Here is a 72,089-nt window from a genome sequence, read left to right as displayed (position 1 = left end):
GCTCTTCATGGTGACAGTCTTAAGATCACCTTGAGTTTTCTTCCATGTTTTGGTTATTTTTCTGAATGTCCACAGAGGACACTTAATATCCATTGAGACAGGATCAGGAATGAGCAGAGGTAGGGCATACTGACACTGTGACAACTTTGTGATCATGTTCTGCTTAAGGAAGCTGTCTGAGCAGTGAAATACTGCCATTTGTACATCCATTGGGTGCACATGAGCTTGTTTTGATTGATGGAAATCTTCACTGTTGGACCAAAAAGCATCATCGTCATCTGTATCAATACTGTCAGACTCTGGAAGAACCTCTAGATGGCTCACCTCAGAGCTTTCTTGTCTTACAGGAATATATCTGGCTCTGTGATCTAACATCATTAGCCTTTGAAGAAACACTTGGGCTAAATCTTTCTCAGAAGTTTCATTGCTCTGTTTCACAGATGGACCTATTTTAAGAACGTCTGCTGGTGACATCTTTTGTTGATAGCTGTCCTGAAGGTGAAGTATGTCAAACAGTATCTCAGTTTCTTCTGGAAGTAGTTCTTTGCTTTGTTCTTCAGTAAGAATCCCTGACTGCTGTAAATGTTGCTGTAAAATGCTGTAAAATGCTGTAAAAAATAGTAATTTAGTGTTTAGGACAAGAGGAATTATATGGTTTCCCACTGTTTCCTGTGAAATATATAAACGTCCTTGTTTCCACTTAGATACGTTTCACAGGTACCTGTAGAAGATCATCAGAATATATAGGTTATGTAAATTTTCAAACTATAAGTAAATGTGTGGGCACAGTTACTTAGGTAAAGGTTTTAAATTATTTTGACTTTTTTGAACATCCTCACATTGCAGAACTACAGTGGAGATGTTGGCCTTGTCTGTTTCCACCTCCAGACCCATAGCTTTGGATGATGTGACACTGCTCCCAGTTTCTACATTTTCTAAAATGTGTTGGGTGAATGTTTATGACTGCAACACTATTTACAATAACTTTGACATCAGACTATTTTGTTGTTTATTGTAGCCGTGGTGTAATGATCCGATCCTGCTGCATTTGTGTGTGTGTGACTGAGAGGCCATTCAAAGTGGCTAATTGCAGTACTTTTGTTTTTTCTTAAATGAGGTATTTTGTGGTTTAGTTTGAAGATTTTTTTTTTCAAGTCTGTCTTGACTTCATAAAGTTTACAGGAACTTATTTATGTGTATATGTAAAAGCCCCCATAAGGGGAAGAATTAGTAATTAACACATGGACATCTCCATAAGGTGAGGAAGTGGTGTTGCTCATTACATAGCATCCTCCCTCTTGGTGCCCCTTGGTTACTGTTTTAATTTCCACATTTTTTAAGTTAAGCACATAAAATCTTACAAACCAAACCAAAAATGAACAATTGCGTTTAAAATGTGACCTGATCAGGTAACTCTTTGTCCCAAGTTTTAAAGAGAGATGTTATTTCTGTAATTTGTATGTTCTATACATGAGTGTTTTGTACTTTTTTTGTTATATCTTTAACACGGTGTAGGGTCTAGTGTCCTTTTTTGTACCGCAGACAAGAAAGATGGTCAGGGAGACGCCAGGATTGCACCTTGGCCTCCTGTGTTCATGGGGTGGCTGCTATGCTAGATGACCCATGTAAAGCGCCCACAACAGCATTCAGCAACAACAAAAGCAGTTATTTTCCTCATCTTTCATTTGGTGCTTTTGATCCTGAAGCAATCTTTCTGTGACAGTTTAATAACTGTGTTGATCTGGTCTATTGCCTCCACTATCATTGAAAACTCTGGTAGAAACAGTTGTTAAACCTGCCAAGGGGAGGCCTATGGGTAAGGCTCCTCTTGATAATGTGATTAATTTATTTATTTATTTACTTTGAATCATGGAATCTATGTAATCTTGCTGGACCTGACCGGAGGGGACAGAAAAAGATGGAAAACAGCAAAAAAGAGCAAAAGGGAAAGAAGAAAGGAGACAAAAAGATCACAGACAGAAGGAAAACGACCCTTCAATCCACACCATCACCAGACAACAAACTGTTACACCTGTACATGAACACACCAGAAAATTTCCTACAACTTTTACAAAAGCAGAAACACACACACAGAAACAAACAAACAAAAAAAAAAAAAAAAAAAAAAAAAACAGGGCTGCCAGTCATTAAGAGTTTTTAAATAATAAATGTGTTGAGAAATTAAATCTGTCACTATTTTGCAGATTGCCTGATAATGCCTCCTTGACAATAAACCAATAAAACAACAGAATGGCCATTCACTTGACAACCAACAAACCAACCAACCATTTGTCATTGACCATCTCTCAACACGTGACCTATTTCCTATGCTCTGATTGGGTCAAGATACTTCCTATTGTTAAATGCACGAATAAGTTTGTCAACCGCCAATAGAGAAGAAGAAGAAGAAGAAGAAGAAGTAGAAGAAGACGATAAAGATGATGAAGAAGACGAAGAAGCGCAAATGGAACCGGATGTGTTGCATTGAGCCGAGAGAGACAAACAAAGTCAAGGTGAGTTTACGGTTTAATGTCTACAGTATATTTATTATTAAAAAACATACTTGGTAACTTAAAGTGCATTCCATTTGAACAGGGAGGTGGGAATTTCCCACTTTGCTAGAAACGTCACCCACTCAGGGTAACGTATTTCCTGGAAGCTGCAGTGAGTGAGCTATTGCTCTTTTGTATTTTGGGTTGTCCGTGGGTTATGGTTAGTGTCTATACTGGATTTCTGTTTTATGTATATAAATGATCTTAGTGTAGTTACCGGGTTAAGACAGGAGTGAAGCTCATTCATAAACTCATTGGGCTAGTTGAGTTATAGCTGCGAGGCTACGTAGCTAGTGTAAGTTGGTTTGTATTTTTTTTCCCCGCATCGTCATAAATATATATACACATAGATCTCCCCTCTGACGCTGCAGTCCATTGGAACAATGAGTCGAAGTAGCCGCCATCTTGGACCGGGGTAAGCCACGTCTACTTACTGCATTAGTCAACAGAGGCAGTCTATCAACGACATTTATAGCCAGGCATATCTTGGGCCATGAAACAAGCACTGGTCTGCCCTTTTGAGTAGGTCTAATGCATCAGAAATATATATTTCTAATTCCTGAAGAACCTATTCCAATTAGATAAACACCAACAAAGGAAGGGCATCCTTGCATTCAAACACCCCCAAAAAGTAAATAAAATCTAATGCTGATCATGCTACTCTTGCAGAGTGCACCATACTCCTAAGCTGGACCATAGAGGCCAAGCGTCCTGTACCCTGCACCAGGGAAGGATTTCATTGACTGACCTGCACCAGAGAAAGACTGTTTCCTCTGAGCCACATCAGTTGATAAGAAGACCACAAACCCGTCTTCATACATGTGAGTATTTTATTTTATTCATAGGCTGTGCTCTGCTTTGGACTTAACACATTTTATGAGACCTGTTGTTTATTTACTTATCGACAAACATTTTTCTTCCTAGCACTCCTGCAAAATATTCTCACAAACCAAGAGATGATGATGGACTAGATGAAAATAATTTTTTTAACAGTCCAAGGCTTGAAATCTGTAGCTGAAGAAGAGATAGGTGTTGAACCAAATCTGCTGCCATTAGCTGATCGCCAGTCTGTTGAAAACCTGGAGGAGCGGCTCAGAAATAGTCCTGACCTCAAAAACCATGTGGTAAGAATGTCATGTCAAACTATCCTTGTGAACTGGAAAACCAAAAATAATTTGTGTATTCACCCTCAAGTCTCCCATTGGCAAAGCAAATTTGTTTGGCACAACACAGCAGCCAGACTATCATTCTGCTGCTATAACAGTTTGACGGCACCATAGGCACACTATTATCAAAGTAGTTGAAACCATAGGAAGACTGACTTCACTCTGCATCCTCATCATTTATTTTACTTTATAAATTATTACTGTTGTGCTTTCATTGCATAAATCATGCTGCTCGGACTATCAGACCAGTTCAGATTTGCTGCTGATAATTTCAAACAAGAGTTTTGCTGAAGGCGCTCGCGGTGGATAAATTATTTATGAATGGACAACTGTATCGTGACCTGGACATCACTCCGTGGCTCTACTGATGTGTTGGTATGTACTTTAATCTTCTCATATTCTTACTAAATCATGTCAATGCATAAAATTGTCATCAAAGATAATTTCATTAACAGTAAATTTACTGCCCGTCTCCACAACATCGCTCTCAACAGGGTATGTTTTTTTTCCTTTGGCACTGTCGATCTTTTCCTTTTTCACTCTTCTTCTCTCTGAGTCTTTCACGGTAAACGGTAACCCCACCTGTCATTATAATAATGCCACTCATGGTGCATGCACATGCTTGTACATGATGCCCAGCCTGCTGGTACACAAACACACATGCGCAATGTATGAGGGAACAGCGCAAACACACATTCAGCCATTTAGTACACAGATCCAGATCGCAAACTCAGCCGGCAGATACACATGTACACGGAGAGGCAGTGGAACACGCAAGCAGGCTTCAATAATATGCATGTAGCTGTAGTTATTTGTCAGATGTTGGACACTTTGAGGTTTGTCACTTGGAATGTGTGCGGAAATGGTACAGGGGAGAAGAGGTTAAATATTTTCAATTGGCTAAAAGAAATAAAAGCAGACATTGTCCTCCTTCAAGAGACCCATTTATCAAACTCAATAATAAATCTCTCAATAGCCCAGTTTCCACATCTGTATTCAGCTTGTTATAATTCTAGGCAAAAAGGAGTAGCAACTCTTATTATTAGAAGGTTAAATTTTTACATTGAGAATACAATCACAGATCCAGAAGCAGACTCATAATAGTTGCAATATCATTTCAAAATGTTGGTATGTATTGCAAATATATATGGTCCAAATGTTGATGATCCCTCCTTTTTTCAATCTGTTTTCACCTCACTCTGTGGTCACTCAGATAATATATTAATTGTGGGGGGTGATTTTAATATTATACTGGCCCAGCATAGTACCACAGGAAGTCATTGAGTCTGGAAATCCTCAGAAACTGTTAAACAGTACATGAAGGATTTTGGCCTTTGTGATGCTTGTGCTCTCATCATCCCACACTAAGAGAAAACACCTTCTGCTCTTCAGTTCACCAATCCTATTATAGATTAGATTATTACTTTACTAGCAGCATGTCAGAAATCAAAATCCATCCCATTTCCATCAGTGATCATGCACCAGTATCATTCACTCTGAGAAATCAGCACAATAAACCAGCAACTAAAAGCTGGAGATTTGATACATCATTACTTAAAGATCCTGAGTTTATCAGCTACTTTAATATGCTATAATATAATATAATAATAATTGCTATAAGGAAAGCTAAACTTGAACAAAGATCCCAAAAGAAATATCAGCACGACCCAGACAAGATAAATGTCACTTTTACAGAATTCTATATTCTATTTTATAACTATATATAAATCACAATTAAACACACCCGATATAAATATTGACCAAATTATTAGTAACATCAATCTTCCAAAATTAAAACATAAAAATAAAATGGCCTTGGAATTATCTCTTTCAGTCGGTGAACTCCATGAAGCTCCCCGGCATATGCCCAACAATAAAGCTCCAGGTCCAGATGGTTACCCAGCAGAATTCTACAAAAAATTCTGGACAACGCTGGCGCCCACTTTCTACAATATGATATTAGAAATAAAGGAAAAACAAAAAATACCTCCAAATATGAACCTAGCTATTATTACTCTACTATTAAAACCAGGAAAAGACCCAACACTTCCACTGTCCAATTTCATTAATAAACAGCAAAGCTCTGGCCAGAAGGATATAAAAAATGAACCCTCAAAAAATACATCGTGGCCAAAGAGGATTCATTAAAGGTAGACATTCTTCTATAACATGCACAGATTAATCAACATAATAGATTACTTCACCCTACATAATCTGGAATCTAGAGACATTTCCTTAGACGCAGAAAAAGCATTTGACTGAGTAAACAGGAAACTTTTATTTGCAACATTAAACAAAGTTGGGTTTGGGCCATATTTCATAGGCTGGATAAAAATATTACATAAAAACCCAAATGCATGTGTGAAGGCCAGTAATCAAACTTCTTCAAGCTTCTGTTTACAGAGAAGCACCAGGCATGGCTGCCTATTTCTCCCTCACTTCTTGCTATTTTTGTTAAACCCCTAGCTGCTGCCATAAGAGAAAATAAAGAGATTAAAGGAATCTATGCCAATGATAGAGGTGGATTGAACCTACCAAACTTTAATCAGTTTTTCTTAGCTAACAGGCTGCAATGGGGTACTTAGGGGTATAGGGTTATTTTTCTATCTTTAATCAAGAGCATAATTGTTTGCTTTGAGAGCAAGATTTCTAGTTTTCACACTCAAATATCATCTTGCTCACTCTCAAAACTCTGCTCACTCTCAGAAAGTCCCCTTTTGCTTTCAAATATATTGTTCTTCCTTTCAAAACTCTGCGCTCAAACTTGGTCTCTTTCCGTGCTCTCTCAAAACTTCTGCTCTTGGATATTTTTCCTCTCTCTTGGGTTGCTGAAAGAGCTGCCTGTCAAAATTCCTCCAGCCAATAGAATACGAGATAATTCGAGACAATAGTCCTCACCTTCTTCAGGGTGCGCGTGTTTGACTTGACAACATTTCACACAATGGCTCCAAACTAGTTAACAGTTTTTTTTTTTTGCTTATTATAATCATTTTATGCTTTTCCATATTACTTTTTAAAGTAGACTCTTATTTGTCAGTAAAATTATAACTCATTGGGCCTCTGGTAGATCTATGTGATTGGCTACTGCTTCAACTAAGATGACTTCATGAAAGCACATAAATACAATGTTTGGCAATGGTGGCCTGCAGGCTGGCAATAATATCTAGCCCATCAGATTACATTGATTAAATAAAATAAATAAATAAATAAATAAATGAAAAAGTTAACTTACCTGCACTCCAATCCTGGATTAGTTGATCTTACTAGAAAGTTTCATGGAAACCCGTTGCCTTAAACCATTCTAGTTTTTACAAATGCTGAAACATGTCAAGTTGCATCAACATGGGCAACCATTAGAATTTACTTAAACCCATTAGTTCACTTAGCTAAATTTCTTTAAAGCCTTTAGTAGGTTTGAACTAAATCTCTTATATTAGATTTACACATATTGTTTAGTTCTTGCATTGACCTTTGACACACATCTCATAATAAATTGTAGATGCATACTTGTGTCAACTTCAGGTCCAGAACTGCACTCAGCAGTACTGAGAAGATAGCAATGGGTTGCTTCAGCATTTATCACTTATCTTTCTCCATTACACAATGTACAGATTCACACATTGGTGGTGCCTTTCTTTTCCTGTACTGCCCTTGTCATTCATGGTACCAACTTGAGAGGGTAGAACTTTATAACATTGTCTAATTGTTAACATAACACAGGAATTAAAGCACATAACTCAAATTTATAGCACAGCAATAAAAAAAGGTTAAATTTCAGCTAAATCTGCATCTTCCATGAGCCTTTGCAGTCCAGATATGTTGAGTTTTGAAAGTAGCCCAGCTCCCTCTGACAGAAACGTAACATGTTGCGTGTTCTTGGCTAACCATTGTTATTGTTACACTGCACAATGTAGAAAACTATTAGAAACAACTTATTTGTTTTATTAATGAGACACTGTTTATATAAAACATAAAATAATAATTAGTCACTGCTAAAAAGTTTGTTTAAACAAAATCTGTGTTAAAAGTGTGGAGGCATTGTGTCAAGTAAAACAAGCGCACCCTGAAGAAGGCGAGGACTGTTGTCTGGAATTGTGCCCTGGTTCCTGGGGTGTGCGGCTGGAACATCGGGGTGTGTGCTAGCCCGATGGGCTAGCCGGGTGGTTGTCTGGGAGGGCCTGGTTCTCCCAGGGATGGTGCAGACCATCCAGGCAGCTCAGGCTGCCCTGGATGGCCGGTCCCTGGCGGTGCCAGTGGCTGCCAATCTTGGCCCACTGGGGCCTGTGCCCCAAGACCGTGGGGCGCTCTGGCTGGGGCTCTCCTTTGCCACCTCCTTTGGGTGGGGCTGCTGCTGAGGGCGCGGGTCTCTGGGCTGCCCTGGTCTGCCTCTAGCTTACACAGAGGCATGGTCGCATTTGCACAATCTAACTCACCACTCCTCACTCATTATTCCTCATACTCTGCATGCTAACACAGTCACTGAATTGTCCAGTAAGTGTGTGAAGTTCTCTCTTACTTTGCTATGCCCTGTGTATCTGTCTTCTGTCTAGTGAAATCTTAAGTTGGGTAATTTAATTGTGAATCAGCATTACTCGGAGGCCTTTTCAGTGTTAAATTCGATTCCACTGTTTTACTCATACATCTCTCTTTTTTTTAACTCTGTCCTCATGTGTAAATCTCCACAATAGTCGAGTTCTCTATACAGGGTGGGGATTTCGACAAGCTGCATTCCTTCGTGTATATTTTTAAATTTTGTACCTGTTTTGTATTGCAAATAAATGTCACATTTATGTCCAAGATGTTACAGACATTGAAATAAATAATGAGAATAATGTATTATAAATGTGTTATAAAATAAATATTACTAATATAATAAAAATAATTTCTATTATTACATGTTTAAACTAAAGCTGTAATTAATCAAATTAATTTACATTGTTAATATTCATATATATATATTGTCATTCATATTTTAGTAGCATAAATATAGATTTAAAATTAATACATTAATACTTTGTATATTCATTGCACTTATCTGCTGTTCTTAATATGAAAGTGCAAGATTAAGGCTCTGCTTTAGAATCTTTGGCTATAATTATTCATTATCATTATTCATGTGTATTGTTATGTATGCATTGTTATAGCTACATCTCTAGCATTTAAAACAAACCAAACCCCCAAAAAAGCACAATAATATTGAGCAAATTATGGTTATTTATAAAGTGCATGCGCCATTAAAACAATGTTATGAGTGAGCAAGCTGACTGAGGCAAGATGGCCACCAGTGCGAATGTTCAATCCCATTGATGTCTTTCCTGCTGTGGAATATGATCTGGACACAGCGGTGGACGTCTTCAGAGCTGGGGATTACAGGACATGGACTGTGAGACCCAGGCTTCCAGGGTTTCCTCATCAGCCTCCACTTCTCTGCCTGCCATTGGAGCGTTGCTCCAAGCGCAGGCTCCACCTACAACCAGAAAACATGGCGGGAAGATTTTTCTCTGAACATACTGGCCACCATGATCCGATCTTACTGCATTTCCTGGATGTCAGAGCTTACCAGTCTGAACTAGGGAAGCTGAGGGCGCCTGTGTCTACTTACAGCCCGATCACCACGGTGGAAGGCTTTTTGGAACGGGATTTTCCACCCATTCCACTGTTAGAGGCCAGCCTATCTTCTGTCTTTGGCGTTAAAACCGCATGGCACATTGGACGACGGCCCTGCCCTCACTCTGCCAAGGACCAACACACTGTTCATCTCTTCTTCTATCAAGCCTCAGCAGAAGCAAATAACATCACGCTGCTAGTTTACAGCATCACCAAGATGGCATAGGAGCCCAATCTCCTTCCCTACTGGGCTGAAGATGTCGCCATGCAGCCAGTGCCATCCTGAACATTTGTGCAACAGATGATGCACAGGAACATCTGGCTGCCCCTGTCACCTTATGTCCCGGCAGAAGTAAAGAAGGAGCTCATGGAGGGTCCCATCAGTTCAGACGGACTGTTCAGACCTCATTTCCAGTCCCTCTTCAATCATATGCAGAAAACATCCGAGGAAGTGTAAAAGGTTTGGGAGACACGTGGTATGTCCTCTCCCTGATCCACACCCCAGTTGACCTTCCAGACAGTGGCAGGACCACTTCGACCATAGGCAGAAGCAGAGGTGGGTGGGATGAGACCCATTCTCGATCCATCACTGTTCAACAAATCGATCACCATGAGATCTGTTCACGATTGTTGATGATCAGACAGGTGTTGGGATGCATTTACAGGGGCAATGGCAATGGGCGCGTTGCCCACCTTCTCCTCCCGCTCAGCAGTCCCAGCCGCAGCAGTTCCCAGGAACCGACAGCTCAACAATGACATTTTGGGGGGATTGTTTGTGATGTTGGGGATGTTCCATGTCTGTTAATAAAACACAGACTTCTTCTCCTTGAGAGCCACATTCTTGACAACCAATCGGCTGTCAGGTCAGTCGACTCTGCCGTAACTGTTTCACATCAATTCACGACAATGGCTGAATCGGTGACCACTAACTTGTCAGTTAGCAGACACCATTATCTCACCTGCAAACAGAAACGGATCCCCTCTGTGACACACAGCGTTGTCCCTGTTATACGCACCGGTGGCTCTGGGTCATTATAACTGCAAGAATGCCGCTGGTAATGTGTCAGCAGGACTGGGTCCTAACTCTACGAGCTGTGTCTCATCTCCTCATATTTCTGTGAGCATGAGTTCAGACGCTAGGTTTCATCAGTTTCACGTGCTGCTTCCTAAATGGCCTCGAATCTCAGCTGAGGGTCTGGAGCAAGGTTTTAATAGTTTTGGATTTTTTTTTATTAGTTTTAGTTTTTAATTCGTTTTGACTTTATGTTTTCAAATTCAGTTAGTTTTTATTTGTTATTAGATAAATTAGATTGTTATTAGATTTTATTAATTTTAAAATACTTAGTTTTAGTTTAGTTTTTAATAGTTTTAGTGTTAGTTTTAGTTTTTTGTTTGTCTTTTCTAAATTAGGGTATTTGTCAGGTGCAAAATTCAAAATAATTAGAATAAGCTCTGTATAATAAAAACTCAACAAGACACAATTGTTATAAACTGTGTCAGGAGGAAATATGAACAGCCATTGACAAATTAAACATAACTGCCCAGAAGATTGCAGCCTTAAGTAAAACAAATGTGTGCAATGCTGCTTCTGAGATAGTGTGCTAGGTAAAAGTCAACATAACCAACATACATCCATTTAAGAGACAATTCACAGTCCTTGGCAGCCAGGAGTCTAAAGGAGCTCAGTCTGACTAATCTTGAACCTGAAAAGCCCAACAAACTCTAGACCAGGGGTTTAATTTATTCAGATGAAACAACTCATAATTAATTATATAAACAACTGTACTAGAGTTGCAGCAGCTTTAGTACAAATCACTGCAGCTGATTATCAGTACAGAACCTCACATGTTATACTGTACGGAAGTGTGGAGCTGTCACCCAAATAAAAAAAAAAATCCGACCATATCACGTTTATTGTAAAAACATAAAATGTATCACGTTATAACGTGAAACGTATCACATTATAACGTGATAAGTTTATTGTAAAAACGTGAAATAAAAATGTGAAATGTATCACGTTAAAACGTGATAAGTTTATTATAAGAACATAGCCTGTACTGTATGCAGATGTTGTTATGACCTATACTGGAGCAAAATAAATTTTATGGAAAATATGCTCATCAAGCAGAAACATTTCAGTTAAGAGGCTGGTGCAGACCTGGTTTACTATTGTACACAAGACCGTTATAAGCAACACGGTGTGTCACCTGCCTGCACGCAGTGAGACGGTGCGTGCATGTGTCTGAGTGGCAATAGAGTGTGTGCGCTGCTTTTAGTTAATAACATGTTGTCTCCTGACAATAAAAATAAAAATTATAAAGGCTATATGCACCGCTGGGACTGGGAGAAATAAATTGCCGACACAAAGACGTGGTCCTGTCTACTTAAAGGGTGCAACGTCAACAAGTGTCCTCCAAGCTTCATCAAATCTCTCAAATGAAGTAAAACTTAATCCCATGTAGTAAATTAGGAATTTCTCTGGAAATAATTAACCGGGTCTGCACCATCCTCTTAACGACCCATTATTATAACTAGGATAGGATAGGATTATAACTTGATACGTTTCACGTTTTTACAATAAAGTATCATGTTATAACGTAACCAGGAGAAACTCCTCCATGCATTCATCTCCAGTAGACTGGATTACTGTACTGGTCTTTAACAGGACTTCTTAAAAGAGCATTAAACATCTGCAGCTCATCCAAAACGCTGCTGCTGGAGTTTTAACCAGGACTATGAGATCTGAACACATCACACCAGTTTTTAAATCTTTTTACGGGTTTCCAGTTTATACTAGTTTCCAGTCAGTCACAGAATAGATTTTAAAACCTTCTGATTGTTTACATCTCAGAATGGTTTGGGCCCATAATCCATATGTGATATGTTCAGAGCATATAAACCTAGCAGAGCTCTGAGATCCAAAGACTCTGGTCAACTAGTCCAGACCAGAGTCCAGACTAAACATGGAGAAGCAGCATTTAGCTGTTATGCTGCAAACAAGTGGAACAAACTGCCAGTGGAGATTAAACTTTGACCGTAGACATTTTTAAATACAGGTTAAAAACATTTAGTTTTTTATGTCTATACATAAATTCTGCACAGTAACTTTTTAAATAATCTTGCTTTTAATTCTTTTACTGTAATTTATGATTTTATTGTGATTTTTGCTATGTGTTGCTGCCCTCTACTGTTTTTAATATCTGTAATGCTTTTGTTTTATGTAAAGCACTTTGAATTGTCATGTACATGAAATGTGCTGTATATATAAACTGCCTTGCCTTCTATGCTAAGCGTACATAACCTGCTGTCTAACATCGTAAACAAAAACAAATCTAAACCTCTCAAATTCAGCTTTTGAAGATTTTGTGTGTGACTCTGTGTGTGTAGGCGTGTGTCTGTGTGTGTGTGTGTGTGTGTGTGTGTGCGTGTGTTTGCAATTATGTGTGTGTAACTGACTGTGTGTCTGTGACTCACGTTCCCTCCCCATGCTGCTCGGCCTAGCTTCTCTTTCCGGGGAGGGGGTGCAGAAAGGCTAACTGGTCCAGGTACTCCTGGTTAGCCTTCTTGTGCAGCTTTTCAAATGGACTTTCAGATTTGTGGTTTTCCTTCCACATAATGCATCACCTGCTTCTTCTACAAGGTATTTTTATCATTGGCATAGTCATAATGAAAAAAGTCCCAAATAGGACTCTGTCGCTTTCTCCTAACTTTCACTGTAGCATCACGCTAGCCGGCGCGGGCGGACACGCTGTTGACATATGACATAATGGACTTTCAGGTGTGTATGAAGCAGACACCTGGCGTAAATCCGACAGAGCAAAATAAATAGATTTCATATTTCATATCAACCCCGAGGGCTTATGTATGAAATAAATTTACAAAAACAAAAACGAAGGACATTTTTGCTTTCATTTTAGTTCGTTTTAGTTAGTTTTGTAAACACACAATACAGTTTCAGTTAGTTTTTGTTTTTTAAAAACTCTCATTTTTATTTTTATTTCAATTAACGAGAATGGTTTTTTTATTCTAGTTTTCGTTTTTTGATTAACTATAATAACCTTGGTCTGGAGCGTCCTGCATCGGCTCCCTGCGAGTCAGTGGACGAAGCGCTCTCTGAAGACTAATAATCAGCCCTTTCGGGCCGAGCCCCCCATGGGTTGCCCCGGAGCTCACCCTGGTTCCAGTGACGGCGGTAGAGGCTCTGCCCCAGCTCGTCTCCATGACGATGACAGCTCAAATAACACAAGCACGTCTGCTTTCAGAGCGTTACTCAGAATGGCGCCGCTTACGTTCCCTGGACAAATGGATGGATAGACTGAGCCACATGGAGTACACACTGCAGTTTGGGTTGACCCCCCTACAGTTCAGCAGAATTCTGGAAACAGTACTGTCATCCCATGACCAGAGTGTTACTCTCCAGATAGAGCTGCAGAAACTTCCGATGAAGAATGTGATCTCCAGAGTATCTTGAGGAGAGGAAAATCTGGGCTTTTATTTCTATTAATCCTGGTTCCCAAGAAGGTGGGTGGCATAAGACCCATCCTCGATCTATCACTATTCAACAAATTGATTACCATGAGATTGGTTCACCTCCATCGACATGAGAGACACATATTTTCACGTCCCGATTATCCAAAAACACAGAAAATTCCTACATTTCTCTTTTCAAGAGACCCAGTACCAATATAACCGTCTGCCTTTCAGTTTCTCTCTCACCCCACACACATTTTTCAAGTGCGTGGAGATGACGCTGCAGCTTTTACCTTCTGCAGGGATGAAAGTTATTTTTTCTACTGACCTGATCCAGGAACTAAGCAGCGGTGCAGACATGTAAACTGGTGATGCATCTGTTGAGCCTGGGTTTCTCCATAAACTGAAAGAAGAGGTCCCCCCTCCCATCACCGATCATGATCTATCTGGGAGTGGAATTAAGCTCGGTCACCATGAGAGCATGACTGTCTCAGTAGAGAACCTCTCAGCTGACCGCTCTGCTCCACCGCGTCACTCCTCACAGAATGGTAACAGCCTTGTCAGTCATGTGGTTGCTAGGCACGATGTCAGCAGGTCACGTGGTTGTACCCCTTGGGCTGTTACACATCAGATGTATACGGATTTTTTTTTTTCATCCTCACATCAATCCCGTTTATCAGAGGAGGCACATTATAGTGGTTCCTCCTTCTGTGGCAGACTGTATATAAAAGATGGACAGAGCCTCCATGACGTCACCGGTAGGTTTCTGAAGAACTGAATTGAAACTCATTGGACAGTTCCCACCGTCGCCATCTTGGCAGCGTCATGCGTGTCTTGATTCCAGGAAAATCCAAAAATTGGCAAAGAGGTGAAGCTGAGAGGGGGATTGTGAAGGTGGGGGTGGATGATTGACACCCATCAAACTCCAAGCTGCCTGTAGCTAAGAGCTAACCGAGCTAACCCTGAATATAATGGTAGCAACCAGCTATTAGAGGTTGGTGGGCTAAAGCTAAGGCATGCTGTTAGCCGGCTAAAAACTGCGGTTGTGCTGCACTCACCCTTCTTGCCGCAGATATTGGATACATGTCAATCAAAAGGACAAGCCCCTAATTATGCTGAATTTCAAGATTAAATAACATCCAAACGGATGAGTTCACCCCCTCACAGTTGTCATGAAGGTAAACTTGACCTATTAATCCTAAAATGTTTTTTGCACCAGGATTTAAATATGTTTTTTTCATGCTGTGAAGTTAGTCTGGTTAACATGGTAGTCTGTAGGGATTGACTCTGTTTTGAAGCCAGCCCCTAGCAGATGAGGGGTGAACTGCATCTTTTTGCACTTCTGCATAGGCTTCACATGTTACCGGCAAAGGTTGCCGCTTGGTGACAGCCAACCTGCCCACTGGTGAGACCCTCATGTTTTATCTGAGTGGGTGGCTCTGAGCAGAGCAACATTTCGGTGTTCACAGATGCGTCTCTCTTGGGCATGAAGGCACTGGTTGGAGGGAGGGCAACACCCTTTCCAGGTTCTGACTGACCACAAGAACCTGGCCTATCTCTATGAGGCCCATTGCCTAAACCCTCAATAGACCAGGTGGGCTCTCTTTTTCACACAATTTAACTTCTCCATTCAGTATCTTCCAGGCTCCAAGAACAGTCGTGTGAATGCCCTGTCCAGGGTGCACGAATCTTCTGAGACCTCTGATGAACCTGAAACCATTCTGCCAGCGCATGTAGTTGTAGGAGCCATCCAATGGACTCTGGATGAATGAATACAAGAGGCCCTGATTGATCATCCGTCACCTCCAGAAACTTCCCCAAACCGTACTTTCGTTCCTGTCGACTTCAGCCTACCTCTAATAGACACCATCCACTCAGTCCCAGGCACAAGACATTCAGGTTACAAGGCAATGATAACTCTATTGCGGTCTCACTATTGGTGGCCAGGAATGTCAGCCAAAGTTCACCGATACATAGCTGGATATGCCATCTGCACTCAGGCTAAAAGCCCCTGACATTTACCTGAGGGGGAACTCAGACCTCTGCCAGCTTCCCATCAACCTTGGTCTCACTTGGGAGTGGACTTCATGACCGACCTCCCTACCTCACGAAGTAATACAAGCATATTGGTGGTGGTGGATAGGTTTTCCAAACTAAACTCATCAGGTGTAATGTGACGTAACACATCCAGGGGAATATTCAAGCATGTTTTTAGAAACTTTAGCCTTCCTGAAGCTATTGTGTCAGACCGGGTTCCCCAGTTCTTTTCCCTGTTCTGGGAATCTTTCTTCCGCCTGTTCGGAGTGAATAAATCTCTCAACCAGATACCATCCCTAAACCAACGGGCAGACCGAGCAGAAAATACATTAGGTGAGCCAGGTTCTTCATATATACTGCCATGATCAACCTACTTCCTAGTGTGAGTTCCTCCCTTGGACAGAGTACACTCAGAACTTCCTATGTCAGGCTTCTACAGGGCTCACTCCCTTTGAGTGTGTTTTGGGACACCAACCTCCTCTTTTCTCCTGGAACGGGGAAAGCGTCAAAATGCCAGCTGTTGATGACTGGTTTCGGCGCAGTGAACTAATATGGGCCCAGGCCCATCAACACCTGGAGCATGCGATCCAACGTTACACTCATCAAGCCGACTGTTGCTGAACCCCTGAACATCACTATGCTATTGGTGACCGAGTGTGGCCATCTACTCGGGACATCCGTTCCTGCAACGCTTGTCAAAAGCTAAGTTCACGTTATATTGGACTGTTTCCCATGGCGGCGCGCATTGATGCAGCGGCTTACGGCTCCCCATTCCAGTGCTCTTTTCTCTTGCTTTTTCTTTCTTTTGTGCACGACTGGTCATTTTGGATATCGGAAACCAACACTAGATATTGATTTTGAGTGACTTTCACCACATGCACAACATTCCAGACGACATAGCGAGACCACCGGACTCTCCGTGGATTGTCATCGGGCCTGGAACGTGGCGCAGACGGAGGAGGGAGAGGAAGCAGAAGCGGGGCTGCAGGTCCGGCGTTATGCTACGGCTAAGAAAACAACCTCACAAGCCACCTCTTCAGAGCCTGTATCTCTCCAACGCCAGATCCCTGGTACATAAAACGGACGACCTGGAATTACTACTCGCTGGAAACCGCTATGTCCGGGATTGTTGTGTACTGATTATCACTGAAACCTGGCCGAACTCTGCTACGCTGGGACAGGACTGAGGACTCCAGTAAGAGCAGAGGAGGGGGGCTCTGTATCTATGTGCATGACAACTGGTGTAACTCTCTTGCTAAACACCATAAACGAACAACAGCGGGCCCATCCCAACGGTGTTCACATTATTGCAGGGGACTTTAATAAGGCCAACTTAAAGACTGTACTCCCGAAGTTCTACCAACATGTTAAGTGTGCTACAAGGGGGGAGAACACCCTGGATCATGTCTACACTAACAAAGCATGCATACAGGGCCGTACTCCTCCCCCACCTCGGACAGTCAGACCATCTTTCCCTCCTGCTTCCCCCAGCCTACACCCCCCCTCAGATGTAGGAACAGGCCCACCACAAAAACTGTAACATCCTGGCTTGAAGGTGCACTCGCCAGACTCCAAGACTGTTTCCAACAGACAGACTGGGATGTGTTTGCACAACAAGAGCTGGAGACACTCACAGGAACGGTACTGGACTATATTCAGTTCTGCATCGGGAATGTGACTGTGGACAAAACCATCAGGGCTTTCCCTAACCAGAAACCCTGGATGACCAGCCAGGTCTGCGCACTCCTCAGAGCCCGGGATGCTGCCTTCAGGTCAGGGGACAGAGCACTGTATAGTGCTGCTCGAGCTGACCTGAAAAGAGGCATAAAAAGAGCCAAGGAGGACCACAGGATGCGCATAGAGTCCCACCTGTCCAGCAACAACACTCGGGAGGTGTGGTGGGGCATACAGGACATCACCAACTTCAGAGGTTGTGATGTGTCGACAGCAGATCAGAGTGCAACACTGGCAGAGGAGCTAAACTGCTTCTTTGCCTGGTTCGAATCTCAGCAGCATGCATCTGCTCCAACCATGCCCCCACCCCACCCACACCCACACCCCCATCTGACTCCCGCACCACCCCACTCACCATCCAGGAGCACGATGTCAGACGGGTGCTCCTGGCAGTGAACACTAAGAAGGCTACTGGCCCAGACGGAGTACCGGGCAAGGTGCACAAAGCGTGCGCCCACCAGCTCGCCCCCACCTTTACCAGGATCTTCAACCTCTCCCTGGATCAGGCAGTCATCCCACACTGCCTCAAATCTTCCATAATAGTCCCGGTGCCGAAGAAGTCTGCCATCACCAGCCTGAACGATTACCGACCGGTGGCCCTAACCCCCCCTAGCGCCTACGGGGTCGGAACGCCGTCCACGTCCCTATACCTTTGACTGGGGAAAAAGTGCCGTTTTCGGCCGTTTTCGGGAGCCCTGCCCGGGCTCCCCCGGAGACGCACGGCGGCGTGCCTGGTATCCACGCGTTCGTCCGGGTCTCCTCTACGCTACGGGAAGGCAGGGCGCGCGTACCCCCGGGCGGTGACCCCGAAATAAATCCTCAAAGAGGGGAACGCAAACGCAGTTGCGCGCTGCGTCCACCGGAGGGCGGGATTCCCAACACCCATTCAGCCCGGAAAGTGGGTTTCCCCTGAACTGGCGTGTGTGAAATTCACAGGACGGGTTCTTTGGACGGGTCAGAACCGGTCCGGAGAGTTTCGTGTCTGTGGGGCAACGCCGTTCTTAGAACCGAGCTTTTAAGTACCGTGTCCTCGGTCCTATACCTGAACATGGGCCGGACGTACCGAGCCGCGGACAGCGGCCTCTGGCGGGGCCGTTTCGGAACCGATCGGGCCGAAACTCGCAGGACACGTGCGGGGGTCCTCTGCGCACACGCCCTGTAAATTTCAGCCCTCTAGAGCAAGGCGTTCGCCAGTAATGGTCCGAAAACCTCTCGGCGGCCATCTTGAAAAGTTCGGCCGTTCCGAGACATTGACGGAAGGAAAGGGGCTATGGCGAGCTCATTTCTGGACAGATTGGTCTGAAATCAGTGTGGCCGTGTGACTGGACCTCCTGGACCCCGTGTGTGGAGTTTCAGCTTTCTACGTGACCGCAGGACTACGCTAGGTCCGTGTACACGAAGTGGACCTAAGGCTGCCATTGTAAAGTCTCAGCCGTGGACACCAGTTTCTGTTGGACATAACGGTGGACATATGTGAACGGATCGATCTGAAATTAAAGTCACACAAGCACGGGGGGATGCTGAACACATATCTGGAGTTTCATCCATTTCTGTCCGGGAGAAATTTATTTATTTGCTCCAACGTGACGGCAGCCATCTTGCGTCAAAGTCATCTCCAAAGTGCATTTAGCGATCTTTTTCTACAGGTCTGATCCTCACCAAACTTCACACACCTGTTTGGAATAGTTCAAGGACCCCAAATATTAATTCCCATCCATTTCGGAGCATATTTGGGGAAGTTATGACCTCTTGTACACGGGTGAGACTTGACATTAAAAAGCCAGGTCGACTTCGTGGACAGCGGCTATAACTCGGTAATTTCTGGACAGATCGGTATGAAATCAGTGTGGCCGTGTGAGTGGACCTCCAGGAGTCTGAATCTGGAGTTTCAGCTTTCTACGTGCACGTACGGCCGAGTTATAATCGTGTCCTTGAACTCGACCTGAGTTTGAATGGCAAGTATCAGACGTGTACACCTGTTTCAAAGTGTCATAACTGGACTGTACTTTGTCCGATTTGTTTCAAACTTGGAGCACTTGTTTGGCCTTCAACAAGGACCTTAAATATTAATTCCCATCCATTTCGGAGCATATTTGGGGAAGTTATGACCTCTTGTTAGACCGGGGACCAGCGGAAAACGCTGGCCGGCATCACAGCACTGTGCAGCGGGTAGAAGGCTGAGTAACGTCGGGGCCGCGTCCGGAGGCCACAGCGCAGGCATTTCTGCACGGATCGAGCTGAAATCGGTGTGACAGACTCTTTGGATGTTGGGAAAGATCTGTGAATTTTTTCATAATTTTCTGGCCAGCGGTTTTTCCGTTATTAGCCCGAGTTGTTAGACCGGGGACCAGCGGAAAACGCAGCCCGGAACGGCAGCGCTGAGCTGGGTGTAGAAGGCTGAGTAACGTCGGGGCCGCGTCCGGAGGCCACAGCGCAGGCATTTCTGCACGGATCGAGCTGAAATCGGTGTGACAGACTCGTTGGATGTTGGGGAACATGTGTAAATTTTTTCATAATTTTCTGACTGGCGGTTTTTTCCGTTATTAGCCCGACTTGGTCGACCGGGGACCAGCGGAAGACGCTGGCCGGCATCTGAACGCTCTGCTGCGGGTAGAATGCTGAGGAACGCTCGGGCCCGCTTCAGAGGCCACAGCGCAGGCATTTCTGCACGGATCGAGCTGAGAATCGCAGGGTCTACTTTTGGGACATTTGGGGACATGTGTGATACTTCTCAGCCCGGTCCCGTCTACCAAATTGGAGAAAAGCACCGGGGGAAGTCCGCGACGGACACGCGGCCAGAACCGGCTCATATCTCCACGGATCCAGCTGAAATCAATGTGACACAAGCACGGGGGGTTTGGGAACATAAATCTGGAGTTTCATCCATTTCTGTCCAGGAGAAATGTATTTATTTGATCGAACGTGAGGGCCTCCATCTTGCATTAAAGTCATCTCCAAAGTGCATTTAACGATCTTTTTCTGCTGGTCTGATCCTCACCAAACTTCACACACCTGTTGGGAATAGTTCAAGGACCCCAAATATTAATTTTCATCCATTTTGGTTAAGATTTGGGGAAGTTATGGCCTCTTGTACACGAGTAGGGATTTATTATGGGGCCGTCAGGTGAGGTTTGTGGACAGAGGCTGTAACAAAGTCATTTTTAGAGATATCGATGTGATATTGATAACACACACTCAGGGGGCCCTTCTGAGCTAGCCTATCAAGTTTCAGCAATCTAGGACCAAGTATGACCAAGTTACAGCCCGCGTCCACCACCTGTAACTGGACATTGGGTCCCGGTTCCAGGTGGTGGACACGGGCTGTAACTGGGTCCAACGTGGTCCTGGTGGGCTGAAACTCGCTAGGTGGACTCGGGGGAGTCCACTGAGTGTGTGGTATCAGTTTCAGCACGATATCTTAAGAAATGACCGAGTTATAGCCCGTGTCCACGTCCTGGAATTGGACATTGGGTCCCGGTTCCAGGACGTGGACACGGGCTGTAACTTGGTGATTTATGGTCCCAGGAGGCTGAAACTCGCTGGGGGGGCTCATGTACGTCCCCTCAGTGTGTGGTATCAGTTTCAGCACGATATCTTAAAAAATGACCGAGTTATAGCCCGTGTCCACGTCCTGGAATTGGACATTGGGTCCCGGTTCCAGGACGTGGACACGGGCTGTAACTTGGTGATTTATGGTCCCAGGAGGCTGAAACTCGCTGGGGGTGCTCATGTATGTCCCCTGAGTGTGTGGTATGAGTTTCAGCCCGATATCTTCATAAATGACCAAGTTACAGCCTGCGTCCACGTCTAATACTTTCCATTATAAGTCAGGTCAGGTTCGTGGACAGAGGCTGTAACTCGGTCATTTTTAGAGATATCGATCTGGGAATGATATCACACACTCAGGGGGCTCAACTGAGTCAGCCTACCAAGTTTCAGGTCTCTAGGACCAAGTATGACCAAGTTACAGCCTGCGTCCACGTCTAATACTTTCCATTATAAGTCAGGTGGGGTTCGTGGACAGAGGCTGTTACTCGGTCATTTCTGGACAGATCGACCTGATATTGATATCATACACTCAGGGGGCTCAACTGAGTCAGCCTACCAAGTTTCAGGCCTCTAGGACCAAGTATGACCAAGTTAGAGCCTGCGTCCACGAACCCCACTTGACCATACAATGTAAAGTATTAGACGTGGACAGAAGCTGTAACTCGGTCATTTTTAGAGATATCGATGTGATATTGATATCACACACTCAGGGGGCCCTTCTGAGTCAGCCTACCAAGTTTCAGCCCTCTAGGACCAAGTTTTAACAAGATACAGCCTGCGTCCACGAGCTGGAACTGCAACCCAATGTGCAGTTCCAGGACGTGGACAGAAGCTGTAACTCGGTCATTTTTAGAGATATCGATCTGGGAATGATATCACACACTCAGGGGGCTCAACTGAGTCAGCCTACCAAGTTTCAGGTCTCTAGGACCAAGTTTGACCAAGATACAGCCTGCGTCCACGAACCCCACCTGACCATACAATACAAAGTATTAGACGTGGACAGAAGCTGTAACTTGGTCATTTTTAGAGATATCAATCTGGGAATGATATCACACACTCAGGGGGCCCTTCTGAGTCAGCCTACCAAGTTTCAGGCCTCTAGGACCAAGTTTGACCAAGTTACAGCCTTCGTCCACGTCTAATACTTTCCATTATAAGTCAGGTGCAGTTCGTGGACAGAGGCTGTAACTCGGTCAAACAAGGTCCCAGGAGGCTGAAACTCACTACGTGGACTCAGGGGAGTCCCCTGAGTGTGTGGTATGAGTTTCAGCCCGATATCTCCATGTTTGACCAAGTTATAGCCCGTGTCCACGAACCCCACCTGAAATTGAATGGAAAGTATTAGACGTGGACAGAGGCTGTAACTTGGTCAAACAAGGTCCCAGGAGGCTGAAACTCACTAGGTGGACTCAGGGGAGTCCCCTGAGTGTGTGGTATGAGTTTCAGCCCGATATCTCCATGTTTGACCAAGTTATAGCCCGTGTCCACGAACCCCACCTGAAATCGAATGCAAAGTATTAGACGTGGACAGAGGCTGTAACTCGGTCAAACATGGTCCCAGGAGGCTGAAACTCGCTGGGTGGACTCAGGGGAGTCCCCTGAGTGTGTGGTATCAGTTTCAGCCCGATATCTTAAAAGATGACCGACTTACAGCCCGTGTCCACGTCCTGGAACTGTAACACAATGTCCAATTCCAGGTCGTGGACACGGGCTGTAACTCGGTCAAACATGGTCCCAGGAGGCTGAAACTCACTGGGTGGACTCAGGGGAGTCCCCTGAGTGTGTGGTATCAGTTTCAGCCCGATATCTCCATGTTTGACCGAGTTATAGCCCGTGTCCACGTCCTGGAACTGTAACACAATGTCCAATTCCAGGTCGTGGACACGGGCTGTAACTCGGTCAAACATGGTCCCAGGAGGCTGAAACTCACTGGGTGGACTCAGGGGAGTCCCCTGAGTGTGTGGTATCAGTTTCAGCCCGATATCTCCATGTTTGACCGAGTTACAGCCCGTGTCCACGTCCTGGAACTGTAACACAATGTCCAATTCCAGGTCGTGGACACGGGCTGTAACTCGGTCAAACATGGTCCCAGGAGGCTGAAACTCGCTGGTTGGACTCAGGGGAGTCCCCTGAGTGTGTGGTATCAGTTTCAGACCGATATCTTCATGTTTGACCAAGTTACAGCCTGCGTCCACGAACCCCACCTGAAATCGAATGCAAAGTATTAGACGTGGACAGAGGCTGTAACTCTGTCATTTTTAGAGATATTGATGTGATATTGATAACACACACTCAGGGGGCCCTTCTGAGTCAGCCTACCAAGTTTCAGCCCTCTAGGACCAAGTATGACCAAGTTACAGCCTTCGTCCACGTCTAATACTTTCCATTATAAGTCAGGTGAGGTTCGTGGACAGAGGCTGTAACTCGGTCATTTTTAGAGATATCGATCTGGGAATGATATCACAGACTCAGGGACCTAGTCTGAGTCAGCCTACCAAGTTTCAGGCCTCTAGGACCAAGTATGACTAAGTTACAGCCTGCGTCCACGAACTCCACCTGAGTCCCAATGTCAAGGTATTAGTCGTGGACGCACATTTTCAAACTGGCCTAGCTCGGTCATTTTTAATGCTAGAGACCTGGGATTTCAATGAGGGGTTCCTGGGGGCCTTGGGAACACGTGGGTGGTGATGAAACAAAGTCAAAGTGTTTTAAAACTTGGAACACTTTGAGGTCAGTTTCCATTGGCGGCCATGTTGTTTACATGTGTGTAGAAGCCTGTCGCGTTGCGCACGCACGAGTTAGCTTCACCCTCCCAACGCACACTCGTAGGGCATGTCCTTAGGGATTAGTGACCCGAGTTTGGGGTCTCCAGACCCTTCCCGGGCCCAGATATTTAGATGTGTGTTTCCTCCCATACTTTAACATGGAGGCCTATGGAGGCCTGTTTTCTGCAGTGCTGGCGTTCGGCGCACGAACGACTTAGCTTCACCCTCCCAACGCACCCTTGTAGGGCATGTCCCTGGGGATTACTGACCCGAGTTTGGGGTCTCCAGACCCTTCCCGGGCCCAGATATTTAGATGTGTGTTTCCCCCATACTTTAACATGGAGGCCTGTTTTCTGCAGTGCTGGCGTTCGGCGCACGAACGAGTTAGCTTCACCCTCCCAACGCACCCTTGTAGGGCATGTCCCTGGGGATTACTGACCCGAGTTTGGGGTCTCCAGACCCTTCCCGGGCCCAGATATTTAGATGTGTGTTTCCCCCATACTTTAACATGGAGGCCTATGGAGGCCTGTTGTCTGCAGTGAGAAACGGGCTGGCGTTCGGCGCACGAACGATTTGGCGTCACCCTCCCAACGCACCCTTGTAGAGCATGTCCTTGGGGATTACTGACCCGAGTTTGGGGTCTCCAGACCCTTCCCAGGCCCAGATATTTAGATGTGTGTTTCCTCCCATACTGTAACATGGAGGCCTAAGGAGGCCATTTTTCTGCAGTGAGAAACGGGCCGGCGTTCGGCGCAGGAACGATTTGGCGCCACCCTCCCAACGCACCCTCGTAGGGCGTGACCTCAGTTTGCACCGACCCGAGTTTGGGGTCTCTAGCCCCTTCCCGGGCCGCGTACGGCCCCAAAAGGGAGCTCGACCTCTCTGACCCACAGTTTAACATGGAGGCCGGGTCCGGGAGTATAAAACGGTGTGGCTTTTCGCACAGGAATAACCTATCGCCACCGTTCCACTTGGCCCCGGTAGAGCTCGACCTCAGTTAGGACTGATGCGATTTTGGTGTCTGTAGCCCGTTCGGGGGCCGCGTGGTACCCCGACGCAGAAGCGACCGTAGTCGTCTATGGGGTTTTCATGGAGCGCTTTCGGGGGTCCTGCGCGGCCCCCGAGGGTCCGAGAGGCCCCAGATTCGGCGTGGGCGTGCGCCTGGGCCTCCTCTACAATTCCTGAAAGTTTCGGGGCGCACAGCGCCCCCGAAAAAATTTCCCCCCCCTTTTCACCCCAAAAAACCTCAGGGCTTCTTCCGCTCTAAGAGTCTGAGAGGATTTTTTGGAAAGTTTTTGAGAGGGGGGCAAAAATTTTTCGGCGCACCGCGCCGCGACGCAGCCACGATATGTTGTTCGGGGGGCCGCCCCGCACGCGTTCCAGGCGTCCCCGGGCCGCTGCGACGCACGGCGTGCCCGCGGGAGGCCGTCCACGTGTCTATAATAATGAATGGGCGTTGTCGGTAGGGTACCGTCAATGGGAAATGCATTGGACGTGGACGCTGGTTTTTTTGGACAAATTTTGTGCAATTTTCACCAAATTTGGACCGCTGGCCCTTTCTCCAAGTCCCCTGTCAGAATCCCAGAGCTGGGGGCCCCAAACCCTCCCCGAGGCTACTTCCTTTTCCGAGCGTGCTAGCGTCGCCGCGGCAACGGCGGCCCGCTCGGCACGTCCCCCCGATGACCCCTGTCCGGTCTGACCCCGATGGGACCCAGAACCAAAAAGTTATGGCCTTAATTTGTATGTAGGTCACAGGTCAAATCAATTAAGCATTGGAAAATGCTGTGAATCTTGCTTTGGGGGCATTTTTGAAGATATTTGACCCCTCGTATTTCGGACCCCGAGGGTCCGATCCGTCCCAGATCGCCAGGGGACGTCGTGTGGGACTCGGGACACCGGACGGACCGCGTTTCGCGCCTTTGCGGACACGCTTTAATATCTCGGCCCCGGGGGGTCCGGGGGGCCCGGCGTTTGGTAGGCGGCGTCGGGGGGGTGCCCTAAACGCGAATCAAACGTCAAACCGGACCCCGGACCGCTTTTGGGCAAAAGTTGCTCGGATCGAGCTGCCGTCGCTAGGGGGCGCTCTCGGGGGTCCGCGGGAAGCACCCTGCGAAGGGCGGCCTGATCGGAGCTTTTTTGGACAAAATTCCAGTTGGTGTACAGAAATTCCAGTTCGTGGACACGGGGCCCTCCCACGTCCAACACAGAGTGTCCAGGGCTAAAATTCCAGTTCGTGTACAGAAATTCCAGTTCGTGGACAGGGGACCCCCCCCCCACACCTATTGGGACCCTTCCCGGTGGTCCGGGCCTAAAATTCCAGTTCGTGTACAGAAATTCCAGTTCGTGGACAGGGGACCCCCCCCCACACCTATTGGGACCCTTCCCGGTGGTCCGGGCGTAAAATTCCAGTTCGTGTACAGAAATTCCAGTTCGTGGACACCGGGACCCCCGCCGCACCTGTCTGGGACCCCTCCCGTCGAAAGCCGGTGGTTCGAGCCTAAAGTTCCAGTTCGTGTACAGAAATTCCAGTTCGTGGACACCGGGACCCCCGCCGCACCTGTCTGGGACCCCTCCCGTCGAAAGCCGGTGGTTCGAGCCTACAGTTCCAGTTCGTGTACTGAAATTCCAGTTCGTGGACACCGGGACCCCCGCCGCACCTGTCTGGGACCCCTCCCGTCGAAAGCCGGTGGTTCGAGCCTAAAGTTCCAGTTCGTGTACAGAAATTCCAGTTCGTGGACACCGGGACCCCTCCCGCACCTATCTGGGACCCCCCCCACACCTAAATGACAGTTGGTGTACACAAATCCCACTTCGGGTACAATCGCTCATCAAGAGTCATTGACCGTGGACACATATCCAGGTTCGTGTCCGAAATTCATTGCACGTGGACGCAGTTCCAGTTCGTGTCCCAGATGGAGCGTGAGCGCCCTCTAATGGCCACGTCCACGTCTATTACCTGTCCGAGGACACGTCCGGAAAAGTCGGGTTCGCGGACATGACGAAGGCTTCGTCACCGTTTCGTGGACGAAAGCGTCCACGTCCTGGAAAAGCCCATTCATTTCGTAAGGGAAAGTGGCAAAAACGGCCAAAATTCCCTTACTCTGGTAATCATGAAGTGCTTTGAGAGACTTGTTCTTCAGCACATCAAGGCCCATCTCCCCCCAGACTTCGACTCCCACCAGTTTGCATACCGCGCAAACAGATCCACTGAGGACGAAATAGCTGTAGCTCTTCACTCTGCGCTGAACCACCTGGAGCAGTAGCAGAGCTACGTCCAGATGCTCTTTGTGGATTACAGTTCTGCATTCAACACAATAATCCCGGACAGATTATGCACAAAAATGGACACTATTGGCCTCCCCCCTCTCACATGTGCCTGGATAAAGGACTTTCTAACAGACCGACCCCAGACTGTGAGACTAGGTCCCCACCTATCCTCCACCTGCACGCTGAGCATCGGCTCCCCACAGGGCTGTGTGGTGAGCCCCCTCCTGTACTGCCTCTACACCTACGACTGCAGGCCGGCCCACAATGACAACCTCATTGTCAAGTTTGCTGACAACACTACAGTGGTCGGACTCATCTCCGGGGGTGATGAGGCTGCCTACAGGGAGGAGATCCTGAAGCTGGCTGCTTGGTGTTCTGAGAACAACCTTGCTCTCAACACCAAGAAAACCAGGGAGATTATCATCGACTTCAGGAGGCTCAGCACAGACCCAGCCCCCCTCTACATAAACGGCGAGTGTGTGGAGAGGGTCCACACCATCAGGTTTCTTGGTGTCACCATCTCGGCCGACATCTCCTGGTCAGAGAATATTATGTCAATCACCAAGAAGGCTCAGCAGCGGCTACATTTCCTGAGAGTCCTCAGGAAGCACAAACTGAACTCAAACCTGCTGCTGACCTTTTACCGCTCATCCATCGAGAGCCTGTTGACATACTGCATCACAGTATGGTACGGCAGCTGCACTGTAGCAGACAGGGAGAGGCTACAGAGAGTTGTAAAGACAGCACAGAAGATCATTGGCTGCCCTCTCCCCTCCCTGGACATGGACATTTACACCTCCCGCTGCCTCAGCAGACAGCTCCCACCCTGGCTCTGATCTGTTTGCCCTGCTGCCCTCTGGGAGGCGCTACAGGTGCATCAGGACTAAAACAAACAGACTCAAAAACAGTTTCTTTCCAAAAGCAATAACTGCCCTGAACTCCTGCAGGACTTCAAATGTGAAATACTTGGGACACTAACGACATATGTGCATTACTTTCTGTCATGTGACATGTACAACATATCATAATATGTGCAAGAATACTTTGAATGTGCAATGTATTTTTCTGACTTGAATATGTTTCAGTGTAATTTATATATTTTCAAGTCGAACACTATATACATGTATAGTATACGGGTATATACATCATACATCTGCAAATAACTCAAGGAGTGTGCACATCTGTTTATTTTTGTAAATATTTTATACCTTAGATCTTTTATTTATTTAATTATCTTTTATACTGCTCTTTTTGCACTGACATTGGTGATGGCTTAATCTCATTGTTTATGTGTATAATGACAATAAACGGCATTCTATTCTATTCTATTCTTCTATTCTATCAGTGCATAGATTATCCCGGTCACCCGGCATGTTGGATATAGGCTCTGCCACGGACACTCCTACTCCTTCCCTGCATTCCCGCTCTTAGTCCCCTGAGTACTGATTATTCACAGCTGTGACCAGTTAACCCAACCAGCCTTAAATACACCAGCTTCACAGTCACTCCTTGCTTAACCTCATTGTGGTCCACCTCAACAGATGGACTCTCCTTCTTTTCCCTTCCCGGTCCCGACTCACCTGGTTTCTGAAGATCTCAAGTGCATCCACTGTAAGAGTATTGTGTACAATCTGTTCTTCATTAAAATCTGTAAAGATGTAATCTGTCTGTGTGAGGTCCTTCCTAACACTGGGTTTCAATTCTCATCGCTAGCAACATAGCAGCTCAAATTATCTGCCTGAACTAGCTCACAGGCATTTATTTCCCCATGAGATGTTTATTTTCTGTTGCTACTTTGATTACATTTCTTTGTTTTATTTCAAATCCTTCGAGTGAAATCCCAAGGCATTACCAACGGAGAGGCAGCTTTCCAACATATTCCACTGCAAATGTCACTTCTCAACCCCCCACATGTGTAGACGGAATCTGCTTTACTACTTTATTTGATACAAAAACAAATAATGTAATCATGTCAAGAAATAAATGAGCATGCCAGTATTATGAATTAGGAAATAAACATTTTTTTTACATCAAATAAATGAGTAAGTCATTGCAAAATAAGCATTTGTGTGTGTGTGTGTGTGTGTGTGTGTGTGCGTGTGTGTGTGTGTGTGTGTGTGTGTGTGTTTTGTTTATTTCTGTACTTCAGTATTATTCAATTGAAATTTTACCTTTCTTCTTCTTTGGTTCACAATGTCCAGGCTTTATTGCAGGCTGCTTTGCTGTGCTGTCATCATTCTTTCTCGAATGTTCAGCATCACCGTGTTCCTTTGGTGGATCACACTGAAAAATGTTTATACTGTATTTTAACTTTACTTTCACCCTGGTAGAATATTTTTGTCTTTAGAATGCTTTCAGTAAGAATCTGTAAAATTATACATTTTGCTCTGTGCTTCTCATTTGTTTTAGCTTGCCCTCTCATTGTTCCACAGGGCACTAAAATGCTGTGGTGCTTGTTTTTGGTTCCTGACCCTTAGGTGGGATGGAAGGGTTCCAGGAAGCTCTGGGCAGAGTCTGGTCAGCTCCTGCTTCCACAGCTGTTTTCCAGCTGCTCTCATCAAGGCTTCTTTTTTAAAGTTTGCAGAAGCAACCAGACCTTGCCAGATTGTCTTCACGTTTGGTAATTCAGACAACTTCTTTGCCTTGCCTATAATATACTGTACATTCCCTTTAAGTTGCCCGACTGCTCCTTTGTGTTTCCAGTTATCACCCCTGTCATTCTACCAACCTTGGTTTCAAACCCATTCACCAGCCACACCTTACTGCTGAACGTACCCACCTGCTGACTCATGATCAGCTACCTCCCACTCTGTTCCAGTAAGCTACTCTGTCATTTTTTAAATTTTTTTTTATTTTGCTGGAATCTTCACTAATCATCTCCTTTCCTCCCAGAGATGTGTACCTTGATTATTACTCTGTCTTCCAATCTCAGTCATTAAATAAACCTGGTCTTAATTCTTTCTCAGTTCTTGTATTTGCTTTTTCAGACAGATGGCTAGGATCAAGCCATTAGACCTTCAAAGCATCTAATCGCTATATTTTCCAATTTGGAAGCTTCAAATTAGAAAATTTTAGCATTGTGCTAGTAAAGTCTGACATGAATTTTTTATTTATTTGAAAGCTATTACATGTTTATTTTTACATTGGAAATATGTATCTGTAGGTGCCATAAGTCTAATTTGTGTACTTTGTGGTAATTTCATTTCATAATTGATTATATTTAGGTTTAACTGTTTAATTAATTAATTCCACTTAAAAAAGTTAATCTCTGTGACATTTATTGCTGAGTTATTATATATTTAATATTTGCACTATTATTGTTCACATAAATACCAGGGGTGGAACTTTAACATGTTAATTACAATTAATTACAAAAGAAATTAATGCATTTACTTGCAGTTTGCATTCCAAACAATGTGGAATTTGTCAGTATACAATTTCCAATACACTCAAAAAAGTGAACTCAGTGTGTTGTTGAGTAAAATAACTTTACTTGTGTGCAATTTAATAAACATTGCTGTGTTTGGGCTTAAAACATAGCCCACTCTAGTAAATATACCTTAAAGTTTATACTTGTTAAAGCAAAAGAAACAAGCTATGTGAATTCAACATAACACTGTTGAGTAAATTGCACAATCAACTCTGTACGCACTAAGAGTGTCCTAGAAGGCTTTCCGTAGGCCTGACATTGCACATGCTCAGAAGCTGCCTGGACTGACTCCATTTTGAAAGCAGTGCGGTATGCATTTTGGCGGGCGACTGTGGGAACTGCCTGGACTTGCATCCATCTCTGTCTGAGTAAGTATATTTATTAATGCGCTCTGTGATGTTCAAAGATTAGTAAGTAATGTTAATTAGCTAGTTAGCCAATTAACAAAATTGCCAGATGACAGACATACGTTAAATAATCGATTCGACTCTGTAATTGTAGCTTAGTAATCTCCTTCTTCTCCGAGTGCAACATTAAATTGGTTTAGTTTAATGGTATTTTATTGGTTACAGGTCATTGTTTGGGCATTAGACCTCTGTTGAACGGTGAGGTGGGCTTTAAAATAGTGGTGTTCATGGTTCTCAAGTTGAGGATAAAAAGTTTTTAAAACAGCTGGGTCGAAAAGCAGTGTTATTTGCTTGTAATTTAACTCCAGGCCATGAGGGCAACTGCTAACGGTAAGCTAGCAGAGTGACAGTTTTTTCCCCACCGACGTTTGAGTGAGTGGGTGATCAAGAGTGAGGGAGTGCCGGCTCTGTCAGAACAGACAGCACCGATTATTTATTAAGAGATGGCTCAGCATTTGAAAATTAGTAAGGCTTTGTAAGTATATATCATGAGGTACATTTTGTGATAAAATGAGTGCTGGGCACGTTAACGCGTTAATCGCACATTAATGCAACGCTTAATTAACTCCATTAATTTTTTAAATCGCTCGTTATTTTTTTTATTTATTTATTTATGTTTTTTTCTGGCCGCTGGCTTTGATGACAGAAACATGGCGTCCATGTCTCTCTTCCCTGCTGCAGCGGTGCATCTGATGTGATCAGGAGAGAGCGGGTTTATTAAAATGAAGAGACGTTTTCTGTCTGGAACTTAAGAAAGAAGAAGAACCGACGTTTCTCTTTGTCAAAATGCATGCAGATGGACAGAACATCGTAATTTTTGGACGGGAAACTTTTTATGTATTTTTTTTTTTTTTTAATAAATATGGTTTTAATTTATGCAAGACAGCAATGGTAAGACATGCTTTCTCACTTTTACAAATGTGAAGTATAAATCGGGTCTTCTTCTGCCTCTGGTTCGGTGAATCTTGGTCATATCGAGATGAAACTTCCAGCTGTGGAATCTGTGAGATGTGAGCTTTCAGTAGAGGAGCCGTTTATTCGTGTTCATGCCTTGGGGTGGACACGGGGAGACATCATCTGTGTTTACATATTTTTCAGACTTTGTGCAGCTGCTCTTTAAATAATTTGTTGTCTTAACTGTGTTTGTTGGTGATAGAAATGGTTTTACTGAGCTGGTAGCTGAGATTCTGGACTTTCTGTGGATACCACACATGTTTATATTTACATCTACAGACCTGACGCTACACCCGGAAACCAGATGTTAACCCTTAACTCCCGGTAACGGAGGCTGCAGGTGCAGTCAAACAAAAAATTAAAGTTTAGAGAATTTATATGCCAGAAACCTGGATAATGAAACACTAAAGGTGCATGGATGGAAGTTATTGTGCATATTGTGAATATTTCTCTCCTCACCATCTAGAAGCTGTGAGATTCTCATCCTGCTTTCTGTCTGTTCACCTGATGCTGATATTCATCACATATTGTTCCTTCTGTGTTTAGAAGGAAGCAGCTTCACAGCTTTAAATCCATCCTGCTGACTTTTTACCTTTTAATTAGTAAATCCTGAGGATTTCATCCTTCCTTGTCATAAATATTTAGTTTTATAAATATATATGAAGAAATATTTTAACTTTTGCTGTTTGAAGAGAAAACTGCTGCTAAATCTGTTTATGTGTTTAGTGCAGGGGTCTGCAGCCTTTCCAATCCAAAGAGCCATTTTTCCCTCAAACTACTTTAGAGACGCAAATGTTACGAGACTTTTCAAAAAGGCAAGTTAATATATATTTTTAATAAAGAGCCACCATAGGATGTTTGTAATTTTTGAAGAACCACATTTTTATTTTCAATTTTTAAGGTTTTAAAATAAAGAAAAACATAAAACCTTTTATAAAAAGAGGATAGACAGACTTTCTTGTAAGGGATGTAGATATGTGTGGAAAATGCTGTAAAAGAAAAAAAAAAGTCCCTGGTTTCCAACCTAATGACAAGAAAGATAGATTTAAAAAAATATTTTAGCCCCTTTTTTAGAGACATTGTGGAAGGTCCAGACAGACACTTACAGCTCCAGAGTCGCAGGTTGTAGACCCCTGATGTCGTGTTTGTAAACTAAAAGTTACTGCATTTTCTTTATATAGCTGTAGGCCTTCTTTTAAAGGAAAGAGACATTTTGCGCGTAACGATGCGATTAATCGCAGCATGTTATGCGATTAATCGCGATTTTAAAATTTTAATTGTTGCCCTGCACTAGATAAAATACAATGCAGTAGCTTTGAGCAAAGCAGAGAGTTTGAGAAATATGTCAGATATTGCTGTATACCGTGACACAAACGCAACTTTGCCAGTTATTCACCACTACCCTTGATGGCAAAATGTTTTAAAGTATCATTCGTTTTCCACCGCTACATAATTATTGCTGCTGTTGTGGTGCTGTGAGGCCAGTCGCCCAGGTGGTTTTAACCTTAGCCTTGGTTTAAGTGTGCGCGCTCTCAACCTAACATACAGCAACCATAGCAGCACGTCTGTGGCGGTGGCTAAATATAATCATTAATAGCTGAAATATAATAATCAGGGTACATGTCTGTTCTGATTAAGCACGTCAGTAGTGTAAAGGTCAAGCATATTTTCTTCCTCCTTCTGAATGTTGATGGGTTTGTTGTATATAGGTAATAATATTATTTTGTTAGGAACCATAATATTTGTGGTAATGTTTGACAGTACAGCTGTCAACATGTTGCAAGCTATAACTATTTTGTTATAAGTAATTACTGATATTAAATGGACTGTACCTCTGTATTACAGGTCTTCCCTACATTTCTGATATTCAGGACCAGACATTGTATTTGTTTGTGGCTCTTCAGTAGTGGTAAGTATTATGATGTAATTGATCCAAACTAACATGTTCACATTTTCACAGATCTAAGCAATAATGTAGCCTACACGGGGTGGTAATTTTCAATGTTGTGTTGTGTTTCATTTTCAGTATTATGAATGTGGAAGTGTAAAGAGTGTGCTGCCCAAGAACAAACCCGCTATCAATTATTGAAGCACTATAGGTTAAAACATGGCCCCTTTGGCCGCAAACACCCTTATCCATGCACATATTCCAATTGCCCATGTACATTTAAAACTTGGAATGCGCTCCGAAGTCACTTGTGTCGATCACATTTTGATCAGGCCTCTCAAACATCAGTAGATTGCACAACCTTTAGCTGCCACCATTGTTCAAATAGCCGCATTGCTTCCTTGAAAGAATTTTTAACTCATGTTAATAGCCACCTAAAAAAACTCGAAACTGTATGTTGCATTTTTGAAAACTGTTCCTTTCAAACAAATATTTATGGAACATATCAAACTCACAAGAACAGAAAACATAGTACATTTACACTGAATGATTTAAAAGCTGGAATTGTGAAAAATGCCACAGCAGATTCACTAAAGTGTTCTTTTGGGGGTGCATGTCTAAGAGATAGTAATGAGTCAGTTGATGCTGAACCTGAGGATAATGCATTGATCCCAGAACCTGAGAATGTGCCAGAAGTTATAGAACAAAAATTGGCATTTGTCTTATTAAAGTTGGAAAATTGTTTCCATGTACCAGCCTCAGCTGTCGATGAGCTGTTAAATGAGTTTCATTATTTGGTTGGTTCTGCTGTGGTGCCTGTAGCTGACAACATTCTTGACAACTTCTTCAGTGAACATAACTTGCAGGTTGATCACTTACTCGTCAAAGAGTTGAAGTCCACACTATCTTCATCTAACCCTTTATCAAAAGCTTTAGGCAAGGAAGGGCCATTATCGACTGCTTTTAAACGCAAGGGATATTATAGACGTCATTTTAATATTGTTGATCCAGTTGAGTTTATACTTGATGCAAAGGCCAAAAGAAGTTTTCAGTATGTCCCTTTGCTAAAGGTTTTGCAGCAGCTACTTAATCAAACAGATGTGCTTAGCAAGGTTATTGAAAAGAGAAGACTGCAACAGAGAGCGGGTGACCAGCTGCATTACACATCCTTTGAAGATGGTCAGCACTTTAAGAATAACGGATTTCTGTCAGGAGAGGAACTAAGAATCTCTCTCTGTTTATACATAGACGATTTTGAGGTTTGTAACCCCCTCGGTACATCACGGAAAACACACAAACTGTGTGCTGTCTATTGGATTTTGGGAAATTGGCCCCCAGGCAGCAATTCTTCTTTGGCCTCAATATACCTGGCTCTCATATGTAAATCCATAGATGTAAAGACCTTTGGGTACCACAGGATACTTGAGCCACTACTCCAAGATCTTGTTACCCTAGAGCAGCAGGGTGTTTTTGTCTCACATCTGGGTAAATTTGTGAAGGGGACACTTCTGTGTGTGATATCGGACAACCTTGCAGCACATGGAATAGCTGGCTTTGTGGAAAGTTTCTCTGGCCAGTATTTTTGTAGATTTTGCACCGCTCAGCGGGAAGAAACTCAAGTCAAAGAAGTAAAATCAGGTATATTTGCACTTAGAAACAAAGAACTTCAACAGTTGCATGTTAATTCTGCACAGGCAAAAGGAGGTACTGTTTTTGGTGTAAAGAAAGCTTGTATATTTACCGAGAGACTTGCAAACTTCTGTGTCACATCAGGGTATCCCCCTGATGTCGTTCATGATCTTTTTGAGGGCATAGTCCCTGTTGAACTTGCACATTGCTTGGGAGTTCTCATTTCAAAGAAGTTGTTTACACTTCTAGCCCTCAATAGTAAAATTAAAAACTTTCAATACAAGTGGGGTGCCCTAACTTAGTACCACATAACTTTGCACAACGGAAAACAGTTGGTGGTAACGCACACGAGAATTGGTGTTTGTTAAGATTGTTACCATTTCTGATTGGTCAGTTGATCCCTGAAGATGAACCAGCCTGGAAAGTGATTTTAGACTTAAAAGATATTGTAGAGCTGGTCATTGCACCTGTCCACTGTGATGAGTCTGTGGCATATTTGGAGTATAAGATCTCAGAGCACAGACAGCGGTACCAGGAAGTATTTCCAGGTGAGAGACTCTTGCCCAAACATCACTTTTTGGAGCACTACCCAGAAATGATAAAGCAGTTTGGCAATATCGTACATTTTTGGACAATGCAATTTGAGGCCAAACACAGTTTCTTCAAACAGGTTGTCAGACACACAAAGTGTTTCAAAAACATCACACTGTCTTTGGCGAATAAGCATCAGCTGATGATTGGCTACCACCTTTATACAAGGACTTATGATAGATCAGCCTTTGAGGTGACAAATGTCTCGTCAATTCCGGTTGATGTCATGAAAGAGGATGTAGTGCTTCATCTACAACAAAAATATCCTGATCTCACAACAGTTACTCTAGCACAGAGTGTCTCTTGCAAGGGCATACTATATAGAAATGGAATGATTATTGTGCATGGATCAGTTGGTGGATTGCCTGAATTTGTGGAGATACTTCAAATGTGTATATTGGAAAACACATTAATCTTCATATGCAGAAAATTAGCATCATGGTACATGGAACACTACAGGGCATTTAAGATTCAGGCATCCTCAGCAACAGAGATTGTTTTGGCTGAATTAAGTGAACTGATTGACGACTATCCTCTGGTTGACTACCAGTGTGGAACCCGTCGCATGGTCACCCTTAAAAGATACATACACGTGTCTGGTAATTATTCTTGATTATTATTTGATGCTGACTGTCATTAAGATAATACAGGTTAAAAGAATACATAAGGTAGCTCTTCAGAGACAACTATTTTACACAGAAACACGAGTTAAAAATTTGAGCCAGAATCAATCAAGTACAAGTTTGATAATGAAATAAAGCAGAAGAAGATGTTGAGTTACTTGAGGATCCACAGAGTTGCTATTTAGCTTGCTATTCATGGCAAAGTGTGTTTAAGACAGAGTTGCACATGAGCAGAGCAAGTCAGTTATGTTCCCTGGTGGTGTGTTTTTTAAATCGCAATTTACTATATTTTTTTAATAAACCCCCTGCTGCAAAATGACCGTTTTATACCACTCTAGAAATTAAGTGAAATGCGGTTGTTGTAGTGATACTGATGATAAATGTGTACTCAGTAGACTTTTATTACATATAGTTTAATCATTTTTTTCTGCTTTTCTTCAGAGTAACCTGTCAAGAAACATGGGATCAGCAGTTCTTCGTATCATCTTTGGAGAAAACGACTCTTCTAAAATAAGTTTGCCTTCAGGAATACCTGATTCTATTGAGGAACTAAAAAATGAGATAAAGAGACAATGTGAGGTGTCAGGTGACTTCAGACTGCAATACAAGGACATGGACTTTGATGAGTTCATAAATCTGCAGTCTATATCAGATATCCAAAACAAAGCAACTCTCAAAGTGATTTACCTCTCAAGTACTTTGTCTTCAAGTGACCTTTGCATGTCTTCAGTGGAACCTAGCCTGGATGAGGCTGCTTCTGCTTCGTCTGTGGACACTGACATTCTTTCATCTCCTGGCTCATCATCTTGCTCATCATCGTCATCCCTCAGATCTGAGCCATGGCCAGACGTCTTCCCTATACCTGAGTTTGCTCATGATGTTGAACTGCAGCTCCAGCGTGCAAATACTGACTTTCAAACTAATGGTATCCTTTTCAGTCCAAGTCCAAGCATGAAATCATGCATTCTTGAAAGTCTGGCATCCCAGATAATCAAATACAAAGCTTATCCATCCAGTGCTGATTTTGATGCCATGAGTGAAGCCCTTGTGAAGAAACACCCATGTTTAAAGGAGCAGGGTTCTGTTTCAGGCTTTTATGGGTGGAAAATAAGCTTAAAATATAAGATGGCAAACTACAGGACAAAGCTGCACAATATTGGATGCTCTGAGCTGAATCTGAATTCCTTCAAGCGTAAACAAGGTGTTCCACGCACGTCTCCAAATCAAGTGAAGAAAGCTAGGAGAGCAGAGGTAAACTATTGTCCAGATTATCCAGCAGGACAATCCCAAGAGAGCCTTGAAGAAGAGAGGCTGGCACTATTGTCTGAAGTGAGAAAGAGTAACAACCAACAGGTGGTTAAGGAAAAAATGGAAAAGACATTTGCTTACAGGCGTCATGAGGTGATTGAAGATAGGCCTATTATTGCCGAATTGAAAAGAAGGTGGCCAGCTCTTTTCTTTGAGCATGAGGTGAGTCATAACTTAAGTTATTTTTACATTAATGTTGTTTTTCAAACATAAAAATTATAATGTTAATTGTCCAGAAAAAGCATTGTGTGATGTAACACACTAAATTCTTTAACCTCCAAAATTATAATTGAGGGATCTCCCTTATACTTTATTGTTAAATGTGTGTAGGTGGAAGCTGAGTTTATTCGCATCACCACTGTCCCACTGAGACCGACATTTATGCACCAGTTGGATCATCACTCCACAAAGCTCATGACAATCTTCAAAAGGAAGGGAGGAGCAGCAGGACGCAAAATAAGGAGCATCATGGCTGACTTGGATAAGGTATTTTTTCAATTTTAAAAATATTTTTGATGGTGATTCTGAACTGAATAGCTGGTTATTCTTACTTCACACAGTTATAAGCTTACCTACGGGTTTGTATGTTTCACAGTGTGATGTTAGATAGGATAATAGACATTGTAAAGTGGCTCCATTCACTGCAAACTATAAATGTGCACACATTTGTGGTCATGTAAAGAAAAACAGAAAAAACATGATTTGTTTATTTTATTCATCCAACTCAAACAGATGCACATCCCACCAGGCCAAACATACCTAAACTTGCCTGTACATAAATTTAAAAATGCATAGCAAAAGCTAGTAGCCACACTTTGGTGTAAGAGTGATAATCTTTAGGGTCGATTGCTTCACAAATCCAATAACTACGTCACCTCTTTAACCCTCCTGACATTGTTCCCTTATTCCCCTGTAGAATGCTACCATTGAAATGAGAAGAGCCTGTGTTCTCAAAGCACTAATGGTTTATCTAAATGAGGACCCTGAAAATCTCATAAAAGAGTATTTGGTAAGTATTTTCATGTCTGATGCTATTGTACTTTCTTTCCAGAAACTTAAAACATGTGTTATAACTCAAGGTTTATTGTTTTGTTTTAGGACGTTGAAGACCACCAGGACTCCATGGACCAGACAGTCCTTGGAATTTTTGCCATGAAGAAGGAGGGTGCCGAGCCTAAAGATGATCTGGAGGATGTGGGAATCATCATTGAAGGTGTGGAAGTGCTCCATGAGCTTGATAATGTTGCAAATGCAGTCGCCATTTTGTTTGGACTCACATACGCACTGGACTTGAGCTATCCAAAAACACTGATGTACACATTTGAGGTTCTGCAAAAAGTTGTGATGGGACTAGATGGCAACAAACTCTCAACAAAGGCCCAAGTGCTAAAGAACAAACAGTTTGAAGGGACATTTTAGAGATGTTTTGTGTTGAAGGAAGGATTCCTTCCCAAGTCATATGGTTCATAATGTATTTGCCCGTTCCTCACTGAATGTGGTGGATTTCCTTTCTTTTTCTTTTTTTTAAGCATTTGTGAATTAATTTTATAATTGCATAGAGTTTTTTTTTAAAGCCCTACGTGCTGATGTGACAGGGCGGAAGCAATTATTTTGAAATATTTGTTGTATAACTTGTTTACTCCATTCACGATGGTTTATCTTAAAAAGAAAAGTGAGTATATAAGGTTTCATGGTGTTACCATGATTGTTAGAGGAAAAGGGTGTAAGTCCTGTAATTGAGAGCAGGTTCGACTCTTTAACTCAGGAGCTGAATTCAGAGCTTTGATCACATCTTCAGCAACGAGAATCTGTCCTCTTACCAGCTGAGCTGCTTCAACTTCACATTCATCCGTCTTTTCATGGATAATTAAACATGTAAATACATAAAAACATCTATAGAAGTATCAATGAATAAAAATACCACTGAAAAATGTACTTGTTTTGCTATGCTATGTATAATATCAATACTTTAAAATTTCCAGATTCTTTGAACCTTTTTTTTTCTCTTTTTTACTATCCCATAAACATTGTCACGATTTACAACTAATTTTATTTACATTAATTTATTCTGAATGCATTTAATTGGCATGTTTTTTATTGAATGAAATATTTATTTTCAGTATTTATATATTTAATTATAAATTAAACAGCTCTTCATACATCACAGCTTCACAATGGAGCTACAAAACCACAAAACCTTTATTCACTGCTATCTGGAACTGAACAATCCAGTATTTCACATTATGATTAAATTGTCAAGAGCTAAGAGTTTTCTTTACATTAACATACGTGTACATTTACACGTGTGTAGTAATCCTAACCACCTGAACTGACTCACCTTATAATACGTACAGAAGTCAGATTTATTAAGTAAGAAATATATAAAAGATAAAACTAGTTCTCTCCTGCCTTGGAAATGTTTTAACTCCCCTTGAGGAGCTTTATGGATATAATGTGACAGGACAGCAGAGGTGAGGACCCAAACGCAGACTGATGAGGCAGGAGACAAACCAACGCCATTATCCAGGATTTAATATCAAGGAACAACGAAACCGATACAGACTGAACACGAAACAACAACAATGATCTGGCATCGAGTCAGAGAAACCAAGGCGTAAATAAACAGAGGACGACTAACAGGGAACAGGTGAAGTGAGGGAGCAAACAGACCAGGTGAACTAACGAGCCGCAAACAAAACACACAACACACACGGGAACGAACAAAACTGGAAACTAAAGTAAACATGACAAAACCAAGAACATCACCTATGACCACGACATATAAGGCTCCTCTGATACTTCAGTATTATTCATTTCTTTTAGTAGTTTTTGCTGAATAAAGATTTAAAAGCTGGACCTGACACAGAATATGAAAGAAAGGAGCCCTGAGAGGACTTTGTTGTAAAGAGCTGCTGTACAAATAAAGCTGGATTGAATTAAACAGAAGAGAAAAGGAGAGTAAAAAGTGGAGAGAGGACAAAGATAGAAACAACAGAAACAATAGAACAACCAGCTGCAACACCGGTAGAGAAACAGAAAACATCCTACGGCCTCTATATGAAAACACAGCAGACAATCATCAGGAGCACCTGCAGAAAGACACACTGAACACCATGAAAACAGCAGCAGAAAGTGTGTGTGTTCTACTATTCTTACACTTATACTTCACAGTCTGGACGGGGCTCAGCTTACATGCATGTTGTACTTGTATGATGGAGCATGTTACAAAGAAACTTCTAGAAAAAACTAAACATGTTGCTTTGCGTTGCTCGTTGCTGTTACACACTGGATGATCAGACACATGTGGAACTAACAGTTCTGGTCTTTCCTACGTTTCTCAGGCCTCCATCTATTGGTGCTTTTATTGTCATTAGTTGAATTTATTTCAGCCAGTGATGAAAATAAAGAAGCTTTGTTAGGCGTCATTCACACACAAACATGCAACAGAATGAAAGATGAAATCACAACAAACATCATCATCTGTTCTACAGTTTTTCTTCCTCTAACTTTATACCATAAAACAATAATAATAAATTCTATAAAGTCCTTTGTGCTGAATTAATTTAAGGTAAATTCTCTCCTGGAGCATTAGAAGCACTGCTAGGTATGCGGCATAATGGAGTGAATAAAGAAGATTTATGGTCCTGTTAACAGTTCTTGGCAGAGGTTGGTCACCACCATGCACCTCTGGAGGAACGTCAGTGTGTCTTCAGGTGTCTCGGGTTTGCCAGCTTGAAGACAAAGTCAGTGCAGAAGGCAGAGATGATCCCTTCCTCAACATCGTCTGCTTTCACAACGTTTGGCGCTCTTTTGGTGAAGAAGGACATTTTCCAGTCTTGACCAGTCAGGAGAATATTTGTGTGTGGAGATGGAAGGTCACGCTACAATCACACGGAACAAACACAACAAACCACATTAGAGCTCATTTTTTAATTCTTTGTAAAGTAAATAAACTGTTTAGTGTGTAGTCAAATGTAATTAAATAATAAAAAGTTTATGTTTCCTTTTTAACTATTTCTGTTTTAATTGCATAATTTCAGTCATACAATCAATAAGAAAAGTTAACTTGCTAACTTTGTTGTGTGTGTTTGGTTCAGTTAAACACCACATGTCTGCATCAGAGTCTCCAAGAGGGATAAAAAGGTTCATGTTCTCCTTATAGACGTATGGGAGAAATATAAAGAGTCAATACCTGCAAGAGAAACAATACATTTAACATCTAAACCAGGTTTTAATGCTGGAAATTCTTGTTTCTGTATTTCAAAGGTTTCAGAAAGCTGAAGACAGCAAGAGGGTGATGTAGAGAAAATGTTGCTTCACTGGTCTGGGCGACATGGTTTAATATGCACCTGTTAACTCCTGGTAACTCTTCAACGAGAGCCTCCTCTCTGGCCTCCAGGTACAGCTGGTATGGCAGAGATTTCTCTGGAGGCAGGTGAAGCACTTTTTGCAGACGCAGTCAAATCTTTGTCACTTCTTTCCCAAAGCTGGATGTTTTCGCTCCACTTCATCACAAACCTGCAGCTGAAGAAATATCAAACTGTCTTCAGTTTTACAATAATTGTAAATTTGTCCTCAACTAATCTGTGGTTCAGTACAGCCGAAGAAGGTTTGTAGAGATGGTTTCTGTAGAAATTGGCCCAGCAGCTTACTATTTAGACTAAAATCAGTTTAGAAAATATTTCTGTGAACCTGAAACAGCTACACGTCAAAGAAAGGCCCAGAAAAATAAATAAAAATTAAATAAATGCTAAAACACTGGCTCTGTAACTGTTGAAACTTCATTTACAACGTGAAGGACTGAAAGTGAGAAAGTTTCAGCAGGAAGAGAAAGGGAAGGAGCAGAAACAGCTGAGTTTGTGTCCACATGGGGACGAGTTTAAGTGTAGCCATAAAAAATGTCCAGTGTTTGGACATTTTGTCCTCATACAAGCAGCATTTTGGAAGCTTGTTAACACTCATTTTTGGAAGCAGGTCCCAAAGTGAATTAATCTGAAAGATCCATAGTTTTGTTTCTGCGTCTGTAGGAGCCAGTTTTAAGTATCTGTATATATCTTGTTTGGCCACCAGGGGGCAGCCTATATAAGCAGGAACCTTCCTGCAGGAGACAGCAGGGCCGGAGTGGGACTCATTTAATGCCTCAGACCGGCCGCTTCAGATCACCACCTATTATTATTAAAATCATGTAATTATAACCTTACATGTTACGTCTACAAGAGCACAATGTTCTGTAAAACCTGGTAATTCAGTATAATTTTCTACAATATTTCTAATCCAGTGTAAGAAAGGGTTGCTTCACTATGTAGATTTATTTCAACATGAGTCCTCATCTCCAACATTATTCTTTACATCCTTTCAACAACATCAGAATCTAGATTCTGTTTCAATAAGTGTTCACAGATATTCAAACCTTAAAAAGAATAAATAGAATATTAAATAAGAAAAAATAAAAAGTGTTGAAGTTTATGAAGTTTTATTAAACATGGTTTAGAAGCTATTAGAAAATAATTTTGTTTTTCTCAATAGAAATGATGAAATCTCCATTAAAATATGAATCAATCTGAATTAAACTACAAGGGAAGTTTATTTGTACTATAACACATTTCACATACGAGACAATTCAAAGTGAACATAAAACATTAAAATCATTACAAATGCTGCAAGAAAGCAGAAAAGACAGAAACAAACAGCAAAAATCAACAATAAAATGATAAATTAAGTTAAAATGATTAAAAGCCAGATAAGTTAAAAGTTAGCTGCAGATTTCATGCATAGGTGCAGGAGAAAAGAAATGTTTTTAACCTGATTTAAAGTGTCTACGTTTGTGTAGTGATGTGATGTATAAATTTAGTAGCGCTGTCGCTGTATAACGCTGGGAGGTACAGAGAAGAAGTTCTCCAGAGAAAATGTGTGTTCTGAACAGCACGTTAGCTGTACGTTGTGGAGATTCCTGTTATAAAGTCATGTAGTACTTCAAAACGTGTCAAGTTTGGTGGAAGTTTAATCTCCACTGGCAGTTTGTTCCACTTGTTTGCAGGATAACAGCTAAATGCTGCTTCTCCATGTTTAGTCTGGACTCTGGTCTGGACTAGTGGACCAGAGTCTACGGATGTCAGAGCTCCGCTAGGTTTATATTCTCTGAATTTATCCCAGATGGATTCTGGGCCTAGACTACAGCGTTCTTTGTCTTTCCAGGACGAGCTGTTAAAGACCAGCTTCAGCCAGACTGTGTGCTATATCTCTCATCAACCAGCAAGACAAGACTGTGTTGTGTTCAAGGGACAGACTGCATGTGGGACACTCTGCACACAACATGCAAAAACACATGAACAGGAGTTAACAGGTGCATATTAAATGATATGATCCATACCAGTGACATAACCCTGCTGCTGTTTCCAGGTGTGTGAAGCTTTGAACTCCATGTGTTACACACGGGAGAAATTCAGCCATGCTCCTCTTCATGAAAGGCTTTATTCATGCTGATCCCTGGAAGGACGAGGAACAGTATAGATCAGCGGTGGATGCTGTCAGCTGTTCTGCCTGACCGGCTACTTCCTCTAAGAAATTCCAGCTCCGGACCGGTCACCCCCATTAGTAGAGCGCTACTGCCACCTACTGGTGGAAAGCAGCGCAGCTATCCTCTCTAAAGCAGCTACAGATTAACTGGAACATAAACATATGTAGACGTCCGAGTACGGATCTCACCTGGAACCACAAGGAACAGTATAGACCTGCGTCCCAATTCAGGCTCTGAACACGTTTTAGATTTTATAACAGAAAACATTTTACATATAAGATGCAACTTAAACAGCTTCAACTGAACAAGGCCGAAGACAACAGATACAAACGTGGAGTTTTTATTTATTTTATTTTACATAGAAAAATGAAATAATGTGCAGTTTCTTCAAAATATCAAGAGTTCTTGTTGCTTTCTGGTTCTTCACATTTTCAGCTGAGCTGGTTTAAGATTTCAGATCCACAATAAAAAGATTAAAAAGGTTTAGATCCAGAACATTTACACTTGTGGACATGAAATCTGCCAAGAATGATTAATAGCTGAATAACAGAGTTTACATCACTGACAATCCTTTCAATATAAAATATAAGATGAAAACATTAATGTGGATATTGATGTTTAACTGAGCCCAGACGAAGCTTTCCATGTCGGACCAGAACTGTTTGGTGGGAACACGTTGGAAAATATCTGGAAAATTGTCTCTTTGTTAGCTTTGCAGAACACACAGGCATCATCAATATTTATCTGGAATCTTTGAAGTGTTTCCTGAACAGGAAAAATCTGAAGTTAAACCTTAAAAGAAACTTCTTCCAGCTTGTTGTTAATCCAGTAATTATGAAGAAGTTTAGCAGCTTTTTCCCTGTAAAGCAGCCGTGGTAGAGTCCCAGAAGAACTCTGCAGCAGCTGGAAGTGAACCGGACGCTTCATTCCTGATTTATTTGTTGCTCCAACGTTTGTCTGTGAGATCAACATCAGCCATGAAAACGTTGTTAAATTCCGTGTTAATCTCTGGGAATGACGTGTTCTTCAACATGTGACGAGCCTGCAGGAGCTGCATTTAAGACAACAGCCAACTCTTCAGCTGTTCCAGGTCAATGACTTTTTTAAGGAATTCTGAATGTCAGAAGTCCCGTTTTTATCCAACAACTGACCTACAAACAGAATTCCTTTTACACACCATGTCGGATAAAACAGATTTATTCTGATAAAGAAGTCCTTGTTGTTCCAGATATAACATCTACGGGGCTGAAGTTATGTTTAGAAACCAATAACCAGATAAAAGAGCTTGTTTGTGGAAGTCAGCCGGATTTAAAGGAATTTTACCAACAGAAAAATGACCTTTCAACAGAAAATTAAAGCCACCAGGATGATTAAACAGAGAAGCTGGAAAAGCGTTCCAGATGCTGTCGGGTTCTTCAGAAATTCCAGAATCCGTTTCATTTTAAATGTGTTGTTTAGGGAGTTAAAGTCCAGAACCTCTAGACCTCCTTGTTCCCTACAACCTCTGATGAAGTCTTTCCTGAGATAACGGGCTTTTTCCTCCACATGGCATCATATAGTATTTATCCAGTTCTTTAATGATGTTTTGGGATGTGAAGTGACGATGAGACATTTATAGATCTGGATTTACCTTCTGCTTTAGAAATGAAGACTCTGCCACATAGAGAGAGATCTCTCATTAACCAAGAACTCACTTTAGATCCTGTTTTTTCAATAACTGGATTAAAATTTAAGTTGTAACGTTCCTGTTTATCTTTACAAATTATAATTCCAAGATGTGTCACTTCCTCATTAACTGGTATTCCAGCGTAATGGGACCAGTTCCAGTTTTCCAGAGGAAACTAAACAGATGTGTCTACATCCATTTGAACCCTGATACATCACTAAATGAATTTATACAACTCACTGCGCTTACTATGTGATGATGATCCCTTAAAAAACTGCCGTATCATCAGCGAGCTGACAGGTTTTAAACTCCTTACCTACAGCAGGAATTCCCAGAAAAGGGGACGTTTTGATGTGGGTGCCATTATTTGTGCTACTAGCAGAGAAAGAAAAGGAGATCCAGGGCAGCCTTGTCTACGTGGAATAATGAATCTGGTTGATGAGCCAGATTTCAGTTTAACAGAACCAGAACAAACATTATATAAAGTCCCAACTGCATTATGGAAATAATTCCCACATCCAGAGAAGGAAAAGATTTTACAATAAAGTTCTGCTCCGTGGTGTGAAAGGCTTTGTAAGAAGCGATGAGCAGAATGAAGCTTCCATCAGGTAAAAGGTGATTGTAATCTATCATGTCTGATATTAAACGGATGTTGTTGCTAATGAGCCTTTTCTCCATAAAACCAGATGCTCTTCGTCTGTTTTCTGACTCCAGCCGTGTTTAAGTCTTCCAGCAACAATCCGAGCAAATAACTTTCATCATTGTTCAGTAAACTGACGGCTCTCCAGGTTTCACTCTGGAATTTATCCGTGTTTGCTTTGGGAATTAGTGGGATTATCCCTGTTTTAAGGTGGGGGGGGGGTCACCTTTTCCAGCGGCTTCTTGGAATCCAGCTAGTAAGAAGGAGGAAGTTTATCAGTGAATCTTTATAAAACTCCCAGTCAGGCCGTCATTTCCGGGAGTTTCATTTTCTTTCAGATGTTCCACACATTCCACACGTTCTGGTAAGGAAATCTGTCCATCACAAATATCTCTAAATTCCTCATTTAGGTTTTAACATGAGTAGAAATGTTGTTTAAAAAGTTTCTGAGTCAGAAGTTGTGGGGCTGAAGAGCAGAACTTCTGATAACAGCTGGCCACATGTTTGGAGATTACATCCTGGTCACTGGGAACGTTCCCGTTTACCATCACGTTACTTACTGGAGCATATTCAGCGTTCCACTTTTCTAATCCAAGAAAATATTTAGTATTTTCTCTCCCTGCTCCATCCGTCTGCGTCTGGTTGTGATAAAGGCGGCTTTGGTTTTGTCCACATACATGTTGTCTAACTGGCTTTTAATAAACTCAGATGTTCTGTCTCCTGCTCATTAAGCTTCCATTAGTTTTCTTTTCATAATTTACTTTTGCTTCAATAATGTTTGATTCATTTTCTCTTTTTCAGGGTTCCCGCGGGTCCTTAAAAAGTATTAAAAAGCCTTAAATTTAAATCTGGAAAATCAAGGTCTTAAAATGTCTTAAATTTGCATAAATTTTGTTGTAGGTATTAAATTATAAGCTGGTGCGCTTAAGACTGACGGCAAAGCAAAGTGCCACACCATGAAACATTATTTAGTGTTGTGTCAATGAGATTTCATGATATAAATACGGCTTTACGGTACGTCGGCTACACACTCTGATGTCACGCGGGGATGCATATAAAAGAATGTCGGCGCGACACGTACGGTACGTTCAAAGATGGGGAAGTGCAAGTTTAACGTGAAGTGGATGGACGAGGAGGCCTTTCGAAGGTGGTTGATACCGACCGAAAACGACCATGAAGCAAAGTGCAAATTTTGCAGAAAGACTTTTTCGTTGGGGAACATGGGGCTCAAAGCTGTTGAGTCGCACATGAAAGGAGGGAAACACCAGCGGTACGAAGCAGCAGCTAGTCATAGCGGGAACAGGCTAATCCCCGCATTGCTGGCAGCACCATCTAAAGACTCTCCAATTTCAGACGGCACCTCTCAGTCGGATATGGTAAAATTCATGTCACCGCCAGACACACAAAAGGCAGAGGTACTGTGGGTTCTCCACACTGTGACGAGGCACAATTCATTTAAATCCAATGAGGACATACGTGACGTCTTTGCTGCTATGTTCCCTGATTCCCAGCTTGCAAAATCATTCACGTGTGGTGAAAATAAAACGGCATATGTCGCCAAATATGGCATCGCTTCATTCATCAAGAAGGAGCTATCACGTAGCATTTCTGAGAAGCCATATGTTGTCATGTTTGACGAAAGCATGAATAAAACGACAAAGAGCAAACAAATGGACCTTCCTTTACGGTTCTGGACTACTGATGATGAGACTGGCACACACCATGTCATCTCCCGCTTCTATGGGTCAGAGTTCATGGGTCACTCCAGGGCCGAGGACATCATGGCTCATTTCAAGGTAAGTTATATATGTTTAATATATAAATAAAATCACACAAATGGAACAACCCAACTTAAACTTAGGTGGTCTTGGCATATTGAATAAATAACTTTTTTAATTTATTTGTATTTACAAATGTCCAGGAAGGTACAAAGGAGTTGGATCTGAACAACATGGTCTCACTGTCAATGGATGGGCCTTCTGTTAATTGGAAATTTGTTGAACTCTTACAAGAGGAACACCGAGAGCAGTGTGGTGGAGGCCAGCTACAAATGACTGGGAGTTGTGGCCTTCATACTATGCACAACTCGTTCAAGAATGGCTTTGCGGTTTGGCAAGTTGAGAAAGTCTTAAAAGCCCTGCACTACCTGTTTCATTGTGCACCTGCAAGGAGAGAAGACTTTGTATTAGTCACCAAGTGCAATACATTTCCTCTGCCATTTTGTGGACATCGATGGCTGGAAAACCTGCCGGCAGTGGAGAGAGCCATTGAAATTTGGCAATATATCATCACCTATGTGGATCAGGTCAAAGCCAAGAAACTCCCCAATCCAAGGTCATCGTCATATGACACTATCGCAGAAGCCCGGATGGATCCCTTGATCCTAGCAAAGTTGCACTTCTTCATGAGTGTCTCAAGAAGTTTTCAGCCATTTCTCACCAATTACCAGAGAGATGCCCCAATGATTCCATTTCTTGGCAGAGATTTGGAGGATCTAATCAGGGTAGGTTTAATGACTACTAAAAGTATATTAATAGTTCAATTATTAAAGCACGGTCATTTTAAGAGGAGTAAAAAGCAAAAGTAACATAAGTTGTTGGCATAATTACGTTTGTATGAAATATTTTGAACTGAATACTGTAATAAGTTCTCCAGTTTTAGTTACAATCATAATTATTGTGCTTGTGTTCAATTTTCAGAGCCTTCTCAGACGTTTCATAAAGCAAGATGTGCATGTTGATCTTTCTCCAGTAAAACTGGTCAAGCTTGATGTGACAGACCAAAAACTTTGGGTCAGTCCAAAGCAACTGGACATTGGCTTGGGAGCCACAGCTGCCCTTAAGGTAATGCTTATCTTAGATTACTTTTCACAATGTGCTTGTCAGCTTTAAATCACTTGAATCTTGAATTATTTATGGTGGAAAAGTTAAGAGTTCAGATTAATTGATTAGACATCAAGCAGCTGACATTAAATGGATATGTCAAGTGTCGTGTAGAGTAAGTCATAGGGAGTTTATTTGATATTTCAAGTGTGTTCAACTTTTGTCAGGGAATGTCAGGCAGTCAGAGTGGTGGAAGTGAGCGAGATGTTCTACTGTCCATGCGAGACAGCCAGACTGCTCTGTCCAAACTTTGTCAGAACCTTCTACTGAAGTGCCCTCTGAAGTACCCCACTGTCCGAAATATGATTTGCCTGGACCCCCAGAAAATGTACACTGAACCAGACATGTGCCTGCAAAAAATGAAGGCCCTTATCATCAAGTTCGTGCAGGATAAGAAGTTGTCTGGAGGAGTGACAGCGGGTAACATCTGCAGACATATCAGAAATTATACCAATTAGCCTACTGTTTATCAAAAGGAGTCTATTTTAGATTTCAAGTTATACTAACCTTTTTGCAGTAAATCTTTTTAGTTGTATTGTTAGAAATGTAGCCTAGTAAAGGTTATGTCTGTTGGCCTAATATATGTTCTCACTAAATAGTTAGAAATATGTCATGATTTTCCAGTGTAGGAAAAATAAATCTCTTCTGATTTTCATAAAGTGTTATTTTAACCAGGAAATATACTTGTCTTTATCTAAATTCAGGTGATAAGATTGCCGAACAATTTCAGAAGTTTCTCCTCAGTGAGGCCAAAGGAGAGGAGTTCATGGCTTTCAGTGCATTGGATGGAAAATCCCGAGTTGACAGCTTCCTGCATAAGGCCATGAACGGATATGCAGAACTTTGGAGCTTTGTGGAAAAGCTGCTGCTCTTGTCCCATGGGCAAGCTACTGTGGAGCGTGGGTTCTCCATAAACAAGCAGGTGGAGATGTACAATATGAATGAAGACACTGTAGTCTCACAGAGACTTATCTGCAACTATGTGAGAACGTGTGGTGGAGTGGTCAAAGTGCCGTTAACTAAAGAACTGTTGAATGAGTGTTCATCCGCCCGCAACCGATACAGGATGTTCTTGGATGATGAGAGGAAGAAAAGGGAAAAGACAAAACAGACCAACAAGAGAAAAGAGATTGAAGGTGAGCTTGAAGAGCTACGCAAGAAAAGAAGAACAATCTCAACCGTGTGTGAAACTCTACACAACGATGCAGATAGCTTTGCAGAGAAGGCTGAGAATGCAGCAGGAACCAAGATGGCGGAACTTATAACTAAATCCAATACCATGAGAAGAAGATGCAAGGAAAAGAGAGGGGAGTTAGTGGAGCTAGACTGTGAAATTGAGAAGAGAGTGGCAGAGCTACGCCACATGTCTTGAGGAGAAGGATGTCACAAATCAATGGACCTCTATTCACAGGTTCCTTAAGTCATGTGATGTTGTTTAAGACGTTTTGCAAATGTACCTACTGAGCCATAATGCAGTCCGCTTCATTTTTGCTTAATCTAATCCAATTTATGTTTTGTTTCAGCTTTCCTGCATCACAAAGGAAAATAAATGAAAATGACAACTGTGAGCTTTGTGTTTTAAATCTACATGGACCAAACCATGTTGAAAGGGTTGGCTATCAAACTGTCAATTTCTTTTTACAAAAAAGCCTCTCGTGAATAGCCCTTTGGGATAGTTTTGCGTATGGCACAGAATTGATAATAAACGGGAAATTTAGTGTCTTTATTTCCATTGTAGGAGCCAGTAAATTGAATATTCCGGATAAGTCGTTATAAAATTTTGAGGGATAAAATTTTATTTGGTGAGGTATTAAAAAGCCTTAAATTTTATTTTCAAAATGGTGCAAGAACCCTGTTTTTGCTTTGACAATAATTTACCTTTTTTAACAGCCGTCATGTGAATTTCATATTTCATTCATTCCCAATAACAACCATGTTTACCAGAGTCACATGTTTGTTTCCAGAATCTACCAATGATGGCGTCAACGTCCCTTTTTACATCCAAATTATTAAGTATTGATCAATTTCCAACATCCTGAAACAATGTTCTGAGTACAACAATCATTAAGAGCAGTTCTACTGAATATTCCCTGATGAGCTGTTAGGATGGAGGCTTCTATCATCACGTCTTTGACCACATCCACAAGATGGTTGGAGATGAGCCAGAAATCTGTTGGTGATTGAAAGGAAAGGCTCCTGTTGCACCAAGTACACCTCCTCTGTTCTTCCTTCCTGTCTCACCACAGACCCACAAGTCCCAGTCACACACATTTATTTTAAGCTTGTAGTCTGTATTTGTGGTTTTTAGAGGCCATCGATCCACATCATCATCATCATCATCATCATCATCATCAGTACTGAAGTCGCCTCCACACAGAATTTTATCTTGAGAGGATTTTAAATGAAGTTGCTTCGTCTCATCTCAGCAGTTTGGAACAGAGTCTGATTTCTAACTTTATCATTGGAGCATAAATATGAAGCATTAGAAATAGTTTCTGATCTATTTCACACACTAAAATAATGATTCTTCCTGAAGCTTCTTCCTCACTCTGTAGTGTGTGACCTTTAAATGGAGCTTTTAAGATGGCTGCTCCTGCTGATCCATGACTTCCACTGGAGAACCACGTCTCACTGCTCCACTCATTTTTCCACAAAGTCTCATCTGCTGCACGTGCACGGCTTTCTGGAAGAAAATAAAAACCTGCATTTTTACTTCTGCAGAACAAAAATCCAGCTTTCCTCCGTAATAAATCTCTTCAGCCTCTGACATTAACAGAACAAGCAGAAAAAGACAGAAAGAAAACGATCTTACAATTAACTGTAAAAGCTGAAATAAAACCTTTTCTAAAGGTATCAGGAATCTGCCATAATTACACTGAATTTCTGCTATAAAACATTTATTCTCATTTTAAAATGAGGTATGAAGCGTCCCAGTGGAATAAACACTCTTAACTGATGGTCTGTAGAGGTTTTTATTCCATGTAAACATTCTTGAACCAAACCTAAACCAACGTATGAGCTAAACAAGAAATAAACACAAAAATGTGCGTTACATTTCTGCATGGCGTTACTTCTGATACCACAGTTAGCTTACAGCATCACAATTTAGCCATGTTTACATCCATAAAAATTCAGATTTTTTTACATGTCTTAATGCAGTCATCGCATTTACCTTGATGCCTGTTTCGACTGGTGCTAAGGCTGGTTCTGTGCTTTTTACTGCGTCTTATGACGCATTTTAGCTCCGTGAAATACACTTTAAACCGTTTGAGCTACAACCCTTTCAAAACAAGACACTTCCGGGTTTACAGGAAGTTCCAGAATAAAATCCATGAACGATACAACCCGTCTGTGTCAGCTGACATCACACTCAGGATAGCCGCAGTCCGGCACCATGTTGGTTGTAGAGATGGGATTTATGGCTCTTTGAAAGGAGCCGGATCTTGAGGAGCCGTTCCTTTCAAAGAGCCATTCAAAAGACTGGCTCGTTCTCACAATATCTTACAAAATTTCACAATATATAAGAATGACAAACAGTCAAAATATGTACCTATATAAAATCTACTATACAGGATTAAATAATTATAGGAAAAATATAGATAAAAAGGATAAACCTGAGCAGTCAGTGCAAATTCTAGTAAATGTTTTGGACAGAACTCACAGTATTTGTTTCCAAACAATTCTCTCTGTCCATAGATGCTTCACATGAATGGAGCGTGTTGGACATCAGACTTCTATGTCACACATGTTATTTATTTTATTTTAATTTTACTCAAACTACTTCTTATTTACTTATTTACTTATTTATTCGTTCATTCAGTCATTTTCAGCTGGAAGGGGGGTGAGGGGGGATTGGGCTTGGCGTGTGTGTGTATACGTGTGTAGGTGTGAATGTGTGAAAGATTTCATTGAGTGTTTTTATTCTTAGGTTTATAATCATGTAAAAAACTTTGTTTTGCCTATGGCATGAAAAGCGCTTTATAAATAAAGTTTGATTTGATTTGATGAAGGCAGTGTCAAAATTTTGTATATAAAAAGAACGGCTCACAAATGAACAGCTCACAGCTGTGAATCGGTTCCCATCGTTCATTTCAAAGAGTTTAAAAGAATCGATTCGTTCATGAACGTCACATCTCTAGTTGGTTGCATTCTCCTTGTAAATGACTGTTCGTGTCTTTGCTGCGTTATAATCTTTGATAAAATGGGAATCTCGTGTTGTGTGAAAGAATGCCAAACTAAGTCAGACTACATAAAAGGTAGAAAAGTCGCCACAACGTTAGATTTGTTCGGTTTCCCACTTTTAAAGAGGCTTTGGACAGCAGGTTGAGGATGTAACTGAGGCGTTGGATGGCCCCTGTCACAGCGGTGAGGGAAGGACATCACTTTCACCACCATCTACCTTCATGTGTGTTTGCTCTCAGCATTTTCATAAAGGAAAGAAGGAGAGTTTTTGTTGTTGCTGTTGTTTTTATTGTGTAAGTAATGTTAATGAATATACTTTTTTTGGCTTTTTAAAGTCACTATATTCACATTAACTAACTTAACTGTAAACTAGAGGCAAAGAGGGAGGGAAATAGAAATGAGTTCATCTGTTTGTGTTTGATCAGTGTTTATTTTATTTAATCATCTTATATCAAAACATCACAGAGTGAATGATTTTAGAGATGCAGGTAAATACCAAGAGTGCTCTGTGAGATCTGATGGGATGTTAACTGGTTGGATTAAGTGGTTAAAATTGTGAAATGTAATGAAGCATCCAATGTTAACTAGTTTTTTAATAACACCAAACATGTGGTTGCAGGTCACCCAGCTTAAGAAATGATGGAGGCTCAGATTGTTCACCATTCCTACTTCTAGGACACACATCAGCTACACCCACAAACGCTGCACGTCTGCAAGACGAAGAAGACGGATCAGCTGAGGAAAGAGACGCTGCAAGCAGCAGAGATGGAGTCCACCAGGATGCAGACCCTGGAGAGCTACAGACCATGAAGAGGACACCTGATGCTGGAGAGGAAAGCTTCAGCTACAGACCAGAGGACACATAAGGCTGGAGAAGATGGTGATCAGCTGATCAGAGGATGAGACACATGATGAAGATGATGTGTGTGTACAGTCAGACAGTTAGAAGTTTTTTTATATTATTTGTGCAGCAAAAATGTGCATTTTTTTTTGTTTTTGTACATGATTTAAACATGAATAATAAAGTGTGTCAAAGGCATTTTTGAAGGATTTTTACTTTTCGTTGCCTCTTAAACACATAAATAACCAGTGTCAGTTTAATAATGAAAATTACTTTAAATTTTAATTACATTAAAAATCTTGTGGAGATAAACACTGAATAGAAACATGATTGTTAACCAGATGAGAAGCTTGACAGTTTTACTTTTTCATAAAAGTTTTTATTGTAATTCTCAGTCAGAATAAACAGTAGCAGCACAACATTAAACAGATCAAATTTCAATTAAAGAAAATACAGAATATGCACACGATATAATAAAAACACTGAAGTTGTGGCAAAATATCTTCAAGTCATGTAGAGAGAGAATTCCACATCTTTGATGGCAACACTGAAACAATAAAATGTGCAATTGTGTTAAAAATCAGTGCAAAAAATGTGCAAATTAGTCACCAAGAGGACCAATGAGAGCAGATCCAGAAGTCTTCTTTATCTGCTGCAGGCTGTAGACCTCCATGATGACCCAGAGCTTCAGTGGAGAGTCGGTCAGGTGCTGGGAGTGCAGGACCTGTAGACACACACTGGCAGACACACAACAAGCGTTTTCAACCGTTTGCTTTATTTAGCTTCATTTATAAGGACGTTTCTATTATTACAGTTTCTGTTTACAGGCTGATGCCAGACTGACGTGTTAGCTGAGTAATTATGTTGTATGAACATGTGGTAGGATTATTAGATCATTTAAAACTTTTTCTGAGTTATGTAATATAAATATGAAGTTGTTTCTTTTACAACATTGTAATGTACATGAATCATTTATGCTCAGAGTTTAAATAAGTAAAGAAAACAGACAAAACAAGTAAAGTAACCCTAACCAGCATCATAACTTCACTAACAGCAGGTGAGCTTACCTTTGCAGTGAGACGCTGTTGTTCAGTCCTGCGGTGGAAATGTGAACAGATCCTGCACCCAGACATTCCTGAAATGTCCGTGAGCTTCCAGAGATTTGTAGTTTCTCAACTGTTCATACGTGTAAACACTGATACCATAAACGAGGTAGCTTGTTATGTCCAGCGATGAGGTTGGAGGTAGTAACGTAGCATCGGAGCTCCATTCCTTAGCTGTGGGGTTGTAAGGATCTAAGTTATTTAATGTTGACAGTTTGGACAAATACGGATCCCGGTCTCCTTGATAAGCTTGTCCCTGTACGGTGTCCTCACATCATCATTCTTCTTCTCCATACTGGCGACTGAGGAAACGGCTTTAAAATGTACTACTAACTAAAATACTGCTCGTTGTGTTGCTTGTTTATGTCCGAGATGCAACCAACATGGCGCGGGGTGGGGTGTGTGTGTGTGTGTGTTTAGGATAAAAAATGTAAATAATGTAAATTGCAGCAGCTTTACCTTCTCATAGTAAAAGGTTGAGTCTGAACAATATAATAAAGCAGCAAACCGATGATATCAAAGCAACTTTATCAGTTTTCCATCTCATCAGGATGGATTTCTTTACTCCGCTGCAGTAAGCAGTCTGACCTTCTTTCCTTGCTTCTCCATCGCAGGACAAACACCATTTCTGGCTGTTTGTCTAAGCTGTCTACTATTCATAGTCATTTTACACCATTTCACACCAATTTAAAAAAAAAAAACACCGCTTTGCTGATAATTTGACTAAATTGTGACATTTTGCTTTTGTTATGTAACCGAGCTTCCTGGGGTTCAACTAACTGGATAATTCATAATAAAGTAATAAACGGAGACGAGACATCAAGAGTTCCTTTTCGCCGTCTTACCGCTTCTTTATTCACCACCGGACTACAAATCCCAGCAACCTGGGCTACAGTCAGCCTGCCCTACGGTAACTCTGCAGGGACACACAACTTACTCAACCTTAACTTATAACAAACCCAGAAGGTATGTTACAGTTATAGTGAAGCGTGGCTGAAAGTGTTTAATAGTCTGTAGAGCGGTGGAAGTCACCAATATCTCACATTTAGTGTCTGCAAGCTCTGGTTTTCATGTCAGCTGGTTAAAGACCATTTTATGGCCACAAAACTTTCAACTAGCTGCTTTTACAGAGACATAAAATTACCTCCAGGATTAAATAAAAACTGTAAAGCCTTCAATTCTTGTCCCCCCTGCCCGTCTCATCACTATGGGGAGCCGAGCATTCAGCCGCTCTTCCCCCCATCTCTGGAACTCTCTTCCCCCGACATCCGAACCACAGACTCTCTTCCTCTCTTCAAATCACAACTCAAAATTCAAAATTTGTTCAGACAGTCCTATGTCATCTAGTCACTCTCCATCTTAATGTTGTCCTCCGTTCCGTTTTGTTTTGTACTTATTGTTTTTTTTTTAAACTATTTTAATGTTCTTTTGTACAGTGTCCTTGGGTGTTTTGAAAGGCGATTTTAAATAAAATGTATTGTTATTATTATTATTATTATTTAAATGCATTTCCTTACACAGTAATATAAGCTGAAATATTTTCTGAAACTGGGACTAACGTCCACTCAGCTTGTAATATTTCCTGTCAACCAGGACAATGTCCTCTTTAAACTGGTCCCCCATGGTTGGACATCTTGTCTGCAGTTACATCCTCTTAAAGAATTCATGTCACGTCATGAACAGACCCAGAACAGGATTTAAGTTAGCAATAAAACACCAGCAGAGCAGCATCTACTAACAGCAGCATGTTATTGGATCAGAATGAGATTAAAGAGGATGGAATTACCTCTGACAGTTATTTAGGGTTCCTGCCTCCATCAGCAGCTGCTGCCTGTTTTCCAGGCCAGACGCAGCTCATCTCCATAGAATCTGATGACAATCAATGCATCAGAAATGGTTTTATTCATCACAGCGCAGTTAAAATGCTGAGAAAACCAAATGCTGACCATGTGTTTAAAGGAACATGGAATCTCTCATGTAACACTGAACAGATCCTGCAAATCACTGCAGAAGCTGAGAGACCAGGGATCCAGTGATCATCCCAGAGTAAGCTACAATAGAATCAAGAAAAGCAGAAGAAGAAGCAGCAGTGTTTGTGTCCCCCCACCACCAATAAATAAATAAATAAAAAATAAAAGTGTTGAAAGGTAATGCTGAAGATTCTGAGACCTCAGATGTTGAGAACATTTGTTTTATCTGCATGGAGCCGTCTTGCAACTCAAGGCCAAAGGAAGTGTGTGTAAAATGTCCCCAATGTAGTCTTTGGACCCACCAAGCTCGTCCTTCAGGGCTTCCAACTTTCATTTGTCAATATTGTGATTCAGAATAAGAACAAAGTCACACAAAACATGAACACACTGGCCCTGTTTTTTTTCTTTGTTTTTATATGTAAAAAGTATATAAACTAGATATCACACACATATCTTTTTTACACAAGTGCAGATTGTTCATTAAGCAGCCACACTGTTATTAAAGTTTGTTCAAGTAGGCTTATTTACACACACATTCACACACTCCTGAGTTTAACACTGAATGTTTGAGCTGTAGTCAGTAAAAGAGAAAGATTTTGTTTGGATTTTCCTTTTCAATAAATCCATTTTTGAAGCATATTATATGTTGTGGCCTCTGTTTACGCTTCTTTTGTGTAATTGTTACGACTCTCCCCAGTATGTGTTACAACCACACCCGGTAGTGGGGTAGGTTGTAACAAAGGACGACCGTGTGTTTGACATTAACATGCCACGTCTGTCATATTCTTGCAGAGTTTTGAATTGGTGCCTTTTTTAGTGAACAAATGTGGGTTTTTCATATAAAAGTTTGAGAACTATATTTAAAAAATTCAATGAGTTACAGGTGTTGTAGCAAAAAGTGTTACAACCATCCCTGGTCTCCCCTATTTTAAACATGGAAGTTTTGTTTCACCATGAATGAACATGTTTTAGTGGTTGAGGTTCTTATTAATATCATCTCCCTTTTTCCTGAACAGTTGAGTTATTAAATCACTGCAGATCAGATCAGCCTGTCAACAGGCAGCAAACCCTGATGATGTGATTAGAAATATAGTCGCCCTGACTGGAGGCCACTTTCATTCATCTCCTGTTCATTGGAAATTAGCCGCTGATGTAACTCACACAATAACATTCATCCTGAAATTATGCTGCTGGTAGTTTTATTTTCTTCTTCATGTCTCGGGGGGAAAAGTACAAAATCTCTCTCATCTACTGGTTCACTGGAGCATCATCATCATCATCATGAAGAAATAGACTCAAGACGAGTCACAACAGAAATAAAATTTTATTTAAGATCAGCTTTTTTAAAGGAAATTTATTTATTTGCCACTAAACATCTCAAACATTCACAAAGAGAAAAAACATGATAAAACCTTAAATATGTAAATATACTAAAAACATGGTTCAACACAAACAACAAAACAAACAAAAAGCTGCAGGTTCATTAAAAATCTGACAGCTGCAGGAACCAAAGACCTTCTGAAGCATTCGGTAGAACATCGAGGTACAACAAGACGTTTCTTCTCATGAAAACAACCTCAGAATAAAAGTTAAATGTTTATTAAACAAAACAAAGAATTAAACATGATGGAAAATATTTAAAAATTATAAAAATTCCAATGAGTTACTGGATTAAAACAAAATATAAAATGAAATTTAAGATAATATCAAATATAATATCAAAACCACATACACTGAAAGAAAAGTGAGAGAAATTATAACATTTATTTTTCATTAAACATCAAATATTTTCACAAAAAGTCTAAAATAATCTGAATGAAAATAAAGATAAAATTTATATGTGAAAGTTTGAATGAAAATTCTTTAAATTCTACATTTCAAGTAGAAAGTCAAACATTTGTGGTGAAAAATGAAGTAAAACATGAAACTTGTGATGTGAAAATGAATCTTTAATTCAACATGTGAAAATGTCAGAAAGCCCAAATAAAGACAGAATGAAGCAAACAAACTAAGAGTGAAACACTGGGAGGATTTTCATTTCCAGCATCATGAAGTGGAACTAACTGCAGCTGACATGAAGTGAACACAACATCCTGATATTCAGTGTGAAGCTTTGACTGGAAACAACATGTGGATCCTGGAAGAAGCACAGCTTCCATCTTTAAAGGACTGGAAGAGGAAGAAGTTTCCAAGGAATCATTTAGAAGAGTTTCACACACAAACTGATTGAATCCATGAATCTGAAAAGATGTTTCTGAGTGAAAGAGACAGACATGTACAGACTGAACTATCTGTTCACCAGTCAGAGTTTCTCTGCTACCATCACACTCTTTACACTCAACACACACACACCCAGGACCCATACCAGAACCCAAATCCAGCATAGAGAGGATGAGTGAATGTGGTGATGAAGGTGTGGAGGTGGATCAGTGAGTCAGAGGAGACTCTGTAGAAGGACAGAGAGCCAGCAGGACAGTCCACATACACTGCTACTCTGTTAGAGACAGAGGAGGAGGAGGAGGAGGAGGAGGAGAAGATGGGTGTTTCTCTGTTATTGTGCCTGACAGAGTAACCGTCATCATCAGAGCATCTCAGACTCCAGGACTGATCATTGAATCCAAACATACAGTTGTTCCTGTCTCCGCTCCTTCTGATTTCTCTGTAACTCACTGACATTAAAATGTCTCCTCTCCACTCGACCTCCCAGTAGCAGCGACCAGTCAGAACATTTTCACACAGCAGCTGAGGCCACCAGTTAAATCTGTCTGGATGATCAGGATATGACTGAAACTCCTCCACAAATGTCACCTTCTTGTTGTTGTCAGACAGTTTGAGGTTTCTGCTCACTGTGTTCATGTGGATGGTGAGTGGACAGGAATCTGATGGAGAGAACAAACACAATCCAGCTGCAGTTATTGATCTATTGACACTTTGATGCTGACTGATGAATGAGTGATGGGACAGTGTGAAGATGGTTGAATGTGATAAATCCAATGAAAAACCCACTTACACTTCCTCACACCTCCTGGTCTCAACCATGGTTCTCCAGCAGGCTCCACCCTGAAAGGAGGAGGGGGTCAGAGCATGCTAACATGGACATTACATGGCTCTCATACACACTTTGTTCTACACTGAGAAAGGAACCGTCCAACATCTGGACACGTCCACCTGATTGGAGCATCTCCAGACTAGAAGGAGCAGAATCAGGAAGCTGATTGGTCCACACCCACACCAAGAAAACTGCTTTGTGGAAGTCCCAGTTTCTTCTTTCAACCATCTTCTCCTTTTCATCTCTTCACAGATGAAGAACTCTGCAGAAACTCCTGATCTAACCAAGAGCTGCATCTTCTCTCTGCCCTGAAGTCTTATTGATCATCTTCTGACAATAATCTCCTCTGCAGAGCAGATTGGCTCAGATTCTTTGTTGTGACTCAGCTGGGAAATGTTAAAGTGGTTCTTTTCCTTCACATGAAGCTAAATGACTGTCAGAGACTCTGTTTGAGGCCATGATGTGTGTGTTTGGAGCTGTGACGGCTTGTTTCCTACTGACCACTAACAGCTGCATCATCATCACACTGAGGATTTGTTCCCTCACATTATTCCTGCAGATCCTGCTGCTGTGTGGACACAAACACATTTCTTTCTAAAGCAGAAACAAATCAGAGGGATCAGCAGCATCAACTCACCACACTTCTTCCACATCTGATCCAGTCTGCTGATTCATTTCCAGTTTGAAGTGCAGCCACATCACCAGTTTCTACTGACTCCAACATCTACACTGTTATTGAAGCTGATTGATCATCTGATGGATGATTGAATTAGTAATTACTGAATCAGCAGCATGGGATCATCAAAGCTCTAAAGTCCTGAGTGAAGAGGAGAGGTTAGACTGCCTCTGGTGGTCAGACATGGAGCTGCAGCTGCTGAAATACAGGATGTGACAGGATTCAGGAAAGTCTGTCTCATCTTTCCTCAACATCAGCTGTGAACATACTGAGTCCTTTCACGTTAACCAGGAAACCTGATGTAACATCATCATCTTCATCACAACACACACACACTGCCATCTCCATCACCTCCTCCAGCACCCGATCCAGCCGTTATCACATGACTGAAGCAGCATTATCAGTGGTTATCAGTCCATTCCTACGGGACAGTAGGGCTCTACTCCGCCTCCTAGTGGCTCCAGTAGGTCCTTATCATCTATTTACACCACTGATCAGCAGCACTGATACAGGAAGACTCCTGATCCAGTCCCACAGGAATCCAGTCCACCAGCAGGTCTGAAATCTTTAACATGACGCTGCATTTTCTGGTAAAACAACCTACATTTAAGTCATGTGACTGCTGAGTGAATATTGAGTGTAAAGTGACAAAGTCTGGACAGAAATCCAGTGACTCTCTCAGTCATTTTCATTCATGTCCTCATTATGAGTCCAGATCATCAAACACTAAGCCAGACTTCAGGAGCATGAAGAAGTAAAGAACTTGTGTTTTCCTGTCTAACTCCTCTTTTCAGATCAGATCAGGGGGAGGGGCTCCACTGACTGTCTCCATCATTGTGATCAGCTGTGTGCAGCTAATTGAAGGAAACTGATAAAAACTGCAACGACACTCATGTGTGACGTTGCATGGAGCAGCGGCACCAACAGAAGACGACATGAATGAAAGAATCTAGAGGGAACGAGTCTTCAGGGACCAGAATACTTCCTGCTCTATATGTGTCTCATCTAAATTCATGTTGTGGGTCTGTTGCTGTGATTCAGCATCAGGAGCCTCCAGTAAGTGGGAGAATCACTGAGCATCATCATTCATGGGAAGCTTTTCATCCATCATGTGTTTAAATGTATCTATACAGAGGTAGGAATACAGGTCTGATCAACACGTGCACATTTCCACATGGACTGATTTCTAAAGAGAACTTTACAAGAACATGGCTGTTCACACGCTTTTATAAATATCTGTGCTAAGCTAAGCTAAGCTAACATTTCCTGGAGCATCTCTGTGTCTGATCCAGGGTCAGAGGACAGAAAAGATGTTTCTATGACAGAATGTCCCTTTAACCTGCAGAGATGTTTCCAGACTGAAGAAACTCTGAGCAACAGACAGTTATCACTGTTGTTCCTGCAGATGTTCTCCTTGGAGACTCTCCTACTCACATATCTGCTGTGAGCAAAGGAAAAAGGCTCCTACATGTGTGATGGTTCATATAACACTCATATCCAGCATGAAGCAGGACTGAGTGAAGGACAGAGAAAATGTCTGCAGATCTTCCTCCTCTATCAGACATTGTGTGGCTGCAGCAGCCTCTCCATACCTGAGTCTGTGTGGATCCTTCAGTGCAGCCATCAGCAGCTTCACTCCTGAGTCTCCTGGATGGTTGTATCTCAGGTCCAGCTCTCTCAGATGGCAGGGGTTGGAGGTCAGAGCTGAGGCCAGAGAAGCACAGCCTTCCTCTGTGATCAGACATCCTGACAGGCTGCAGAAAACAACACGTATGACAGAAACTCTGAGAGAACTGCTGTCAAACTAAAGCTGAACGTCATCAGATGTTCAGAGAAACTGGACCTGTCTCACATTATTGGCTTTGTGTCTTCACTGTTTTTATGCTTTATTCAAACCTGACAAACAATAAACAGACAGTGAAAGTAAATCCAGTCCAGTTTGTACAAGATGCACATGAAGAAAGAAACGGAATGAAGAGGAAAAATAAAGTAGAAAATAAAATAAAGTATAGAAAATAAACAAATAGAAACAGAAATGAAAGAAAAACTGGCGTGACAGACTTCATAATATTCTATATATAATAATAGTATTTGTGACAGTTTATTGGCTGAAAAGCTGTGAATGAATATGAATTATTGATCTGCATTTCTGATTAGAAATCAGTTTTAGAGACTTAAAGTAAAATCAGCTTCAATCAGAAACAGCTTAAATGCTGCTGTTGGATTGTGAAATGTACTTTTATGGATGTGGAATTTTCCTCCTAAAATATAAAGATGGACAAAAGTGCATCATTTTTTTCTTTGGTTCAAACTAAGTAACAATGTTCTTCCTTCTATGTTCATTTCATGAGTTGTTCTGCACAGAACATCGTTCTCACCTTCTTTCCAACATGCTTTACTGTCTGGAACCAGAAAACAAGCTGCTTTTAATAAAGCTTTATTGCTTTACAACATGTCTACAAACATGTGGGAAAAGCCACTATATCCATGTTATCCGTGTTCTGTGTGTTAAGGCGGCTCTTGAACTCAGAGGAATAACATAAAGGAGAACAGAAAGGGGATTAAGAACAAACAGCAGGTGGGTCTCAGCCTAGTAACATGATCAAGTCCATCCAGGAAAGAAGTCTTTGGCTTCTTTTCATTTTCTACAAAGACATTCTGAGAAGATTTTCACTTCATTCTTCCAACCATTAAAGTGGGTTTAGTTCTGGAAGATTTACATCTATGAATAAAATGTTTGGCCAGCAGATCAAGTTATTCCCAAGAAATTCCAAGTTCTTCTCCTTTAATGTTCCAGCAGTGACTCAGCACATATTCAGAGGGGCGCTGGGATATTTTCTGAGTGAAGCCACTTTGAAAGACGTCCGAGATTCATATGCTTGTTTGCAGTAGAAAAATAAGCTCTGTTGTTTCCATTTCTGTCTCACAGAATCCACATGAGTTGTTCTCCAAGTTAAATTTCTCATGTAGGAAGTTGTGTGATGGGAATTTTCCATTTAGGATTTTAAAGACACTTCTTTAGTTGTAGGTAGAAGTGGATGAGACAAATATCTTTTCCTTCTTTTCCTGATGTTTCTGTATCATCGTCCTTAAGAATGTCCTTTCTTTTTAAGTGGAAAGGGTAATAGTGGCTGTTAAGCCGTTTCCAATGAATCTGTTATTGAAGTCAAACTGTTCAAGTGTCGCCGCTGATCCAGAGCGGCTTCAGTTCTACAGGAATATCAGAACGCTCCCTGGTTTGTTGGATCATTCTTCTCACAGTAATGGGAACTGCTTTTAACTTTATTATACTCTTGAATTGTGCAGTGAAATTTCAGTTAATTACAGGAATCTGGATCATTTAATAGTTCACCTGTATCGTCCATTAGGTTGGTGATAGACCAGATTCCCTTTCCATCCGAGTTCTTAAGAACATTGATTTTCTATTCCATAGGATGCATCGGTTGTTCCAAAGGGGTGTATTGTGTGGTGTAACATGATGGCAGAACAATAACTTCCAGTAGAGGAGAACTTGCTGGTGGAAATCTGATCATTTGCAGGTAGTTTGCGTACATCATCGTCACATCGTAGTACAAAGTCAGCACCTCCCATTTTTTGGAAAACTGTCCTGGGAATGCAGAACCAGAAGGAATCTCTGTGTAAAGGAATTTAAGCATTTAAGTTTTAAAGCTCCTTTCATTACAGCAAAGTCTATGGTGTGTACACCAGAGGCGTTTCTAGCCCATTGTGGGGGCTGAAGCCCCTGTAGTAAAGACTGGGTTGTGGGTGTGTAGGACTCTGTGACGGTGGGAGGGAAGTGACGTAGTAGAGTTGGGGTTCGTTCCGGTTTTAGCCACGAGTGAAGCAGACGAGTTCTGCTGTAGAAGTTCTCCTCTGCCTACGTGAGACGTCCTACAGAGGTTTATGTCAGCTGGTTCATTATCCTGAGTGTTAAGTCGATGAGGAAAGTGAGGATTTCCTGTTGGCTCAGTTCTATCTGATACGAGCGAAGTTCAGCTCAGACATTTACCCGTAACAGGGTGGAGTCTCTGTTAGGTGGATGTATGGGTGTTAGTCAGCAGACACTTCCATAAGTCTGCCTAGATATCCGTGTTCTTCCACGGTGCAGGTGAGGGTTTCGTTAGGAGGAAAGGAGACACGGTGCCATGTTCATGACGGGAGAGCGTGAGCGACACATGCTGCCGTGGACGTATACCCGTGCTGGCCACCAGGTGGCGCCAACGCTCCATCTAGATTAGTCCAGCCAGCGAGACGCTCCTTAATAGTAATGCTGACATTATGTGGGGATCAGTTAGCTGCTTGGGTTCTTCAGGCAGGGGGATGTTTATCCTCAGACCTGCTGGTTTATATGTTACTGTTTAGTGCAGGTCTGCTTGAGGGTATTGTGTGTATCATGCTTGTGTAACACAGCCTGTAATATTGAGTCCAGTTACTGACTGATGTCTGCTTGTTGTTGCAGGACTGGTATGACACTGCTGAGCTGAACTACTGTAAATAAACGGAGCTGGACCCACAGTTCAAGATAAATATACTCCATCCGCCTCCTCCCTGTATTCTGACCCAAACACCATCTTGTTTACCATAAAGCACCTAAACCAACTGGTTTGCTCATCTATCTACATAACAACCCCTAAACTGAATCCCAGCACCCCTAACATTTCTAGTTCTTTTTAACAAACTAGAAATGTGTAAAAACCATACTGTGCTTGGTTGAAAAATAATATTTTAACAACGAAAATATTATTCTTGTTTTCTCTAAAATGGTGTGATCCCGCCTGCCTTCCCCACCTCGGGCTCTGAGCTCTCTGCACAGAGCGATGCTGCCTTCCTGAGTGTCTGCTGTAGTGGTGGAAGAACCTGGCTTAAACCAGGAGATGTGGCACAATTCTTAACTTCTACCACTCAATACCAACACATTCTTATCATCAGCAGTCCTCATGTTTGCTGCATTTAAGCTTAGGTTACTCTTTATGTTGGTAGGTAGGAGTTAGCCAACATTTTTCTAGCTAAGAAACGTTAGCAATGGTCAGTACCACTGTCCTCTGTTTGAACTGGAATGAGAGAAGCTGGCTGTTATGTATGTACATGTGTTCATATTAAAGCAAAGATGCTACTGACCAGCTAACTGACTGGATGCACATTAACATTATAACACTGGTTTTGTCTCTGTGTGTGTTTGTGTGTACAGACACACAGGCTCATCATGGACATAAAATGTTTTGTTTTGGAAAACAGAACCAGGTTCAGGTAAGAGTGTGAGATCAAATGGTGTGTCTATCAATAAGTAATAAGTTGTTGTAAGTTCAGTGTATCAGTGTTTTTATCTCTTATTAGATATAAAACACATACACAGTAACAAATCTGGAAAGTTTTTAGCAAATCAACTAAAAACAAACAAGGAGAAAACAACAATCTCCTCTGTTAAAGATCAAGACGGAAACATCAGCCATGACCCAGACAAGATAAATGACACGTTTAGAAGCTTCTATAAAACATTATATGAATCACAGATTAATCCAACAGATGAACATATTGAACAATTTTTAAACAACATTAATCTACCAAAACTAAAAAATGAAAATAAAATAAATTTAGATGCACCTATTACTGTAGATGAACTCCACGAAGCTCTCCAACATATGCCCAACAATAAAGCCCCGGGTCCAGATGGTTACTCAGCAGAATTTTACAAGGAATTCTGGACAACGCTAGCTCCTACATTTTATAATATGTTGTTAGAAATACAGGAAAAACAAAAAATACCGCAAAATATGAACTTAGCTAATATAACACTATTGCTAAAACCAGGCAAAGACCCCACACTTCCATCCAGTTACCGTCCCATATCTTTAATAAATGTAGACCTGAAAATAATTAGTAAAGCTCTTGCCAGAAGGATAGAAAAAATAACCCCTCTTATAATACATCCGGACCAGACAGGTTTTATAAAAGGTCGACATTCATCTACTAACACACGTAGACTAATTAACCTCATTGATTACTCTACTTTACATAATCTAGAATCCACAATCATTTCTCTAGATGCAGAAAAAGCCTTCGACAGGGTAAACTGGAAGTTTCTATTTGCAACACTAGACAAATTTGGGTTTGGACCTTCTTTCATAGAGTGGATTAAAATATTATATAATAACCCAAATGCATGTGTGAAAACCAACGATCAAACTTCTCCAAGCTTCCGCTTACAGAGAGGCACCAGACAGGGCTGTCCACTCTCCCCCTCACTTTTTGCCATTTTCATAGAGCCGTTAGCAGCTACTATTAGACAAAATATAGAAATTAAAGGAATCCAGGGCAAAAACATAGAACATAAAATAAGTCTTTATGCAGATGATGTATTACTTTTCCTTCAGAACTCACAAACATCACTCTCTGAGACAATCACAGTTATTAATAAGTTCTCATCAATATCTGATTATTCTATTAACTGGTCTAAGACTACAGCCATGTCCATCAACTGTGACCTACAAAACATCCCTAATATCAAAATACAGACAGGAAACATTAGATATTTAGGTATAAATATTTCCCCCAGATTATCAGATTTAACAAAATTAAACTATGTTCAGCTACTAAAAACAATAGAAGATGATCTATTACGGTGGAGGCGCTTACCCATCTCAATAATGGGGAGAGTTGCCACCATTAAGATGATGATCCTACCTAAAGTTAATTATTTATTTTCAATGATACCCACTAAACCCTCCACCAGTTGGTTTAAATCTCTGGACTCTTTCATATCCAAGTTTCTTTGGAAAAACAAGCCGTCACGTATCAGTCTTAAAACCTTACAGCAGACTAAAGATAGAGGAGGACTGGACCTACCAAACTTTAATAACTACTTTATAGCTAACAGGCTGCAGTACATCTCCAAGTGGCTCAAACCCAGTTATCTGGATGAGCCGTGGCTAGATGTGGAGCAGGCTTTGTGTGAGGACTTAGTCATCTCTGACCTGCCGTTCATCAGCTCAACCATTAAACCATATAAGTGCTTTAAAAGCCTTAACATCCGTTTTTCCTTAATGGCTTGGTGGGAATTCTGTAAGATAACCAGATCTTCCCTCTTTCCATGTAGACTTACACCCATCTGGAACAACCCTGACATCCTGCAGAACAAAAAGATGATAAACTTCACTCAATGGAAGACTAAAGGAATACAACAGTTAGGACAGATAATAGAAAATGGAAACTTTGTATCTTTCAACACAATTGTCTCACAGTATGGAATCAACAGCAATAAATTCTTAGAGTACCACCAACTAAAATCAATTATATGTAAGAAGTATACCCCTGTACAGTTAGACTTGCAGCTTCCTGTCAGAATAGCAGAATTCCTGAATCATAATACTCCAAAATTATTATCAAAAATATATAGATTACTTGCAAAGCTAGAAGACAGGATATCTCTCCCAACTTCAAAATGGGAAGATGATTTATCTAATAACTTTGATCAGAAAAGATGGTCACAAATATGTTTAAACACGTTTAAAATGACTCAGAATTCAAATATACAACTAATACAATTCAAAATTCTCCATAGAACTCATTATACAGGACACAGGATGTTCAGGATGGGCCTTTCACCATCAGATATCTGCCCACACTGCTCTGAGAACACCTCTGATAGCTACATCCATGCGCTGTGGTCCTGCACACCTGTCCAAAGGTTCTGGATTAAGGTGTGTGAAGATCTCTCAAAATGGTTTAAAGCTAGTTTTCCTGCAAACCCCACACTTTGCCTACTGGGCGACCTGGGTGACACCAACATAGGAATACACTCCATAAACTTGGTCCTCGCAGTCTTATGCATCGCAAAGAAAACTATTCTTGTGAACTGGAAAGATAAGAATAATTTGTCTATCCAGCAGTTTAGAAATCTCCTGTTAGATCACATCAGCATTGAGACAATGTCTGCCTCCTCCAGGAACCAGTCAGATGACTTTCATTCCCTCTGGTCCCCTGTGACTGGCTACATCACTTAATGTAGGTGGAGGATTGCGGCTTCGCTGGGATGGGGGCGGATGTGGGTGGGGGGTCCCTGGTGGCTTCAGGTCTCCGGTTGTCTCCTGGGTGGGGATCTAGGCTGCTCCGCTGCTGGGTCGGCTGGGGGTTCCGGTCTGGGCGGGCGGCATTGGGTGGGCCCCGGGGTGGGGCTGCCTCGTGGCGGTGGGGGGTGGCTGCCGGGGTGCCTGGGTCGGTGTCCGTCGGCCCCTGGCCGGGTGGCCGGTCGGGCCCGGGGTGGGCCGGGTGGGGGCCCCGGGCTCTGGGGCGTCGGGTCTCCCCCCGCTCCTGGGGGTGGGGGGTCTGCCGCTGCTGGGGGGGGCTGGGCCCGTCCGGATGTGCCGTGCCGGGGGTTGGTCCGTGCCCTGGTGCTTGGTCGCAGCCCCGGAACCTGGGTGGGGGTGTGTTTGTGTGTGGGTGTGTGTGTGTGTGTGTCTGTGGGTATGCTGGTGTGTGGGTGGGTGTAGAGGGACGTGTATGCCGTATGTGTGTGTGGGTGTGTATGAAGGTCTGGGTGTGTGCGTGTATGTGTGTGTGTGAGTAGTGTGCGGGTGTGTGTGTGGAGGTCTATGTGGGATGTGGGTGTGTGTGAAGGTATGTATATATGAGTGTGTGCACGTGGAGGTCGAGGTGTGTGTGGAGGAGTGAAGGAGTGGGTGGAGGCGTGAGTATGTATGGAGGTGCTTGTGTGTATATGCAGGTATGTATGTGAGTGTGTGTGTAGTGGTGTATGTGTATGGAGGGGTATGAGAGTGTGTGTGTATGTGGGCACCGGTGTGTGTGTTTATAGGTATGTGCGTGACGTGTGTGTGTGGAGGTATGTGCACGTATTGAGGTGTTGGTATATAGAAGTGTGTGAGAGTGTGTGTGAGTGGCTGGGGAGAAAAAAAAAAAAAAAAAAAAGGAGTGTGTGCGTTTGCAGGGGGTTAGGACGTGTCCTCTGGGGGGCGCCCTGGCTGGGTGTTGGGGGCGGGGGCCTGGGGTTCCCTTCCTTCGCCTCGCCCCCCTCCCACTCAGAAAGAGGAAAGTGGCCCCTTGGGCTGGTGGCTGGCCCCTGGGGGGGTTCGTGGCGTGCCTGGGTTGGGGTGCCTGCTCTGGGCCTGTGGCGCCCTTTGGGGCCGGCGGGGGACGGGGGCGCCCTAAGCCACTGGCGGGTCGTCTTCCAGGGGGGAGGCTTACCCCCCTCTGGACCTACATCTCCTGACCCCTCCCCTCCCCACTCTTCACTACATACACAGGTAGGGCCGTGGGGGGTGTGCTTGTTGCGCTGGGCGGGGCAGGGGGGTCATCATAGTGGCCCCGTTGCTTCGCCGAGCGGCAGCATGCCTCCCAGCTTTTAATTCCACTTAGTCACTGAGCACAAATAACATTTGCAACATACAAACACGTTTTGGGGGGTGGAACATGCGAGGTCAGGTGGGTGGGACTGCTCAGGTGGCCCCACCCCCTCCTCAATGCAGTTACTGCCCCCCAATTTTAACCCTCTTTTTTTTAATTGCAAACAGCACATAATATATTCCCTCACTAGTGGGGGAGGGAGGGGCGATGGGGTCTTCAAGCGCCCCTGTCTCCATGGATGGCCCGGGGGCGGGGCGGGCCGGGTGGCCTGTCGCGTTGGCCCGGGGCGTGGGCGGGCTGTCCCGTGGGGTTTGGCTGCTGGCCCTGGGGGGAAGGTGCTGTTTTGGGGGTGGGGAGTGGGGGACTGGGGCGGGGTGGGGGGGGTGGGGGCCTGGCTCGTGTCTCCTCGCCTCCTGGCTGGGGCTGTCCCCCCGCGGCGTGGGGTGGCGGGAGGATGGTGGTGGGGGGATGGTGTTTGTGTGTGTGTGTGTGTATGTGTGTGGGGGGGGGGGTGGTGTGTGGGTGGGAGAGTGGTGTGTGTGTGGGGGGATGGGTGGTGGAGGGATGGTGTGTGTGTGTGGGAGGGTGGGGTGTGTGGAGGTGGATGTGTGGTGTGTGGAAGGGGGGGTGGTGTGGGTGTGGGAGGATGAATGGTGGAGGGATGATGTATGTGGGGGAGGATGGGGTATGTGTGGGAGAATGTATGGTGCAGGGATGGGGAGTGTGTGGGAGGATGGATGGTGGAAGAATGGTGTGTGTGCAGGAGGATGGATGGTGTATGGGAGGGAGGATGGTGTGTGTGTGGGGGAGTGGTGTATGTTTGGGAGAGTGGGTGATGGAGGGGTGGTGTGTGTGTGTGTGGGAGGATGGGGTACGTGAAGGTGGATGTTTGGTGTAGGAGAGGGAGGACGGTGTATGTGTAGGAGAATGATGTATGTGTGGGAGGATGGGTAGTGGAAGGATGGTGTGTGTGTGTGTGTGTGGGAGGTGTGAAGGTGGAGGATGGTGTATGTGTGGGAGGATGAGTGGTGGAGGGATGATGTGTGTGTGGGAGGATGGGGTAGGTGTGGGAGAGTGTATGGTGGAAGGATGGTGAGTGTGTGGGAGGATGGATGGTGGAAGGATGGTGTGTGTGTGGAAGGATGGATGGTGGAAGGATGGTGTGTGTGTGTGGGAGGACAGAGTATGTAAGGGTTGGATGGTGTATGTGTGGGAGGATGAATGGA

At 42.4% G+C, this 72,089-nt stretch overlaps 2 long non-coding RNA genes and 1 pseudogene across 2 annotated transcripts; all 3 read right to left on the bottom strand.

The window, feature by feature from the left end:
* Positions 1–894, bottom strand: part of LOC121649102 — a 5,670-nt pseudogene extending 4,776 nt beyond the window's left edge.
* A 27,124-nt stretch (positions 895–28,018) lies between these two features.
* LOC121655617 lies at positions 28,019–49,011 on the bottom strand. The gene is made up of 3 exons (XR_006013253.1): positions 48,997–49,011; positions 34,264–34,272; positions 28,019–28,124 (listed from the first exon to the last, which is right to left on the bottom strand). It is a non-coding gene; the product is annotated as an uncharacterized LOC121655617 (long non-coding RNA).
* On the bottom strand, positions 42,017–44,435 carry LOC121655354. The gene is made up of 3 exons (XR_006013175.1): positions 44,351–44,435; positions 42,330–42,504; positions 42,017–42,172 (listed from the first exon to the last, which is right to left on the bottom strand). It is a non-coding gene; the product is annotated as an uncharacterized LOC121655354 (long non-coding RNA).
* Positions 49,012–72,089: the final 23,078 nt, after the last annotated feature.

The sequence above is a fragment of the Melanotaenia boesemani genome, chromosome 2 (assembly GCF_017639745.1).
Source record: "Melanotaenia boesemani isolate fMelBoe1 chromosome 2, fMelBoe1.pri, whole genome shotgun sequence".
NCBI classification, from domain to species: domain Eukaryota; kingdom Metazoa; phylum Chordata; class Actinopteri; order Atheriniformes; family Melanotaeniidae; genus Melanotaenia; species Melanotaenia boesemani.
The sequence above is the reverse complement of the archived record's forward strand: the minus strand, read 5'-3'. Positions and strand labels throughout refer to the sequence as shown.